The sequence below is a fragment of the Borostomias antarcticus genome, assembly GCF_949987555.1.
Source record: "Borostomias antarcticus genome assembly, chromosome: 6".
Classification (NCBI taxonomy): Eukaryota; Metazoa; Chordata; class Actinopteri; order Stomiiformes; family Stomiidae; genus Borostomias; species Borostomias antarcticus.
This window is the reverse complement of record NC_140239.1, coordinates 25,658,104-25,726,387: the sequence shown is the minus strand read 5'-3', so window position 1 is coordinate 25,726,387 and position 68,284 is coordinate 25,658,104. Positions and strand designations below refer to the sequence as shown.

The 68,284-nt window shown below is 48.1% G+C and overlaps 8 protein-coding genes across 13 annotated transcripts in view; 5 read left to right on the top strand and 3 right to left on the bottom strand.

Annotated features, from left to right (window-relative positions):
• Positions 1-157, bottom strand: part of pcmt (protein-L-isoaspartate (D-aspartate) O-methyltransferase) — a 5,972-nt gene extending 5,815 nt beyond the window's left edge. For 2 of the 3 annotated variants that reach the window (XR_014630499.1, XM_084439954.1), the window contains exon 1: positions 43-156. Coding sequence is in view for 2 of the 3 variants with exons in the window: in XM_084439954.1 (XP_084296080.1) it covers positions 43-97 (55 nt within the window). In the remaining variant the exon portion in view is untranslated. Of the gene's footprint in view, positions 1-42 lie in introns of all 3 variants that reach the window. The other variant, XM_084439955.1, reaches the window with a different exon arrangement.
• Positions 158-487: 330 nt separating this feature from the next.
• On the top strand, positions 488-3,487 carry nup43 (nucleoporin 43). Its single transcript, XM_084439486.1, has 8 exons — positions 488-687; positions 965-1,087; positions 1,198-1,275; positions 1,401-1,563; positions 2,062-2,197; positions 2,289-2,440; positions 2,528-2,644; positions 3,034-3,487. Exons 1-8 carry the CDS (start codon positions 568-570, stop codon positions 3,261-3,263), a joined length of 1,119 nt encoding a protein of 372 aa, XP_084295612.1. The 5' UTR covers positions 488-567; the 3' UTR covers positions 3,264-3,487.
• A 486-nt stretch (positions 3,488-3,973) lies between these two features.
• On the top strand, positions 3,974-11,260 carry lats1 (large tumor suppressor kinase 1). Of its 2 annotated transcripts, none has more exons than XM_084439947.1 (8): positions 3,974-4,126; positions 4,644-5,135; positions 5,552-5,702; positions 6,006-7,492; positions 8,173-8,755; positions 8,923-9,105; positions 9,244-9,350; positions 9,456-11,260. In XM_084439947.1, exons 2-8 carry the CDS (start codon positions 4,785-4,787, stop codon positions 9,963-9,965), a joined length of 3,372 nt encoding a protein of 1,123 aa, XP_084296073.1. In that variant the 5' UTR covers positions 3,974-4,126; positions 4,644-4,784; the 3' UTR covers positions 9,966-11,260. The 2 variants fall into 2 exon arrangements, with proteins under 2 accessions (XP_084296073.1, XP_084296074.1); XM_084439948.1 differs by having other exon boundaries at positions 4,641-5,135.
• A 176-nt stretch (positions 11,261-11,436) lies between these two features.
• On the top strand, positions 11,437-15,701 carry katna1 (katanin p60 (ATPase containing) subunit A 1). Of its 2 annotated transcripts, none has more exons than XM_084439724.1 (11): positions 11,437-11,563; positions 12,170-12,332; positions 12,429-12,571; positions 12,986-13,169; positions 13,370-13,485; positions 13,567-13,672; positions 13,764-13,922; positions 14,046-14,172; positions 14,351-14,485; positions 14,659-14,785; positions 15,004-15,701. In XM_084439724.1, the coding sequence occupies exons 2-11, from the start codon at positions 12,171-12,173 to the stop codon at positions 15,200-15,202; spliced, it is 1,458 nt and encodes a 485-aa protein (XP_084295850.1). In that variant the 5' UTR covers positions 11,437-11,563; position 12,170; the 3' UTR covers positions 15,203-15,701. The 2 variants fall into 2 exon arrangements, with proteins under 2 accessions (XP_084295850.1, XP_084295851.1); XM_084439725.1 differs by lacking the exon at positions 11,437-11,563 and adding an exon at positions 11,797-11,924.
• An 80-nt stretch (positions 15,702-15,781) lies between these two features.
• On the bottom strand, positions 15,782-19,806 carry ginm1 (glycoprotein integral membrane 1). Its single transcript, XM_084439307.1, has 8 exons — positions 19,667-19,806; positions 19,360-19,431; positions 19,113-19,212; positions 18,855-19,009; positions 18,188-18,347; positions 17,857-18,080; positions 17,603-17,766; positions 15,782-17,452 (listed from the first exon to the last, which is right to left on the bottom strand). The coding sequence occupies exons 1-8, from the start codon at positions 19,754-19,756 to the stop codon at positions 17,344-17,346; spliced, it is 1,074 nt and encodes a 357-aa protein (XP_084295433.1). The 5' UTR covers positions 19,757-19,806; the 3' UTR covers positions 15,782-17,343.
• A 369-nt stretch (positions 19,807-20,175) lies between these two features.
• ppil4 (peptidylprolyl isomerase (cyclophilin)-like 4) lies at positions 20,176-25,396 on the top strand. Its single transcript, XM_084439520.1, has 13 exons — positions 20,176-20,251; positions 20,638-20,705; positions 20,865-20,929; positions 21,106-21,223; positions 21,382-21,524; positions 21,953-22,049; positions 22,158-22,274; positions 22,374-22,498; positions 22,599-22,665; positions 23,118-23,229; positions 23,371-23,467; positions 23,647-23,755; positions 24,760-25,396. Exons 1-13 carry the CDS (start codon positions 20,182-20,184, stop codon positions 24,958-24,960), a joined length of 1,389 nt encoding a protein of 462 aa, XP_084295646.1. The 5' UTR covers positions 20,176-20,181; the 3' UTR covers positions 24,961-25,396.
• A 5,038-nt stretch (positions 25,397-30,434) lies between these two features.
• On the top strand, positions 30,435-35,220 carry LOC311310585 (endoribonuclease ZC3H12A-like; the record flags this gene model as incomplete). Its single annotated transcript, XM_084440095.1, has 5 exons — positions 30,435-30,754; positions 32,735-32,874; positions 33,159-33,393; positions 33,604-33,710; positions 34,223-35,220. The coding sequence occupies 5 exons, from the start codon at positions 30,435-30,437 to the stop codon at positions 35,218-35,220; spliced, it is 1,800 nt and encodes a 599-aa protein (XP_084296221.1).
• A 631-nt stretch (positions 35,221-35,851) lies between these two features.
• tab2 (TGF-beta activated kinase 1 (MAP3K7) binding protein 2) lies at positions 35,852-63,362 on the bottom strand. 2 transcript variants are annotated; one of them, XM_084439726.1, is made up of 7 exons: positions 63,123-63,362; positions 44,379-44,578; positions 42,555-44,247; positions 40,805-40,965; positions 40,115-40,208; positions 39,243-39,338; positions 35,852-38,073 (listed from the first exon to the last, which is right to left on the bottom strand). In XM_084439726.1, the coding sequence occupies exons 2-7, from the start codon at positions 44,478-44,480 to the stop codon at positions 37,934-37,936; spliced, it is 2,286 nt and encodes a 761-aa protein (XP_084295852.1). In that variant the 5' UTR covers positions 44,481-44,578; positions 63,123-63,362; the 3' UTR covers positions 35,852-37,933. The 2 variants fall into 2 exon arrangements, with proteins under 2 accessions (XP_084295852.1, XP_084295853.1); XM_084439727.1 differs by having other exon boundaries at positions 39,258-39,338.
• Positions 63,363-68,284: the final 4,922 nt, after the last annotated feature.

The window sequence follows — 68,284 nt, the reverse complement described above, 5'->3', positions numbered from 1 at the left end:
GAAATCATTGACACGATTACCATCCACAATGACTTAACTTACTGCGGAGGTTGCTAACAAGCTCTGCGTGGCTGGCTCCTCCAGATTTCCAGGCCATTGTTAACCACACTCTGCGGAACAGATAGAGAGCAGCTGTCAATGCCGCGCCTGCGCACACTGCCTTACCTACAAAACTCACAACCTCCAGTGCAGATGGAGGAGATACGTCACGAGGCATCTCTTTACCCCACAGCCAGCTGATTAGCCTGCTTTTAAGTTAGTGCCAAGTTGAAATAGTTGATATAAGATTTAACAGACAGATTTTCAAGGAGTGCATCTTAAATTTGGGGTGATCTCTCATCTTTGACTGCACGAGAATTAGCTAGACACTCATCCACCAGGTGGAGCGCGAGAGCTACAACTGATCAGCGGTCTCTCGTTTCGCGTTTCGTTGTTGAGGATGACTTCACTGGGACACCGTACGTGGGTTGGCGCGGGGAACATGTCCTATGATCTGCGGGCTGGCTGTAACGTTAGCTACATTGAGTGAAATTTGACTATTTTAGCCAGTTGAAACTCTTTGAAACCATGGAGGGCACCAATGCAAAATACGTGTCACAGAAAATCAGCAAAACTAGATGGCGACCAGTCTCGTCTTCGTCTTTACAGCAACCCGAAGTCTTTGCTAGTGGCTCCTGGGACAACGAGGTAACAGTTAGTGCTAGGCTAACGTTAGCTAATAACGCTTGCAAGCTGGTTAGCTGGATAGATGGCTGTCAAAACCAAACATTATGAGACACGTCCTATGAATGCAGTTCTGCCTACTATACGATAATCTTGATAAAATAAATCAGCAAGCAAAATGATCTACTCTGCTCAGCTGGGGATTTCTTAGCTTGCGTTCTCTACGTATAATAACTTTACTGAACTGAACTAGCTAATACAATTGAACTCATTGGCTGCATTTCATGCATTATTCTCGCAGGACAACAACGTTTCCATTTGGTCCATCGGAGACAATGGGGTCACCAGTATGGAAGATGAATTTGAGGGAGACCCTCAGTTGTTATGTGAACACAAGCATGATGGTGATGTTCTGGATCTTCAAGTAGGTTCAAGCACTACTCCATAGACAGATGTTGTACTTGGCCCCTAATAGCAATGGCATTACTTTGTATTGATGCATATGTTAGACTTGGATGTTCTGTATTTCCTCAGTTTCTGGATCAAGACAGAATAGTCGCAGCATCATCAACTGGAGCAGTTACCATATTCCGTCATCACCGTAACAAACAGGTATAGCTGAAGATTTGACTGGCAAACACATGACCCAAACTGCCACCTTACTACTCACCATGTACCATTCATTATGGTTTGGTATGTTGTGCCTTTTTAAATAACCTATCTGTTTTTAACTACAGACATTATCCGTCTCTCACCAATGGGGGAAAGCACATCATTATCCCTGTGGGAATGCCCCTTGCACTGGGGTTGTCTGTAACAGTCCTGAGATTGTTACTGTTGGGGAAGATGGCAGGATAATCCTCTTCAGAGCCGACCAGGATGGAGTGATACGCACCATAGGTTTGTAAGAGATGAATAACTGTTACAGAATCTTCTGCCATTAATGAACGTTTAGAAAGACTTGCAAACTTTTACTTCATTACTAGCAGGGTTATTTACTAGGGCTGGGTTTAAAAAATCGAATCCGAATCAAATGATTCTGAATTGATTCATGAATCCCAAAATTGATATTTTATTTAATGAATAAATGAAGGAATGAATAGTTAATTCATTCATTCAATGATTCATTCATTCATTTTTGGAAATCATTATCGATACCCAGCCGTAGTATTGATGTGTTGCACAACTTGGCAGGCATGTAATTAAGGTTACAGCAGTTTTAGTAACACTAACCGAATCGAATTGAATCGTGATAATCGATTCTGAACCTTGTGAATCAGAATCGAATAGATTCTTGAAATTCGAATCGATACCAGCCCTATTATTTACACCTACTTTATACATTTATACATACTACTTTGATTATGACAGTAGTCTTTTCCTCTTTTTTTTCATCAGAAAATGCTGATAGCAGCACAATCCATGCTGTGACTTTCCTGAGGTCAAGAGAAATCCTTACTGTGAACTCTATTGGCCAGCTCAAACTATGGGACCTCCGGCAACAAGCCAATGAACCATCACAGATTCTATCCCTGTAAAGTGTTTACTTTTGAATTGCTAAATTATAGCATTTGTTTTATACTATACAATGATTTCAGTGTTGTTTAATTATTTGCTCTTTTTAGAACTGGAGACAGAGTCCCATTGCATTGTGTGGACAGACATCCCAACCAGCAACACATTGTGGCCACAGGAGGTCAAGATGGTATGCTGTGTATCTGGGATGTGAGGCAAGGCAACATGCCCTTTTCTCTTATGGATGCACACTCTGCAGAAAGTAAGGGCCTATACAGTATATTGAAGTGTACTCACCAAAAGCTGTTTTAGATTATACAGTGTTTTAAGTCTGTGTTTGTTTTCATAGTGTGGGAGGTCCACTTCCATCCCTCCAACCCAGACCACCTCTTCACGTGTTCGGAGGATGGCTCGCTCTGGCATTGGGAAACTTCCTCAAATTTAGACACATCGTCATTTTTACAAGGCAAGTCATATCAAAAAGATATATGGAGTTATCACTTGTGTCTGATGAGTTTATTGCTTCACCATATTTGGATCTCTCATTAAAGAGTCAAAAGTGATTCAAAAAGCTTTATTTATCTATGGGGAAAGATTCTCCTTTGGCTTCCATATATTTTATAAAACAAATAGCCAGGACATGTTATATGTTAACAGTCTGTTTTTGGCCTATGATTTTGCCAACCTGGTTTACAATTTTTCCCAGTCTGGTCTTGTTTTTGACAGTCAGATGATGAAACTAGGTTTAAAGCACGGATACTTTCTTTCAGAGATTTTTAGACGGTGGGTAGTTGTCAGGGTTGCATCAATGAGACGACAGCCATAATTATCAGCATTGTCTTTGTTGTTCACCAGGTGGTCTGAACACAAGCATCCTTTCCCGGAGTGCCGTGGCCCCAGCTGGTGGTAACCAGTCCCTTGTCAGTGCCTGGCTCAGTGGAGACTCCAGTAAGGGGCGTCTGGAGACTACAAACATGCTTCCCAGCCAGACCCTGTCTGTGAATAGCCTTGACGTATTGGGACAGTGCATGGTCTGTGGAACTGACGGAGAGGCAATTTATGTCAACAGACAGGTCCCGGTTTAAAAGCACTTGTATTCATTGTCATTGACAAAATGTTCTGTGTAATTTTATGACATGTAACTGGACCATTTCTGGTAGATTCTCAAGTAAAAGTTATGGCTTGTGGTATCTGGAGTTGGCACCATCTCATGAAAGAATTATGAAAGTTGTATAATAATTTTGATGGTCACGAAGACTTATCTAAGACAACCCAAGCATACGGATTACAGTAGTAGGTAAAGAAACATTAACTGTAAACCCATACAACAGTACATATATGTTACTCTTTGGGGGGGGGGGGGGGGATATAATGGTTGTGTGTATTATTATAACTATTGTTTTGAAATAAAGACGTTTGGTTAAGTATTTCTATTACTTTTGATAGCAGATTTTTTTATTTTATTACATATGACCTGCAGTGTTGACCACATTTTGCTGTTTGAAGGTTCGAACACCTGTTGTAGCATCATTCTGCAACCTACTTGTTTCTTTTGGTCCATGAAGATTCGAACACCTGTTGTAGCATCATTCTGCAACCTACTTGTTGAGAAACAGTTTATCTTACTGTCTTAAGGTCGTTTGGATAACAAGTGACCATTGATCATCTCTGTGCACTTTGCCAGAGAAAAGGCAAAAGCTACCTTTTGTGGGCGCTATTATTGCCGCGATGGATGATGGGACAAGGAAAAACAAGCCACATCCGGGCAAGTTGTCCGTCAGACATCAGAGGAATATCTTGCTAGCCGCTGTTGCGAAAGGCACATACTTTAGCTGTAAAGTTGGCAACTTTTAGGCGAAATTTAGCCGATTAACATTAAATTAATCGCTTTTACTTTCTTTCGGAAATATAGCTAGTTCGTTATTAGAGAAGTAACGCGAAGCCACGGGTAAGTTCGATCGATTGCTAGCTCGGTAATAACCTGTTAGCATAGCGCCTGCCTGCCTGACACTGGCTGCTTTGCGACAGGCCGTGGAGCTCCACCACACTGGAGCTTTGCTGGCTAGCCTGTGTTGGCAACAAGTAGCTATGTAGCTAGATTGTGAGCTAGTTCGCTGTTAGCGAACGTTGGTTATTTTAATAGTTGCCGACCACTTGCTTAGCTAGCCTTTGCATTACACAATTCAGCAAGTCCAAGTAACGCTACTACTAAGTTGGTAGGCAACGGTCGCTAGACAGCGGGCGCAAAGAGTCGAGAGCCAGATCCATTCATTTTCATGGAAAGCAGGCTAGCTTTATCTAGAGCTTAGCCAACTTACTGTTACCATCTAGATCTCTACAAATGGCTATCTTTCTCCATCAATATTGTTTTGAGATAACTTAGATTAGTTGTGAAGCTATAGTATCCATGTACCTGTCTTGTATGATCATTCACCTCCCAGACTAACGTGGTTTGTCTTCAGCAGGTGCTGTAAATGTGTGTCAGCAGCATGCAGATGTGAAGCCATTGCAATTTGGAAGCTGAACTCGGCCCGATAATCTCGCAGTGCTACCGTACTGCGCGCCATCCCGTTTACTCCTGTGGCTGTCAATATACATGCTCTTACATGAAGAGAGGGGAGAAACCCGAAGGATACAGACAAATGAGACCCAAGACCTTCCCTGCTACTAACTACAGTGGCAACAGCCACCAGATGCTGCAGGAAATTCGTGAGAGTCTCCGTAACTTGTCCCGACCCTCTGACCCCCCCAAGGTGGATATGGGTGCTGGAAAGGTATTGGCTGAAGACCCAAGACAGCAAGGGCGCTGCAGCAACCCTCGGAACCCCTACCACAAGGCCCTGCAGGAGATCCGCAAGTCCCTCATGCCCTTTGCTAATGAGCCCAGCCCCACGGGCAGAACGGCAGAGGTGAACAAACAGATGATGGTGGAGCTGCTGTCTGCAGGGTTTGAGGAGGTAAGGAATGATGTGAATGTTCAGGCCTCTCGTTAAGTTGCTCTTGTTCGATGTTCAATAAGGCTGTAGTTTTCTATTGTTGTTGAGTGTGTACTCATTTGAAATATGAAAACTATGCAAAGTGGAATGACCAGCTTTAACGACTCAGGCTGTCATTGTCTCATGCTTGACGTGTTTTTGACTAGTCAGTCATGTCTGGATATTTAAGTGAATTCTCCTGTGCTGTAAAAGTATGTAGCTATCTGGTTAAAGAAAAAAAAACATTTTGTGACCTATCTTTTGCCTATTGTTGCTGAAACACGTTGGATTCACTTTTATATCTCCCTACCCTCCAAATCCTAAAAAGCATATTTGCAAATGTACTGAACTACCGAAATGCACATTCTCATGCTCATCTTATGTGTTTTCTTTGTCAGGAAATGGTGATCCGTGCTCTGAAGCAGACCAACAACCGCAGCATGGAGGCAGCTCTAGAGTACATCAGTAAGATGAGCTACCAGGACCCGGTGAGGGAGCAGATGGTGGCTGCCGCCGCCCGCCCCGTCAATGCAGGCATGAAAGCTCCCGGTAGGTGTCAGTCCTCTGGGACCTACTTGCTCGCTCTCATCCCCTTTATCCCTGGCTTGTTCACAGAAACCTTGCCATTGTTACAGGATTCAGGACCTGGTTAGGATTTAGTTGTCTAGGATAGCAATGCATTCTTACGGAGGGAACGGGACACTGTCGAACAACTTTTCCTGTGGTGAAGGGGAGGGGATTCCAGTCCAGTACAATGCTGCAGTGGTTTACTTACTTCGATAGCGCCATAACACTGTCACCAGATTCTGCTTTTGAACGAAATTTGTTTTCCCATATTCCTTCCGACTGCAGGTACATCGCACATTCAGCAGCCTGTGTTGCGAAGGCAGAGTTGGAAGGGTTCAAAGGAGTCATTGGTTACCCAGAGACACGGCCCCATGATGGTGGAGGGGATGATGTACCGTTCAGACAGCCCCGGACCCCAGAGTGACATGGCTGGACGCCCACCCCCAGCCTTCCCTCAGGGACACCCCGGCAACAGCCAGTGGGTCAGCTCTCCTCTCCCGCCTCAGGTGCGCAGCGTCACGCCTCCCCCGAACAGGGGCGCCACCCCTCCCCCGCCCTCCTGGGAGAGCAACCCCTCGACCAAGCGCTACTCCGGCAACATGGACTACCTGGTGCCCCGCATTTCTCCCGTCCCGCAAGGGGCCTGGCCGGATAGCTACTCGGCCCCCGCCCCCCAGAACCAGAGGGGGATCAGCCCCGTGCCCGTGGGCCGCCAGCCCATCATCATGCAGAGCTCTGGGGGGAACAAGTTCACCTTCCCCCCCGGCTGGTCTCAGAACGGCTCCCCTCAGCCGGACTACATGGGACACCAGAACGCGGCCATGAGCGGCGGCAGCAGACAGCCCCCTCCCCCGTACCCGGTGAACCAGAGCAGCAGACAGAGCCCCACCGCTCAGCAGATGCAGGCTGGAGGCCCCCCCTCCTCCCCGGGCTACGCCAACGGCAGCAGCCTCCCGCAGTCCATGCTGGCGCCCAACCGGAACAGTCACAACCTGGACATGTACAGCATGGGCCCCGCTCAGTCCTGGCCCCAAGCCCCGGCCCAGCCCCAGTCCTCCCCAGGCAGCAGCAACCAGGACATGTCCCCGTCATGGCAGCACAACGTGCCGGTACGCTCCAACTCCTTCAACAGCCACCAGCAGGGCCACCGCCAGGGCCACGCCGCCGGCTCCCAGCCCTCCGCCACCACTGTCACCGCCATCACCCAGGCCCCCATCCTCCAGCCCGTCAAGAGCATGAGGGTGCCGAAGCCCGAGCTGCACACGGCCGTGGCTCCCACGCACCCTCCCTGGATGCAGCAGCAGCCCCCTCAGCTGCCACCCCCTAGCCCCTACCTAGACCCTCCGGCGTCCATGTCGCAGATACCTGTGGCGGCGGAGGTCCCCAGCTACCAGGGTCCGCCGCCCCCGTACCCGAAGCACCTCCTCCAGCAGCCCGCCGCCCCCTGCCCTGCCTACGACCCGGGCAGCAAGCCAGGCGCCGGCAGGGAGGAGGCGGCCGAGGAGGAGGAGGGCGGCAGCGGCGGCTCCGGCGACAGGGCTGACGCGCCGGAAGGCGGCGGCGGGGCGGAGAAGGAGAGGAAGCAGATCACCACGTCGCCGGTGCCCGTGCGCCGGAACAAGAAGGACGAGGAGCGGCGGGGAGAGCTCCGGATCCCCCTCTACTCCCCCCAGGCCTTCAAGTTCTTCATGGAGCAGCACGTGGAGAACATCCTGAAGAACCACCAGCAGAGGATCCGTAGGAAGAAGCAGCTGGAGAGCGAGATGCAGAGGGTGAGGAGTCTATTAAGACTATTACATCAAGCAAAGTTAATTGTTTCGAAGACAATCTTTAAGACGATTATGTCTCTTTTAACTTTCAAATTCTATCGGACCTTTTTTCTCTTTCGTAAACTGTATTCTATTGTCTTCTCTTTCTCATTCCAGTACTTTACATGCTCTATTTCTCTCTTCTTTTAGCTGTCTGTCTTTCTCTCCCTTTCTCTCCTCGCTGTCACTAACAGCCGATATAGAAGGTAAAAGTATGCTGTGACCTGAATAGTCCACACACAAATCAGTGACCCAAGTAAGCTGCTGTTGAAAGATGGAGCTTTTTCTATTGAACAGCATGAAGCTGACAGCATGGACGTAAGAAGGCCTTAGGGAAACGCATGCCTCCCCAGCCACTGCATTTTAGACAGTGACATCGGTAGCCTATTTCTTCAACCTTATGTCCACCAAATGTGTTTCTACTCGTCGTTCTCTGTGTATTAATGGATACTTCTACCCTGTAATTGGTTGACTAATGTGGGCCTACTAACTAAGTTGAATTGCTCACCGGTACTGCACCTTGTCTCAGTTTGGTTTTGCGTTCTGTGTACCGTTTCGGTCTCGGCGAAGACTGCGGAGTATGTCGCTGATACAGTGTGTGTGTGTGTGTGTGTGTGTGTTTTCCGTTGGCGCCCGCCCACCAGGTCGGCCTGTCGGGGGACGCTCAGGAGCAGATGCGCATGATGCTGTGCCAGAAGGAGTCCAACTACATCCGGCTGAAGCGGGCCAAGATAGACAAGTCCATGTTCAAGAGGATCAAGACCCTGGGCATCGGCGCCTTCGGCGAGGTGTGCCTGGCCCGGAAGGAGGACACGGGAGCCCTGTACGCCATGAAGACGCTCCGCAAGAAGGACGTGCTGCTGCGGAACCAGGTGGCCCACGTGAAGGCCGAGAGGGACATCCTGGCGGAGGCCGACAACGAGTGGGTGGTGCGCCTCTACTACTCCTTCCAAGACAAGGACAACCTGTACTTCGTCATGGACTACATCCCCGGCGGGGACATGATGAGTCTGCTCATCCGGCTTGGCCTCTTTCGGGAGGAGCTGGCCCAGTTCTACATCGCCGAGCTCACCTGCGCCGTGGAGAGCGTGCACAAGATGGGTTTCATCCACCGGGACATCAAGCCAGACAACATCCTCATCGACCGCGACGGCCACATCAAGCTCACCGACTTCGGCCTCTGCACCGGCTTCCGCTGGACTCACGACTCCAAGTACTACCAGAGCGGTGAGCGAGGACCTCCGCTGTGATCATACTGACCTTTTAATCCCCGATTATCTATTTGTTCCTTCCAACCCGCGCTTCGTCGGGACTTTTTGCAGACAAAACTATAAACTGTAGCGTATCCCTTGTAAGTCACGATGGGTAACCGGTGTTATGATGTCTTGCCCTAGGGGACCACATTCGACAGGACAGCATGGACTTCAGTAAGGAGTGGGAGGACTCTGGTAACTGTCGCTGCGGAGACCGACTGAAACCTCTGGAGAGGAGGAAGGCACGGCAGCACCAGCGCTGCCTGGCCCACTCCCTGGTCGGCACGCCCAACTACATCGCTCCAGAAGTGCTGCTCAGAACCGGTAGGAAACGTGGGAGTTAGAGCGCTCTCTCAAGATGAAAATGTGATCAGTGGAATGTTATGTCGACATTGTACTGCCAGTGCTCAATATGTTGGCCGTTTTACTCTAGAGCAAGCTTTGTTTACTTCTCTGTTCAAGGATACACGCAACTCTGTGATTGGTGGAGTGTCGGTGTCATTCTATACGAAATGGTCGTCGGGCAACCTCCCTTCTTAGCAACTACACCTCTGGAAACCCAACTCAAGGTAAATTAACCTTAATAGAATGAGCTATCTTCAGGTCCAGCTAGAACAGGTATTAATTGTACTACTGTACTACTAACCGTCTTTATTATGCTCTTGTTTGTGCAGGTGATAAACTGGCAGACCACGCTACACATCCCCCCTCAAGCCAAGCTTAGCCCAGAGGCGTCCGACCTCATCGTTAAACTGTGCCGAGGCCCCGAGGACCGCCTGGGCAAGAACGGCGCGGACGAGATCAAGGCGCAGCCTTTCTTCAAGGCCATCGACTTCTCCAGCGACCTGCGGCAGCAGCCGGCGCCGTACATCCCCACCATCGCCCACTGCACGGACACGTCCAACTTCGACCCCGTGGACCCGGACAAGCTCTGGAGCAGCGACGGCGAAAGCGAGGGGAACCACAACGACACCCTCAACGGGTGGTTCCGTAACGGCAAGCACCCGGAGCACGCCTTCTACGAGTTCACCTTCCGCCGCTTCTTCGACGACAACGGCCACCCCTACAGCTGTCCCAAGCCCATCGAGTATGAGGGCTACGATGGCGATGAGGCAGACGCCGAGGACCCTGCTCAGGAGGAGGGCGGCCAGGGGGCACAAGGGAGAGACCTGGTGTATGTATAAAATGGCTAGCGACAACATCTTTATCCTGCTGGACTGCTGGCACATAACAAGTCTGGGTATAGGTCTCTGTTCTGTCAGAAGGCAGGTCAGGATTTGGTACATGAATTGGGTATATGTGTGTGTTAATGATGGGGTGTGGCATAAATATAGCAGATAGGAAATCCCCATTTAGGTCCGACTCTATATTACATCTGTGGTATTCTGAACACTGCACTAAACATTTAGTCCCCCCCATGCCTCAAGAGCAGATAGAGGACCTGTGGGACTTGATGCCTGAAAGCATGAAAGTAATCCTTTTACACTACAGCTGTGTTCATGGAGTGTACAGGGTACGCTGTCTGAATGGACATGACATGAATTAAAAAGCTGAAAATATCAGGGTGCTTTTTGAAAACTTACATACTCTGTTTAAGCCTTAATTTATTGAAGATATTGTTAACTGGTGACTAGTGGAGACTCACGAGAATGGGGTTTGTTTCTATTGGAGCTTTTATCTGTGTCTTAATTTATATTGTATTAGGTCTATTGCAATGGGGATTTAGTGGTATTGCTCTTGTAGAATTTGCGGGGATAAATAACTCTTGAATTATTCATTGCTGTGCCTTTGATCTTCTGCTCTCTTTCACCAAATATAGGGGGGGTAATCAGACTGGCATTTAAATGAGACTAGACATAGATGATTGAATTGTTTTGTGTATTTCTAATTTATACCTAAAATGTATTTATATTGTTGCATACATTTTATGTAAATACTTGTTTCTACCCTCCTGTTGGTTAGTATTCATTAGGGCAGGCCCTCTTCACTCTCCTCTGTAATGATTGGTAATGATTACCCCATGCTGGTGTATGTTTGTCCTGTGTTGTCCTTTTTTCCTGGAAGTAGCTAACCTGAAACACGCCCATAATACTAATACTATATTCAATACTGTGAGATGGAAGGGTGGGACAACTTGCTCTTTTTGTCTGATTATACAAATCGCTCGTTTATATTAACAGCGACTCTACCTTCACCTCTATCCAGTCTCTCAACCAAAGCACTAGGCTACGCTGTGAAAGAGTTTACTGACACAGCGGCCCTGTTCATGAAGGAGTGGCACTGTACTGAAAACTGGATATACATAGCGCCCATGATTCTTGCTGTTCACAGCTCATTGTGAATGGTCTCCCCTCTTCTGTATTTTGAAACAATTTGAATGTAGTAATGGAATTTGATCACTGACATTCCTGCACTGGTTTTGTTGTAATCATGTAAAGATGATTTGATGATTTTAGTGTAAATGTTTTCTGGGGATTGGGTGCGGGATGGTGGTGATGAATAAAGAATGTAAAGCACAAAGGATTACATTTTATTGTGTTTTTCATACGGCGATTGTTAGGCTCTATTGGATACAGGTGTTCAGGATATGACGTTCTGGGAATTTAAAGTTCGAGCAGCAGGACGACGATGTTGCACTTTCCAGCTTTGGTTTGAAATTAACTTAGCTACGCTAGTTCGCTGCAAACACGTCCGTAACAGTAACCATAGAGGCCGTTTTCTTGGAATTATATCTTTGTTTCTGCAAGTTTTCGGTCGTATTCAATTTGAAGGTGTGCAACAGGTGGGTTGGTTAGCATAGCGTTAATGACGTTAGCTAACATAGCTAGGCTAGCTAGACAGCTTTGCAAGCTCACGTCATGTCATGAGTTTGAAAACAAGTTTGCGTGAAAGTAGCGCATCGTTTAATTAAACTCGTAAATAATTTACTTTGTATACTTGTAACCACGTTTGTGCTTAAACATGAAGTACAAGTGTAACGTTGCTCGTGCGGCGATAATGGGACTAAGTTAGCTAGTCCTCGCATACTAGCTAAGTGAGTATGCTAGTAGCTATCTGGCTGGTTTGCCCACGCAGTTAAAAAGTAGTTGTCTAGCTGTGTGTTGTTTTTGTTTTATCAGCCCCGGTGAAGCGGATGAGCGAGTGTAATGATACAACCTTTCTTTAGTATTCAAATAGCTTCCTCCTTCTGAGACATATTGTTTAAACGCAAACATTGTAAACTCCACTGTTACTGGTTACTCCACCCCAGACTTCAGTCTCTTCCCTGTAGTGTCAGACTCTTTGTTTTGCCTGGATTTGAGAGTGAACGTCACGTAGAAAAAAGGTTATTTGGAGGACCTTTTTCTAATTTTTAATCCTGTTCTTGGTTGTATGTCTTTCCCACCAGAATGAGTCTACATGAAATCAGTGAGAATGTGAAGCTTGCCCGTGAGTACGCCTTGCTTGGGAACTACAGCTCTGCAATGGTTTGCTATCAGGGAGTACTCGAACAGATCAAGAAGTACGTTTTAACAGTTCGGGACAGCGGCTTTCAACAGAGATGGCAGCAGGTAGGAGCCATATATTTTGTTGAAAACCCACATACTAAAACGAATGATTCAAGGATTGAATGTGAACCTTTTGTGAGCACTGACATCGTTTGACAGGTATGGCAAGAGATAAATGACGAAAATAGACGTGTTCAAGAGATCATGAGGACTTTGGAGAGCTTTCAACTGGACACCACCCCAACCAAACCAAGCACTGGTAGTCCAGACGGTGACATATGGAAAATGCCAGTAGAGCGAAGGTATGGACAATGTTCCCTACTCTCTCCTTCCTCTCCCTTACTTCAGAAAACCATGCGCTCATAAATATTTATTGCATTTTCACAACTAACTCAAAAAACAAAACATCATTGCTCTTTCTAATTCGTCTTTTCAGAGGAGAATTGTCCCTGATTTGAGTGTGCAGTTGGGGTGTAGCAGTTGGGGTGTAGTGTAACATTACAAGGGGAGAATAAGCTGTTTGTCTGAAGAACATAATTATGCAGTCATATGAGGGAGATTAGTGCTCAGAGTGCCTGGAGTTGGCATGCCCTCCCCCAACCCGCCCCCACACACACAGTTTTTCATCAAATAATAAAAAATATAAAATTCCCAGTAGAAGATGTGAGTGCATGACTTATCGATGTGCCATCGATGTGCCATCTGTCCTATCTCAGAGTATCGCCATGCCCAGTCAGGAGGCCTGCGATGCCCCACAAAGACGGTAAACCCAACAACCGTCTGAGTGTGGGCGTGCGAGCACAGCGACAGTCGCCACGCGGGTCCAATGGCGACAAGGCCACACCTCTGAAGGGCAAGGAAAAGAAAGAGACCTCAGGCAAACCAAAAGAAGACAGCAAGGTGAATGTTCCAGTAGATGTCCTGCAAGATCCTTCCCACTAACTCTGTATGATCTATTAGCACTGTTGACCAAACACTATTCATTGTACAAATGTTTGCCCACAATCATTCCCAGCTTGTTAGTCCGGTTTCTGGCTGAAAGACCTTACCATACCCCGAGCCTGAAGGCAGACAAATAATCCTATGAATTTGCTTTGCAGGACAAAGCTGATGTCTCAGAGAAAGAGGTAAAGAAGTTTGACGGGACAGGATATGACAAAGACCTGGTTGAGGCCCTGGAGAGAGACATCATATCCCAAAATCCAAATGTCAAATGGTTTGTGGCAATCTTAAACTTCCTGAACAGTCTTCTCAAGAAAATTAGATTATCTAACATTGTTTTATCATTTGTTTTTAGGGATGATATTGCAGACTTGGAAGAAGCAAAGAAACTTCTCAAAGAAGCTGTTGTGTTGCCAATGTGGATGCCAGAGTTTTTCAAAGGAATAAGGAGACCATGGAAGGTACTTAGCCACTATCCACTTCCTCCATTATGTTGATTTCACTTATTCTACAAAGACACCTAGTTTGACCCAAGTATACTTTTCTTTTTAGGGGGTGCTTATGGTGGGACCTCCAGGCACAGGGAAGACCCTGCTGGCCAAAGCTGTTGCTACAGAATGCAGAACCACATTCTTCAACGTCTCCTCATCCACCCTCACTTCCAAGTATAGAGGGGAGTCTGAAAAACTGGTCCGCCTTCTGTTTGAAATGGTACGGTTCTCCCATCTGAACCTCGGCCTGTTCTGAGAAAAAGGGTGGGAAAAAACTCTGCCGAATGTGTCATATTAAATGAGACGGGGGTTGGTTCTGTCGGGTGTGTTTGCTTCTGGACAGGCCCGGTTCTATGCCCCCACCACCATCTTCATTGACGAAATAGACTCCATGTGCAGCCGCAGAGGGACGTCTGAGGAACACGAGGCCAGTCGGAGGGTGAAGGCAGAGCTGCTCGTCCAAATGGATGGTAAAGCTTTTTATTTTGACAGCCACTCCATTTTGTCTCGCTGCTGCATCGTGCAATATGAACATTGGCGGTTATGTGACCGCTTAGCTTCGTTGAATAAGTGATTGTAAACGACGTGGGGAAAAAAAAAAAAAAAGGATTTCTAGCTATGATATGATGGTGGTTACATTGTGTTTAGGTGTTGGTGGTGCGTCAGAGAACGATGACCCCTCTAAAATGGTCATGGTACTGGCTGCCACCAACTTCCCCTGGGACATCGATGAGGCCCTGAGGAGACGCCTAGAGAAGAGGATCTACATCCCTCTCCCCTCAGGTCTAGTCACAACAAAGGCTCAAACCTTCCCTACATTTAGTAGTAACCTTTTGATTGCATGACTGAGAACATGTTCTCATTTGCAGGAACACAGTAGAGCATTGTGTGTTAGCGTGCATCTTTTGTTAGAGCGTGGTATTCTAGTCTTCTCTGTGTTGCGGTTGATGCTGCAGCCAATGGCAGGGTGGAGCTACTGAGGATCAATCTGAAGGAGCTGGAGCTGGCCAACGACGTGGATATGGCGAAGATAGCGGAGCAGATGGAGGGCTACTCAGGGGCTGACATCACCAATGTGTGCAGGTATGTTCCTTTTAGTTTCAGCTCGGTGTGTTTCCACTTGAGTGCATAAAAGTGCGCTATTGACGTAAGTGTGAAGTGAAGTTGTGAAATGCCCGTCGTTATCCACTGTCCTGGATGCTAACCTGTGAGCCCTGTCCACTGTACTGGGTGCTAACCTGTGAGCCCTGTCCACTGTACTGGGTGCTAACCTGTGAACCCTGTCTACACCACATCTTCAGGGACGCCTCGCTGATGGCCATGAGGAGGAGGATAGAGGGTCTGACTCCAGAGGAAATACGTAACATTTCCCAGGACGAGATGCACATGCCCACCACCATGGAGGACTTTGAGAGCTCACTAAAAAAAGTGTCCAAGTCTGTATCTGCAGCCGACCTGGAGAAGTATGAGAAGTGGATCGAGGAGTTTGGCTCCTGTTGAAGTTTGTGTCTCGTGTCTGCACGGGTTAGCGGCATGCTGCTGACTAGTTCTGATAACGATCAACACTGGCTGTGTGTGTCATGTCTTCCTTTACTTTGTAAATAATGGATGCTAGGTAATGTGATATGCCTCACGGTAGGGAAGTTACCAAGTGCACCTGAGTAACAGTAGCTCTTCACCTTTACATAGGTTAGGACTGATGGAAAAAAAATTGGTAGAGAACATTCCAGACAACAGATTCCCTATTTTATGTACATAAGTAGAGTTCATTGATACTAGAGACAGTGATTAAGAAATAATATTCACGTGTCCTGTCTTAACAAGAAATTTACTATTTCTACAATTGTTGTACACTTTTGCAAAGTGTCTTTTGCATCTATGGATGTTATCCAGCTGTGCATGGTGGAAGTATGTTAAGCAATGTTACACTACCTAAATGTTTTCTGCACTTGTAATTTAATTGTGTATTCACACTTTTTTGTGGATATGAATTTGTATACAATCATAAAATACTAGCAATATGTTAATAAAGCTTTGTTTAAAAAGTAAAATCAAGATTTTATTGAACTTATTTGCTTTTACAATGAATGCCAGATGCGCTAGAGAAACACATTTATTGAGCAGTATTTAGGAATGATGAAATGTACAGTTTGACTAAGAAATTCTGTACACAAGCCATGCTCCATGCTACTGTAGAACATACACAAGACTGAGATTGTGAGGTGTCACAGGCTAATTAACAGATTTTTATAGTTCTACTTTACCCAGTTAACCAGAATAAAATGGAAGGTGACCAGCTTAGGTCATCATGCAAACTGTGTTTGCTGCCAGGACATACTGTACAATGTCGTTCCTGATAAGAACCCCATATCGCACCTTATCAAACCTCAAAGCCATGCGTAGGTCCTCACAAAGCCTAGCTTGGAAATGACATCTCTATATTGCTCATGCCTAGCCTTCTTTGAGGCAAACAAGCCAGTCCACTAGAAGAGTAGGCTTGACTTGGGCTTAATCAGTCAACAGTAGCATCAACATCCTTTAAGGGAGAATGTGCAGCCAAAATCATTGAATAACATTCCAAATGACAGCCAGTAACCATCTCCACACAAGTTTAAACACACAAATACAAACAGGCATTTAATAAAGCAATATGAGCTATTTCAGTAGGTGCAATGTTGCAGAATACATAGGATGTATCAAATGGACTAGATTATCCCTGTATCGGGGAACATAGTCCTGATAATACAGCCTAACGTATATGCCCGAAGGCTCCAAGCAACACAATATAACAGTGCCTTCTCATTTAGTTAAAATGTTTGGAATGGGGGCATTTCACCTGTGTGCCTCTCAGTCCATTTCAATAAGCCTTTTTCATAACAGCCATTTTGACATGCCAAAGCAGGGTAAACACGTGTAATTTATCAAACTAATTATGGTCCTGTTGTCAGTGTGTCACATTTCAGTGAGCCAACATGCACATTATCAGGGCCCTAACCCACCTAAATCATAAATGGAACAAGGACAAAATTAATGTTATTACACCTGTGTTTACCCTGTTTTGACATGTCAAAATGGCTGCTGGGAAAAAGGCCTATTTCAATCCAAATGCAAGAACATTCAATTAAATTTCCTAACATTTTACAACATTAACAAGTGAATATACATTGGAGAATATTGCACGTCTTTTAGTGCAGGAGTATAACAAACAAAGCAAATTAACATTTTAGCTTAAGTTTGTCTTATGATTTAAGATTGCTTGCAGACATCACATCTTCAGTTAAGTTCTCCAGTCAGAGATAAATCAGCGGCCACAATGAAATGAGCAATCCAAAATAACAAAATTAAAAGATTAGTATCAACATATAGTCAGGTACAGTAATACTTTATAACATGGAGAAAAATTGTTACTGAGGCACTGTGAGGTAACAAAATCATAACAGAACAGTAACAGTGTGCAGTAGGTCCTTGAGCATGTTCTTACTTCAGTAGAAACATTTCATATTCATGTTGTCAAAGAAGGATAAAATTCATGGGCAAACAAGCCATATGAATGAATGCATGTGTATAGGCGCTACAAAGAGAAAGATGTTTTCTCTGACCAGATAATGCCTCCATAATGTTCCCCCCCCACCGGTCTTCATTCAAGGCTTCTTCTCCTCCTCCTCCTCCACCTCTATTTCTATGTTCTCTAGCAGGGTATGTTTCTCATCCTCTGGCATCAGGGTGACCGGATTTAAGTGGAAGATTCCCCTAGGAGAAAAAACAATAACTTGGTCAATATCAGTCAAGATCAAGGCACTTTGTAGGTTGAATTTAAAAGTGTGAGAAGTTATCTAGGACACTACAATAATAAACATGTGGATAGTCTTGTCAGGAGTCTGGTCCCTTGTGAAAACATACTTGTGTTCACATGTTGGGAAGAGCATGTCCAGGATCTTCACTATGACCGCGGACCCAACGACACCGATCACCACTACCCACATGACCAGGAAGAATAGGGGCAGAGACTCAGACCAGAAGCGGCGCATGCGGTCCCTCATCCTCTCCACCCATCGACACATAGCCTGTGAAGAGAAAGGTGCGTACTGTATATACATTCTAAAAAAAAAATAGAATACGTGTCGATTTTTGGATTTTGTCTGAGATTTGCTCACACTGTAAGAAGACAGAGATTCCTGGAGGGGTTTCTCTGTCGGCTGCTGATCCGATTCCTCATCATCATCATCATCGTCACCATCTCGGGCATCGTAGAGTAGGTTTGGGTCCATGCGCAGAGGCGTCTCTGGAAGCTTTCCAGGGGCAGCTATCTCCTCCTGTGTGGTCTCAGCATGCTTCAGGTGGTAGTGACTTGTGGTTTGGGAGATCACTTGGTCCTCAGCTGAGAGGATGGAACAAGAGAGTACAGAATCATCTGCAAACTGAATGGACAGAACTGGTCCTTCTCACATTTTCTCATGGGAAAAGCTGTCAAGATTGATGTTTTACCTTTTTTGGGATTTGTTGGATCTGTGATGACCACGTCATTTTCCCTTGGGATCCTGAAGATCTCACTGTGTCCAATGGGGTAGGTATTGGTGTACTGAGCAAGTTTCTGGAAATTTGGGCTCATCAGTATTTTCACTTCGCACATCTCTGGCTGGTGAACCTAAATGAAACAGATACAGAGGGGGAAAAAATAAAATAATGTACAACCTATATTTAATTTAAAGCCTTATTCCAGGCTTGTCATTGGAAACAGTCTCGCATAGCCAGACCTATCTCCACACTTCGTTTACGCTGTGCCAGCACCGGAGATAGGTCTGGCTGGACATATTACCATTCTGCAATAGGGGGGGGGGGGACACAGTATTTCTTTAAACCAACCACAGTCGTCTTGGGCAGAGCCAGCCCCGGACGCAGCAATGGTGCTCTTGCAAAATAGTCTGGATCGAATCTGATTGGTGCCGAGAGAATCTCTTGGCCCGAATCAGATTAATTTGCGTCGCCAGTCTCGCCACTGATTGGGCAGTGTGACAACAAATGACAAGGTTTATTGCCAAAACCTACATCCGTTGAGTCAGACTATTGGAAACATGATTATAAGTGTGTAAAAAAGTGTGTCATTACTTCAAGTTTGGCAACGCTTACATTACATGTATATTGCTTTGCTTACCTTTCTTCCCTCCATCTCTATGACCTCACTGAACACCTGCAGAGCCACCACTTCCTCCGAATCACTCCACAAGCGATTCTGACTAACCATCACTCGGGTGACAGTAGAGACAAAATCGCCTGATTCAAATTCACTGGTACCATTGGTGGTGTCCACTGCGAAAACACAGAGAGAGGACAGTGGAGTTTGTCATGAATGATGTTAAGCAGCAGTGTAGTGGTTGAAATATCTGGCAAACAATACGTCTAGGAAACTCACAGAGCAGAGCTTGGCAGATCAACCTCGTCACTCCAGACAACTCCACAGGTATGTCATTGATGAGCACCTGCTCTTCATCTACTGAAATATTCAGGTTGATCTGAAAAAAATAGAAATGCGTAGCCCGGCCTCGTCAAATTGTGAGTTACTGATTTAACATCCTTTAATTTTGTAAATGCTGGAAACATGTACAAGAATAAGAGCTGATTGTAGGAGTTCGCTAGCTAATCCAATTGAATGTACTTACCTGCAAATTGTTGGACTCCTGCACTTGAGTGTCGCCTAGGGTTCCTGCCGTTACATTGATCAGAATGTTTTCCTGTGGGAAGCCAAAGGGAAATGAAGGTCTTTATAATTTTAACCAAAATAAATATTGGTGATTACTCTAGAGAGGCATTTACACCAATTTGGCTAGCTAGCTATGCAGTGGTTTGTTGACGCACTCAGTCAAGTAACGTTAACGTTATCCCAGCTAACGTAAACATACCGCCTCCTCCTAGACTTAGTGAAGCTAATGCGAGCTCCCATTGAATGGTTAGAATCGCATCTCTTACCGTGTTCAGCTGTCGAGGTGCCGATTCCACGAAAATTATTGAAAGAAACAATACAAATATTGGATAAAATGATTTTCGTGTTAACGCCATCTTGTTAGCTGGCTAGCCGTCGTCCTCAGTACAGTGCGCGTTCGAGTCGCTAGCCGAGTAGCAAAGGTTTTATTTATTTTGAGTACCCGGGTCGCCCCCCGGTGTAGGGTTATGATTTTTCGCGGGCGGCGAACTGATTATGATTTTTCGCGGGCGGCCGCCTGTTTATAGCTGGGTGCCGTCATATGAATTTACGCTTAAAATTTCAAGACAAAGCTACGAGCAGTGGTAAGGATGATTTTGGTAAGCCGTGCACTGGAAAGGAGGGCACACACAGCCGCTCCGCCACAAAGGTTTGGCCAAAGCCACGTGCCCATTTTATTTAAATTGACACCAAAACGAGACGACCTACAAACGCCCACAATAATGACGCTTATTTACTGCGCATGCCTAGTTTGCCACCTAGCTGAATAGCGCTTGCTAATATGGCGGTACTTCTTGAAACAACGTTAGGAGATATCGTTATTGATTTATTTACAGAAGAAAGACCTAAGAGTAAGAACATATACGGAGAGCACTAACATTGACAGCCACACATTGCATGTTGTAAACATTTGTTGATAAAGTGCATCCTCAATTCAGAGGCTGTTAAGCTACGTTACCTAACGTTAGCTAACGTTTGCTAGCTAGATCAACGACGTTGAATGACCACCTAGTTATAACCAGCCAAGTTACTACTGACTAGCTGCATTAATGAAGCAATAAAATAGATGGCTCTATTCTGGAACCTTGTAGCTAGTCGAAATAGCTGTCAAAACTGCAGCTAGCCCTATAACTGTCGAGGTAGCTTGTTAACTGAAGTAAGAACTCAAAAAGTTTTGCTGCATTGCTTTCCTACCTAGCCAACTAAAGTCTATTGTCATGTCTCCCATCTCTTGCAGCGACCCTGAATTTCCTTAAGTTATGCAAAATCAAATTCTACAACTACTGCCTCATTCACAATGTTCAGGTAAAATGCTTTGTATATATGTGAAGAAAATAATTTACATTCCCCCCTCAGAATGTAACAAGGTGATTCATTAAGTATTGAGATACCCTATGAAGGTAGTCGGATGACTGGTTAGGTTTGTCTAAAGACATAAAAACTGACTTGTCTTTTCCTTTCCAGAGAGACTTCATTGTGCAGACTGGAGACCCCACTGGGACTGGTCGTGGTGGAGAGTCCGTCTTTAGGTCAGCTGTTTTCACCGTCCACCTCATCTTGCCTCCTCCATGACAGGGATGGATTGTTCAAGGCCAGGAACCTTGGACCTCCATGTGTTGCAATGTGTGATGATTGTATTTTATTATTGTGGCATTGATTGTTGTGATAATGATCAAGATGGATTTTATATTTTCAATGTCATCAGCAAGCTCTATGGGGATCAGGCACGCTTCTTTGACTTGGAGAAAGTACCACGCATCAAACACAGAAAGAAGGGGATGGTGTCGATGGTGAACAATGGCAGTGACCAGCATGGCTCCCAGGTCAGCAACAAAGGATCAAAGCACAACATTAATTTAACTTTGCCTGTGTAGATAATTCTCCCAGAAAGCTTTGTGCATTGTTTACATGGGTAAGAGTGTATCACATGTCTGAACCGGTGTGTTCAGTGTGTGTATTTTGTCACCATGTTCTTCCCCAGTTCCTCATTACCACTGGGGAGAACCTGGACTACCTGGATGGAGTTCACACCGTGTTTGGAGAAGTGTCAGAGGGAATGGATGTCTTAGCCAAGATCAACGAGACCTTTGTTGACAAAGACTTCATCCCTTTTCAAGATATCAGGTGATCAGTTCAAGTGTCGTGAACCTGTGTTTTTTTTTGTGACAGACGTGTAGTATACAATAAAATTTGCATCAAAGCGTTCAGCCAACCTCTCTTGAGTAGTGCATACTAAAGAGAGAGGGATGCTCTCTTGAGTAGTGCATACTAAAGAGAGAGGGATGCTCTCTTGAGTAGTGCATACTAAAGAGAGAGGGATGCTCTCTTGAGTAGTGCATACTAAAGAGAGAGGGATGCTCTCTTGAGTAGTGCATACTAAAGAGAGAGGGATGCTCTCTTGAGTAGTGCATACTAAAGAGAGAGGGATGCTCTCTTGAGTAGTGAATACTAAAGAGAGAGGGATGCTCTCTTGAGTAGTGCATACTAAAGAGAGGGATGCTCTCTTGAGTAGTGAATACTAAAGAGAGATGGATGCTCTCTTGTCATTTCAGGATTAATCACACCGTGATTCTGGACGACCCTTTCGACGACCCGCCCAACCTGCCAGTGCCTGACCGCTCTCCCGAGCCGACCAAGGACCAGCTAGATGTGATTATTATATTATTCTACACCGCACCACACATCAACGTAGCACGTGGCGGCGTGTGAACTATCTCTCTAACCCTCGCCTCAACTCTGCCGCTCTCCGTGTGCCAGAGCGGTCGTATCGGGGCGGACGAGGCAATCGACGACACCGAGGGGAAAGAGGCCGAGGAGCTGGACGAGCTGCTGAAGGAGAAGGAGGCGAAGACCCAGGCCATCCTGCTGGAGATGGTGAGAGCCTCCGCACAGCCTCTGAGAGGAAACCAGAAAACCTACAATGGATATGTTAGTGGATGAGGAAGATAATTGTGCACGCGGTTGTTTTCTAAGGTGGGTGACCTCCCCGACGCAGACGTGAAACCTCCAGAGAATGTGCTGTTTGTGTGCAAGCTGAACCCTGTCACCACAGACGAGGACCTGGAGATCATCTTCTCCCGTTTTGGCCTCATCAAAAGGTAGATCTATTATCTATATCACACTGACCTCCATACCACAACAACCTGTCCGATTATTTCCTCAAATCATTCAATGCAAATTTGTGTTGTTTTGGTGCAGCTGTGAGATCATCAGAGACTGGAAATCAGGAGAGTCCTTGTGCTATGCTTTCATAGAGTTTGAGAAGGTGGGTATTGGCTTGACTTTCAGACATGAATGAAGGCATCAAAACCTTGTATGACTACAGACACTGTTGAATTTAAATGAGGCTGAACAGTGATAGAGGGCGCTATCTAGTTAGAATTGAGAGTGGAGGAAAATAAAGTTAGGTTTGGTTATATGCAGGATAGATCAAAGTTCAGATGTTTAATTTTGCACAAAAAATGCCTCGTGGGACCATCCTGATCACCTGCCACGTAGTTTTGAAAGTGCCTGCCCAATTTCCGGCAAAGCTTTCATCTGGTGCGCGTCAGGTTACAAAAAATAATAATTGATACTTATATAATTATTGATTCAAATATGCTTTTCCCTCGTTTTACATACTTATTCGGACTTGTGTTGTGACCTTTTTCAGATTTCTTTACATATTATGTATATCATTATACATTTTAATATACATGTGCTCCTCTATGTCCCCAGGAGGAGGACTGTGAAAAAGCCTATTTCAAGATGGACAATGTGCTCATAGACGATCGACGCATACATGTAGACTTCAGCCAGTCCGTCTCTAAGATTAAATGGAAAGGCAAAGGTATGCATATGAGACACACGACTCGTTGGAGTGATTTGACATGTCTGAGTTCCGTTATATACACTACCAGGTCGTGTTCAGAACTTGCACTTGTGCATACAGTGGAATATAATTAAGAGCTTAATTCTTTTCTTTATTTAGGTGGGAAGTATACCAAAGATGACTTCAAAGCCTATGAAAAAGATGTAGACACTCGATCTAAATTGGCCCTTAAGGACAAAGCCAAACCGAAACAAGAGTATCCTTGTACTTTTTTTTTACAGTTTACATGCTCAAATTAAGGTCATTGTGTTTTGAATGCCTAGTGGGTATTTGGAGGCTCTGAAACTGGTCTGTCACTGTAGAAACCTTTTTTGGCACCCACTTCAGGAATTAACACCCTCCACTTCCTTGAGTTTTCCTTATCCTTCCCAAAAGCTCCAAGTATGACTTACTGTTAGAAGAAGAGGAAGAAGGAACGAGCCATCGGCATTCTGACAAGAAGCACAAAGAAAAGAAACCCCATCACTCAGATGACAAATCCAAGGTACAACCTTACTGATTGCTTTCTCAGGTGTGGGCCAGGGGGAGGAAGAAACATGCTTTTTTTTCTTTTACTCTTCCACAACAACAGTTGTATTCATTCAGTGATGCTTAGTAATCATGACTTTTGTTGGATCATGTGAAGACCAGTTAATATTACTCCAACCAGACATAGTAAAGCCACTTTTGTTTCACCACCTCCCTCTAATCCTGTTATCTTTCTCTCTCTCTCTCTCTCTCTCTCCCTCTCTCTCTCTCAAATTCAAATAAGCTTTATTGGCATGACAGTTGAAAAAACCTATGTTGCCAGAACAGTACAGACAATTATTAACATTTACAAATAATAAGAAATTGGCATACAATAATACAAATATCAACAATACAATCTATCTCTCTCTCTGTCTCAATTCAATTCAGTTGGCTTTATTGGCATGACATAACACTGTACAGTACATATTGCCAAAGCAGCTTTTGAACATTGAAAAACAACATTAATAATTAGAAAGAGCAAAGAAACATAGGTACTACAAGACAAAACAAATGAACAGTTGTCGATATAGCAGCAACAGCAAGAAACAAATAAATAAATAAAAAAGATAAAAATACAGGAGAAAACAAATTATGTTGTCAGATATAACAACAATGACGCGTGTCAGGTGACTGTCACTCACTGTCCCTCAGTCTATGGCAGGAGTCCTCTCCTAGTAGGATAGGTGTTTTTTCCTCATCTAACAAGTTAAGAAAACCTTTTGTTACACATTCAAATAAATAAAAAAAAGTGTTTCTCTAATATGTTTATACTTTTCACATTTGGTGAGGAAGTGCAGTTCTGTTTCAGGCTCGCTGAGGGTGCAGGGAGCCAGGTTTTCCTGTTCCTCCCTTTTTCAACAGCAAGGCTGTGCTCACTCAGTCTCTCTCTCCCCCTCTCTCTCTTTCTCTCTCTCTCTCCCCCTCTCTCTCTCTCTCCCCCTCTCTCGCTCTCCCTCTCCCTCTCTCAAAACCCCACAGGACAGTGAGGAGAGCAGGCGAGAGAGGAAGGCGGGACGCCAGCGCTCCCGGTCCCGGTCCCGGGAGGGCCACCACAAGCACAGCAAGTCCAGGGACAAGCACCGCCAGGAGGGCCGGGAGAAGGGCCACAGCCGCTGGGACAGGAGCCGCAGCCGCTCGCCCAGGAAGTCCAAGGACAAGGAGAGTCGCAGACACCGCTGAGGGAGACGGGAGCCATCCACCAGGCCGCCGCTGCCTGCCCGTGCGAGAGGACAGTATGAACTTCCAGCAGCCACACCTCCCACCCCCCACCACACACACAATTAATTATGGATGCTGAAAGACGTTGATTCTTCAACCTGTAATGCTAGATTCCAGTCACCCAGAATAGATGTCCCTGAACGTCATTGTCCTAATCAGTCCCTAGGCCCGCTTTTGGTTTGACATCCCGGTCTGATCTTCAAAATAAAACTTGTTCATTATGAATGGTGGGGAACGATGATTGCTCTTCGACCTGAACTGCTGGATTTCTACAGTGTGAGGCCCCTGTTAAGTAACCCCTTCACTCACACATCCCCTCCAGCAAGCTTGTAAGCTTGTCAGCGGTTTAAAGATATGCGGTGATTTACCCTGTATCCCCACTCAGCTCTTTCAAGAACCCGATGAATCATTTTGTTTGTGTTTGACCTTTGATTGATTGTAGTGTCATACTACTTTTATACACTGAATAAAATGTAGGTGTGGAGACTGTGTTTTTCCTTGACTGATAAGGGAACTCTCTGTGTTACCCTCCCCCAACTACTTACAGGTCATGTCATTTCACATACCTGAAAGAGGCTGGTTTGAACATATGTAGCCAAGAACAATAGAGCCACAGTAGCTGAAATGCCCGTGTTGCAGTGGTTGAATTCTTTATTGATTCTATTTTGGTTACCGGCTGTGACTGTTAGGGTACTGTTAGTCCTATCTAAACATGTGTATTGGCCGCATGCTTAGAGAAGCTAAAGGAGAGCTATTTGATTTTGCCATTGGTCAGAATAATGCTTTCAGTATTGTTGAATTGCAGCGATGCATGCTTGTGTTCTTCAATCTGCCTGTTTTCAAGTCATCTAGATTTTTCCCAGGTATCCCCTCGTGGTACAGTGCATTGTGGGTCACAGCCGCCACCTCCATCTCCCCCGGAGTTCCCTGAAGCAAATGTCATAATTTGTCTGTTGACATTTGGAATCATCTCACTTCGGTTGTTTCTCAGAATGAGATACCAATTTCATTTTTGTTTGGTCGTTTTTAGCCGGTAGTGGGTGTAGGGGTGGGGTGGAACCAGACGACTGTGGGAAGGAAAGCCGACAAAGGTTAGCAGTGCGGTCAAAGTTCAGTGAAAGTCAGAGAAATAATCAGAATGGAAAAACTTGTTTTCTACTCGAGATCTGTCTGAGACGTCTAGTGCTCCACAGTACCTGGCAATACTTTCACTCTGCAATCATATTTCTGAGAATGTCTTTATTGTTGTGTACACTGCCGCAGCCCTAGTACTTTCACACATTTTTCTGAACCGAGGGAAACTATTGCAGTTGTAAATCCAACAATCAGACCTTCATTGCCATCATGAGGAAGTACTAGGGAGCAGTTAAAGTTCAAGCAGAACAGGTAGAGTTCAAGCCATCACCAATTATAAACCGATTGTGATTCCTCAGAACAGGCAAGCGTAAACAGGTCGAACAATATCTTTAAAAAACGATGCACTGTCTGTACCTGTGCAGTTGTGTTCAACATAATTGTAGATACTGTACTTAGAATAGTAACACCTCTCACTAGCTCAAGTCAGAGTTCTGAACATTTGTCGTTTTTCTTTTCGCCCTGCACTGTGATATAAAAAAAAAAAACACCTACAACTCCTGAGAGTGGAGAGCATTAAACTATTTCCAAGAAATCCAACCAGATTTGGAGTGAGTCACCAGGCCTCCCCTCTCACTTTACTATCTGGTGAATATCAAACCACTGAGTGGAAAGGCGTGGGGGTAGGCGTCAGGCGAGGTGATCCCCGCTGTGGAAGGATGTAGAGGCGGACAGAGTTCCCTCATCTCGTACACCTCAACATTCTAGTATTTTCTGATCGTCCCTCAAACTGTTTGCCTCCCTTAAGTCGTGTCCTAGCTGATGTTTTCCTGGAATATACAGAACAGGAGCAGCCAGGAAATGCTTTGGCAGGCCCTGCAGCTCAACATGCTCAGACAGCATACAGGGAAGTCATGTGATGTTCATGCAGGAACCTGTTGTGGCGTTGAACATCATTACCAGCTGTGGCGTCTCTCGATCTCTCTCCGTTTCATAAATGTGTGAAAGACAACATTGCATTTTAAGAACTGAAAGCACAACATTTTTTCTGACATGGTAGATGATTACTTGCTCACTGTGTAAATCTATTTACACACCAAGAGTATGTATACGTGTATACACACTAGAGTCTATAGAGATACTATAAGGAAAAGGGATTACAAGAATTCCTATGTACCTGTATCCGTACTTGTTACACATGGCAAATAAACCTATTCTATCAGACATTATGTACACTGGGAACATTGGGCAACCATATTGCACATCAGCACAACATTTAATACATGTTTGTCATTGTCACACAATGGTAGTGATAGTGGCCAACTTCCTTCTGAAGTGCGTGAACATGAGAACGTTGAGGGATTAAAGCATCTACAGTACCTACAGTAACCACCATGCTTACCTGAATGAGCTGGATGAGGTTTGTGCCATTCTATTGTGCTTTTTCTGCACACATGCAAAACATTTGAACTGTTCCTCCTGGGCGGTCTGGGCCAGTGCAGATATCTTGTGTAGTTCTGACATGGTTACAGATCTGCTACATTCATTCATGTAGAAATACTGTATATGTCCATGTCAAACAGTTTATACTGTACTGCAGTTCTACATTCTCACTTCTAAACCTATAATGTCCAAAACAGATCCTTCACCGACACAACACATTGTAGTCCCCAGTCTTGTGAATTGAAATATTCTGATCTATCTACATTTGTCAGCAGGCTCATTTTGGTTTAGCTCTCCATATTCTTGAGTGGTTTGTTTAACGCTTGAGCCCCGTCAGTGCAGGCTTGCGTGCAATATCAGATTCTCTCCAAATTCTCTTTTGACAGCTCTATTGTTCTTCGGAAAGACCTGCTGGCATACTATTATGCCATCATGGAATTCTATGCGAATGAGAGAACGCCACAATAAGTCACTTCCTGCCATCTTAGTTAAGGGTTCTCAATTCACGTCTTTGATTTTAGCCAGTGAATTAAAGCTTTGTTTGAATCAACCTCTAGCTATCTTGAGGTCATTTTATGACTATAACAACAACAGAAGGAGGCAGCAGAGTGGAGAATAGCGCCACCTCTATGTCACTGTTCAGACAGCCAGGCAAGTGGGAACTGTACACCTCCCCTCTGTGGCTCTGAAACCACACACCAGGAAGAGCTGAGGAGGGTGGGTCATCAACCCTCAGGTATACAAACATTCTGAACCAAAGGCTCTGCTGGAGCTGGGATGAGGAAGTCTAATGAATACGTTAAGACAGCCTTTTGCTTCCTTTACGGTAGGTTCTGAGCAAACTCGGCTAACTTCCTCCTATGACTAATCGGTGTGCACACACACACACACACTCTGGCTCTGTCTGTTAGCGTGACAGAGGCAGCTCACACAGCAGACACTGAGGCTCTCTCCCAGGTAAGCTGATGATCCACCCCGCTGCTCACTGAAGGTGTAAGTATAGGAAGAATCTGGCAGAGTGCACCTGATACACCACCAGGTAGACCATACATAGCTCTATATAGGCTGGTCTGATGTTATGTACCTCAATGACGATATCTATGCCTTGTCCAGACGTGTTCGTTTTAAGGAGAACAGTATGCTGTGTGTTGACCAGTGATGGGCTGGGACTTGTGGGATAGGGTAATGGTGATGCCGCCTGGCTTGCATTCCATCTCCAGGATGAGGGTGGATCTGTGTGTCGGTTGCATACATAGTGCAGAAGGATCCCGTGCTGTAGACGTTAAGCTGAAGAGGATGTGGTTTGGGTGCAGACTCGTGCTGAGCTAGACTGAGATCCACACTGCACACAATCTTTGTCGTGGGTAGTTTCAATGAAACTGGATTTATTTGTTGTGTCCTTTCATGAGGGTTGATCATAGGCAACCTGGCAGTGCCTTTTGTTTATTTTTCTTCCTCATACAAGGAGTGTCGGGTTCCTTTTATGATAAGTGAAGCAATGTAGTCTATGAGCTGTCTTTGTGGAGACAACTATGATAATTGAGTAGCACCAGGATGAAAGTAAGGCATGAAGGAAGAAATTCTTGGTATGAGATGAGGCGGGTTTATGAAGTCATTACGGTCATAAACCTGGAACACTTTACAGAAAAAATGGTTGATTGTTTTATTTTGTTCCATAGTTCACTTTCACCCTTATTTGTCGTGTTATATTTTAGGTGGTTAAGCATAATGGATTCCTGTTCTTTCACTGGAAGGATTTGTGAGTCTTTGATTCTGTGTTACAGTACAGTGGCTAAAGGGCCTTGATGTTGGATAAGGAAAAATATAACCAACTACTATTCTAATTTGCTAAAACAGCAGGTCCCCAGGCACTCAAAACCAGAAGGCAAGGAAGGTAGGAGAAAAAAGCCTTTATTCAATCATCTTGGGCTTAAAAATATTAAAAACCATCATGTTTCGACCGCACTGGTCTTCCTCAGGGCAGAGAATGGTAGCTTTTTTCTCCTACCTTCCTCGCCTTCTGGTTTTGAGAGCCTGTTTTTGCATTGATGTTTCCCTCCCAAACCCCAAGAGCACCTGAAAGACTTGTATTACCCTGTTCTCACCTGAGCGCCAAGTTGAATCTGCTCTACTATATTAATTTGTGCTGTATCTATTTAGAATTTTAATTACACCCTGCCTTGATAAATATCTTTCAAACTCATACATGTAAAACAGTGTGTGTGCATCTGTACTTGGCTTACACAGATCAGGTACAGGGTGGATTGAGTGCCATTCCTGTGTGCCTTTTGAAACATCATTGAGTCATTCATATGATTTATATTTGTATAAGAGTGTGTGGGTACTTTCAGACTATTCTGTTGGAGGTCACATGTACCATTCAAAAAAAAATTATGTGTGTGGGTGGAGGGGGGGTTCCGGAGCGGTTTATAGATGGGGCACATCCTCATTGCTTCCATTTATAGTACATTTGTTGTGACAACCTGACCTCAGTGACATCAGACGTGAACAGGATCAGATCGGAGCTGCGTATTGACCCCGGTCTTCCTCTCTGAGTCGGGGGCTTTCTCGACCAGCGTGACGTGAGACTGTGACTGTGTGCGTGGGCAGACGTGTGGCTGTGGCGTAGAGGGAGAGGGTGCGCCAAACCACATTCAAAGTTTCTGACGTGGCTGACTTCCTGTGTTTACAGCGCTAGAGGATGCCTCTCGGTCCCCCGGCCCCCTCCGTCACCTGTCGGTTCTTCCAAAACTGACGCCGTTGCCGTGGAAACGGAGTGATGAGATAGTAAAAGGAGACGAGGAGGAGGAGGATCCCCCACAGACAGAGGAGCAGGGAGGAGGAACACCTCCCCGGAGCAGACATACACACACACACACACGCGCGCACGCAGAGACAACAGCGAGCGCCCTGGCAGCATGGACCGCCAGCATGGCAGAGTGGAGCGCTTCCTCAAGCTGGGCTACTCCCACGGGGACATCCTGCGGGTCCTGGAAAGCCTGCACCACGACGCCCAGACCAACGACATCCTGGAGGAGCTGATCAAGACCTGCCGGACCACCACAGGCGGCCGGCCAGCCCACCCCAGCCCACAGCTGATCCCCAGGGGCTGCAGCCCTTCCCAGGCCAGCCCCAACTCCAGCCTCATCCAACCCACCCGGCCCAGCACTGCCACAGACAAGGACTCCACTGGCGGCTTTAGACCTGTGGTCATCGATGGGAGCAATGTGGCCATGAGGTGAGCTCGATAAACTGAGGACATTTAGGCTAAGACAATAGAGAGCTTGAGTAGTAGTAGCCTACAATAGGAGAATTAGCGTAGGCCTAGTAGGCTAGTAGAATAGTGGAAAAAGTGGCCTATTACTGAATCAAATACAGAATCTGTATTTTTGATAGGCTACAATGGCTGTCATCACAAATTGAACTACCCAAGTAAAGTTGTACCTTGAAGGTTTGATTGTAGTCCCACTTGTGGTCAAGCAACGCTCGCCTCCGCGCTCGAGCTATTCGCCAACTTTAGTTTCACTTCACGATCAAATCATCCACACTTCCTCCTACATGGAGTACAGGGAAGTGAAACAGAGAGATATGCTTCTCTTTTGTGTGTGGCGAAACAAAAAGGAATCTGTGGTGGCAGGCAGGTCGCCAGAAATAAAATTGCTTTGTGATAGTCTACATCTAGAATAGTCTACATCCCGTGGTCAGGGGAGAGAAGCAGAACTCACGTGATCAGGATGGTCGGGCCAGCAGGTAGACCTAGATGGTCCGTGGTATGGGTGTGACCGTGACCCTGCTTAGCCCGACCGGTCATCCTGGACTTAAAACAATGCGTTTTGCAACAATTCGTTCCGCAGGAAAACACGCAGAACGGAACAATCAGCGAGGTAGAATATTCAAAGGTGATGTGTGCGTTCAGGAACTAGAAGTGATGTTCTCTGCAGCTGCTGCCCGACAAGAACAGAAGCAGAAGTTAAGCTAAATTACTCTCATAAATCAGATTATATTTTTCAGACAGTGAATGGAAAGGTAGGAAACGGAAGAGAGAAAGAGCCAGTCAGGGTTACAAAAACCTCTCCAACCGCCAGAGCGAGAACGTTTATTTAGGCTATCCAGGGCTGCTATAACTGCCTCTCTTCTATACTACGCCAACAGAGCTAAGGCTACATCTGTAGTAGGATAGGCTACCCAGAACAATTGCGCTATCTCAACAAATAATTTCCAATATTCTTTGGGTTATAGGCTACATAACACCGTTTCGTTGTGTTTCTCTTCTCTTGTTGCGGTTGCTAGGTTTCATGCCCCTCCCTGATGGTCTTGCCCAGCCGTCAGTCTGGTTCTTATCTCTGGTACCCTGTTGTATGCAAAGCTGCCTGCCGCTTCCTGTTAGCGTGAGCAGGGGAAGCCCATTCTTTATTTACTGCTGCACGTATGCAAATCCACACCCTGAGAGCTACATGGCCTGGAAGGCCTCTGCACACTTTCTCCCAGGGAGGCAGTCTAAAACCTTTACATCTTTCTTAATGGATATGGTTGGCAGACTATTGTGTAGGCCTACATTTTGGTAGATTGTATTGTAGCCTATATTGTAGGCTATACAGTATCACTGTTGGCCTACTGTATCACATATTGTTATTGTGCTCTTCCCTGTTTGTCTTGTTCCTCCACTGTGTTTTATTATTTAGTATCATGCACCAGCAAATTTCACTTAGGTGCAAGCCTACTTGGCTAAAAAATAAAAAACAGAATCTGAACCCATGCTGAGGAGAACCCTCCTCCCCCACGTCGCATGAGAGATAGGCTGCTGTTAGTGAACAGGATGCTGCAGCAGCAGGCGTGGGTGTGGTACCACCCAGGGCCTTAGAGATCTATAGAGAGGGCCTTGAATTGGGTATAAGTTGCCACACTCTCCGATTCCTCCAAACAAAAGAATTGAGGAGTCGTGTTAAGGAAGCCAACAGAGATTTCCGGACTTCCTGCTATTCCAGTTCATGGTTATTAAAGTTGGTAGTTTTCCTCTCTGTATACCTGACTGGGTTTTAGACTGGGCCGACGACACAATCAATGTTAACTTTGTTGTGGTTCTGTAAAGTTCATGTGAATTGAAGTAGGCTAAGGATTTGGTGAGTCACAGCATACTTCCTGAAAAGGAAAAATATTTGGTCTCTTTATAACTGAGAAAAATGAAACTTTACTTGTTCCTTGTTTTCTGTTTTTGCAGCCACGGCAACAAGAAAGTGTTTTCATGCCGAGGGCTTCAGCTCGCAGTGAGGTGGTTCATGGATAGAGGTGTCCGTGACATCACCGTGTTCGTGCCACTGTGGAGGAAGGAGCAGCCCCGTCCGGAGGCGCCTATCACAGGTAAGGGCCCTGCTGTACAGTCCGAAAACAGCTAGGTGGCACTGTAGAGCTGCATGTCAACACCAAACACACAGGTCCCAGAACATGGCTCTGTTCCATTCCACAAATGTGTTGCCTCTCATCATGTGTGCTTGCTGTCAGTTTCCTGGAATATAACATGCCCTGTGTTCAAAAACCCCCCTAATGGCTTTATTCTTATCTTTATGAACGATAATGTTGACATTTTCGGCCATTGTGGCCGTTATCAGGACATTGCTCCGCCTGACTCTCCCGTGTGACTGCAGATCAGCACCTTCTGCACGAGCTGGAGAAGAAGAAGATCCTGGTGTTCACGCCATCTCGCTGCGTCAACGGCAAGCGGGTCGTGTGCTACGACGACCGCTACATCATCAAGCTGGCCTACGACTCGGACGGCATCATCGTGTCCAACGACAACTACCGTGACCTGCAGATCGAGAAGCCTCAGTGGAAGAGGTTCATCGAGGAGAGGCTGCTCATGTACTCCTTTGTCAACGACAAGTAAGCAATGACAGAGGGCCGAGACCAAGGTGGAGACAGGTCACATGGGAGGCGTAAGGGGAACAGGCCCATCGCTTTTGGGTCAAAGATATACATTTGACATCTGACGCCTGCTAGTAGCCTGCACATTAGTGGAAAAAAACTAACAACGAAGTCTTAGAATGAAGAAACGACGTTCTCCTCATGTTCGTATCACTCTTGTATTTGAAGGTTCATGCCTCCAGACGACCCACTGGGAAGGAACGGTCCAACAATTGACAACTTTCTGAGGAACAAGCCCTGGACCCTGGAGAGCAAGCAGCAACATTGCCCATATGGTAGGTAGGCTACAGTAGACGAAACACGTGACCCTTCTCAGTGTTCTGTCACGCCGCTCTCCCTGCATTACCCCAGGGGGGGGGCGGGGGTGTTTACAGCGATGTGACCCTGTTAAGTGGACTGCGGAGGTTGTGATTCGCGGATGGGGCAGTTGTGATGTTCATTTGGCTGCCTGTCCGTCAGTTACTGGCACTGAGAAAGCGGCTTTCAAAAGGCCCTCTCTATCAACACCCGGGACAATAGAGCTTTAGAGCGATCTGCAGGCCTGGGATTAGTCCTGCGAATGGAGTCCAGAGGGCCCTCCTAGCCCTGTGCTGTGTACCTAGGGAACAAAAACTAGACTTAATTTGTTTGCTTTGCTAAGTGTGTTTACAGTGCTAAAGAAGGGGGAAAGGCGCTTGTAGTGCACTCAAACGCACATCCCTGTTGACCGTCTCTTAAAGGGACAGAGCGTGACGTCTGCTAGCTGTGCTTTGAAAGTCTATAAATATCCCTTGTTCGTTTCACCCAGGAAAGAAGTGTACCTACGGAGTGAAGTGCAAGTTCTACCACCCAGAGCGCTCCAACCAATCACAGCTGTCGGTGGCGGATGAGCTGCGGGCGAAGAGCAAGTCCCCGGCGGACAGAGAGCACCTGTGCCCCGCCCCTCAGGAGACGCAGATTGCCTACACAGCGCCGTATCACGAGCCGGACCACACCACTCCCCTGTACAGATATCCCTCCACCCCCCCGCCTCCAGCGAGAATAGAGGACCCGCATTCTCACAGGCGCTCTCCCAGCGAACTGTTCAGCCAGCAGAGAGAGGCGGGCAGCCCGGCTCTGCTACGTCCACCCAGTATCCGTTGTTGCCCCAGCCCGGACACGGACGAGGCCTTCGTGTCCCTGGAGGGCTCCCTGTCCAGACTGTTCATCCAGGACTCGGGCGGCGGCGGCGGCGGCACCAAGGCGTCCTACACCTACAGCAGCGGGGTGGCAGGCTGCAGTCAGGCCAGCGGAGACTTCTACTCCTCAAACCATTACAGCAACCACAGCTGCAGCAGCAACGGCCAGCGGCTCGGCCTAGCCGGACCCCCTTCCTCAGGGGGCTACCAGCCCCCCGAGAGGCTGTGCCCGTGTAGCGGCTACGACCGCCCGCACGCCTGCGAGTTCCCGGCGTGCGGCCAGTGCCGGTACAGCCAGCAGCGCCAGGCCCAGCCGCCGCCGGGGCGATGCTCCTCCTACCAAGGCCCGCCGCCCGGCGACGGGAACGCTGGCCTGTACTACCAGCGCGGACCCTCGCCCAGACAGTGCTACAGCCTGTCAGACTACACCTGGGGGCAGGGTCCCCGGCCCGACGGCAGGGACGACGAACCGTTGAGCGAGGAGAGGAGGAACGTGAGCGATCAGCTGAGCACCCTGTTCCCCCAGAGCGCGGTGGAGCACGTGATGCGCCGGTACCCGCACACCCTGGACATGTCCAAGCTGATCCCGCTCATCCACCAGTACAGAACCAATCACGTCACCTTCTAGCGAGCGAGAACCCCGCACACTCTCCGTTCTTTGTAAAGCATTAAAACACGCAAATACTAGTGGTTCCTCGGAAAATAGAGAAGGCAGCTTGAAAATGTAGCAGTCCCAGCTGAATTTGTGACGATATGTACAAGTGCAATGCACTACTCTCTACCGATGCTATTTTATTTTGCACATAGCATTGGCATATACAGATTATAAAAGCAGCATGTGTTGTTTTATCATGTAGCCTCAAAATGAGGAAAGCTATACTAGAGAATTGATAGGCTGTTTGCCGGAATGTGAAATGCCAAATGATAATACTATCCTGAATGTGTCATGATTTTGTACAAACTATTGAATAAAAGTTCTGTCTTTCAGTCTTCTGCAACTTTGTTTGATCCATATATGGTGACACACCGGTCTACTGTACAGGAAGAACTTCTTTATTGAAGGTAGTTTACTGCACCAATAAGTTATAGTAACTGTGCAAGTCTGGTGACATCTACTGGACAGATAGACAGACACCAACCGCACAACAACACATGCATGCAGAAAGGGGATGGCAGAAAAATAATCATTCAGAATTTCAGAATAGATTTTTTTTTATTTTTACAAATAACTTATCTGTTACAAAGACAGTTTTCCCAGCTAAAATCAAAAACACTTTAGATATCCAAATTAGTTTTTTAATTAATAAAACATGTATGAACCGACTTCACACTGAGCTGCAGACAAAGCTGAAAACTGGGTTTCTTTGGGGATATTTTTACAAGAAAAATGATGCCATAAGTGCTTAAGAAACAACTAAGACTTTAACTTCTACTTGTTTTTTAATCAATATGTTTTGGTTTTGAAAATCTTGATTTGTGACTGCACAGATTATCTAAACAAATACCATTAAGGCAGTATATCACAACCTGTCAACAACTATTTACCAATGAAGGTAAAGGCATTGCAATGGTAAACCGTCCTCATCAAGTAGGGGCTTCACTGGACAGATTCAACCCAATAACAGGTCAATCATACAAAGAGGACAGTCAGTCAGGGGACAGTTTTGCCTCAGCTTTATTAGACAGCACTGCTCTTTTCGAAGGGTGTCTTCTTTGCCTTTGAGGTGATCTTCTAAAATTCTGTCCGGGGTGGGGGGGGATATAAGGCACATAACCTACATAAATATTTCTTGATTGGAAACAGGAATACTTAAAACATTAAAACATATTCATCCTGATCTTTGGTACACTCATGAAAACCCAATTCATACTGCATAGCAACTACGCAAACTCTGAAAGCCCTCAGGAAACTGTTGCCTTCCACCAAACTGTACAGGCACACCTTATACAATACGATACGATACAATTCCATCTTGCATGCTTCTGTTTCGATGCAATTGGTTTGGATGAACTGTGAAGTTCATGTGTCTCTTCTTGTCGCTGAGGTGTAAAAGTCCCCAAATATTAAACCTACATTCCAGTTGTCAGATAAGATGGCAGTTTGTTGTTTTGCTTTTGAGCTTTTTTCACCAGTCCCAAGGTCCCTGGCATGAAAAAAACCCTCCTCCATCTCTCGACTTTGCTGCGTCTGTAGATCGTACACGGGAAATTCAGCATTTACACAAGCGAGGAAACAGACCGAAGCAGACAGAGCTTCTCGACTGCGTTTCATACTGCTGGACTGCCGCTCTGGTTCTGCAATGCTTCAATTCTCACAGAAAATCAAGTAGAAAGCTTACAAGGGACACCGTGCTTATTTGTTGAAGGCAAAAAAAAAAAAAAGAAGAAACAAGACAAAAACAAAGTTAATAAAGTCTATAAAGCTATACTTACAGGAAATACACGTGATTCATAGTGTGAGGAAGAAGGCATTTAGAAGGCACATTCTAAAATTATGTACAGTGAAAAGCTCAAGGTCATTTCTTCCCTCCATGTACTGTACACAAAGCATGCAATTTAGTTTCCTTTTTTACTGTAGATTGAAGAGACGCGCTAAGGGACACTAAAGGAGAAGGCGATAGGCGAGTTTGGGTGGCAGTAACACTGCTAGTCTCCTCCACCGTCCCGTAGAAACAGCAACCAAACACATAGTCCACAAGTAGTCTGTTAGTTTTCCCTTCGGGTGTGAAGTGGCGGCTGACCAAAGTTCCCATTCCTGATTATGCCGCCACAGAAGAAGAAAAAGATATCATTAAAAGTTGGCACCCACGTTGGCTTTGGTGTTTATATGTACGTGTATGTGTGTGTGTGTGTGCGCGCGTGTGTGTTTGTGCTGTCACACTGCAGGACAACACTCTGATAATACTGTAAATGGAAGCAGCGAGGCCTCCCCAGGGGTGGCGTTGCCTGTTGGGGTGAGGGGTCGGGGTGAGGGGTCAGGGGTGAGGGGTCGGGGTGGTGCTGGTGGCGGTGGTGGGGGCAGGCGGGCGTGACCCCACGCACGTCGCATGCAGAGTCTCCAAGTTGAGGTATCGTCAATCCAACTCTGCTGGCTCTGCTGAGTAAGTAACACAGCCTGTAAACACTATCCAGTCCAGTCTTCAGCGGACAGCATTTCTACAAACCAGGCCGCATCGAAAAACTACAAACCCTGTCCGTTTTCATACAACCAGAAAGAGAAAAGGAGAGAGAGAGAAACAAAAATGTCTTCTCTAGTCTAGTTTTTTTTTTCCGTTCTCGGAGGAAGGCGGAGGGGGCGTAGGTAGGGGGGGAGGGGGCGGGCTTGCCTCGGCGGATGTGGCTCAGAAGTGCCGGGGGAACTCGCACTGTTCACAGCGGTTGAGGAGAGGGTGGTTGAGGAAGGTGCAGGCCGTGCAGTTCCACTGCGTCCCCTCGTCCTCCTCCTGGTCTGCTACCGTCTTCACGCTCTTGCCGCTCGGGTCTGCGGCCGGGGGACAGAGGGAGAGGGGCGTCACGTTACCGGCTGGACACACGCATGCGTGCACGCATACACACACACACACACACACACACACACACACACACACACACACACACACACACACACACACACACATTCTCTCTCTCTCTCTTCTCACATACGCACACTCTCTCTCTCACACACACACATTCTCTCTCTCACTCACACACACTCGCACACACACTCTCTTTCTCACACACACACACACACATTCTCTATCTCTCGCACACACACTCTCTCTCTGACACATTTTTTCTCTCTCACTCACACATGCACATGCATACTCTCTCTCTCACACACACACACACACACACACACACACACACACACACACACACACACACACACACACACACGCGCGTAGAAGACATTAATCGACCTAAATCAAATAAATGTATTGACAACAGCACACATAGGTGTGAAGGTAGTAGTGGGATTCCTCCGAGAGGGCGTCACACTGCTCTGACCCGTCAGCGTGATGGACAGAGGACAGGGACACACAGAGGGACAGATGGAGAGAGAGGGACGGAGGGAGAGAACGTAGGACGGAGGGAGAGAGAGGGACGGAGGGAGAGAGAGGGACGGAGGGAGAGAACGTAGGACGGAGCTACCGACCCAGAGAGAGAGCGGGGGGAGGGGCCGAGGAGGGCTCCATCTTTAGCTTGGAGGTGACATTGATTCTACATCGTCTCCTGTCTGTGCCCAGGCCCCCCGGCTCTGAAGGGCCCCACCCAGGACGGAGGAGACGGGCAGACGGACGGACGGATGGACAAAGCAGAGGAGATGTCAGGAGAACACACAGGTTGACAGTTGACAGATGGGAGAAATGTCAGCAGGCATGACACGAAAAACAGAACCCACCCGCGATGACGAGTTAGGAGAATACAGAATGAAAAAACTGAACAGGAAAGGTGACACGACGTGATGAGAGTGACGTCTAATTGAAAACACACTTTGCCAAAAAGGGAGGAAAGCTTTTGATTGAAAACGGCCTCGAGCACAAATCAATGTTTCCTAATGAAAAGTTTCGGAACAGTTTAGACTCCGGAGCCTTTAGAGACTGTCAATCAAAGAAACAAGAGGGGAGAGACTGTCCAGAGAGGCGACCGTGCAACCTTTTCTAAACTTACCAACAGATAAAGTACCTTTGGGTTTGGGTGGGACAGGACCTAGGAATCCAATGTTGTCATAGAAGTTATGAATTGTATTGGGATTGAAGTGTGGTCCTGCAACAAATGAAAAGAAAATATCAACGGGGATTGTAATCTTTCACACACGACACGGAGCGCGCGGCAACGCAATGACGAGCGCAGCCGAGACTAGCCGGCGTACGAGAGCTCCACAGGCACACGGCGGACTGAGTACGAGGCGAAAAACAAATCCTAAACGTTGTAGTTTAACACCTTATGCAAGAGCACGGGAAATCAAGACCTGAGGAGAGAGGCCTGTGAATCTAGTCACGTGGCGGGGGCCCTGCGCGTTTCCCCGAGCCACCCCCCCCGCTGTCACCTGTGCGCGGCGCCGGGCCGCGCCGTGACGAGCTGTCATCGGCGGCGCAGCTCTGCCAGCGGGGAACTATAAATCCCTTGTTGCCGCGCAGCCACAGGATGCAATTCAGGAAACTGGTAGTTAACATCACAATGGCGGCACCTTGACAGCGTGTGCCGGGGGGGGGACGTGAGCGGGGGCCTGGCAGAGGACTGAGGAACTTCAGCTGGAAGCTACAGGTCAGGAACCCACCCCCCCTCGTCCTCCTCCCCCTCCCCCTCCCCCCTCCATCTCTCTTTGCGATGTTCCCAGATCCGATAGAAAGCTAGACGTAAACATGACATTTTAGGACCATCGCCAGACCCCGTCTAAAGTCCCCTCACGTTCCCACACCACAGACAGAGGGCTGACGATTCATTCATGTGCACTGCTGATACGCAGCGCACACACACACACACACACACACACACACACACACACACCCCCCACAAGACAGACCGACCGAGCCTCCTACCTCTCGTTTGAAGGAGATCGATTTCTTTGGTTAAGCAGTCGATGTCGATCTGCAGTATCCTGTTTTTGCATCGCAACTGCTGCATTTCCTCAATCTGATGAGAGAGAACGAAACAACAGGGTCATGTAAGCCGCTCCCGTAACGGACGAGGACCGACTGCGCCCCGGATGTGGGACAGGCGGTTTTGAGACAGACGAACAAGCGCTGAAGAACAGAGCAGCCAGCTGGGCCAGCAACGTCACTGGACCGGTCTATCAACAGGTCTGCTGGATGTCTCTCTCAAACACACGCACACACGCGAATAGCAGACACAAAATGGCTGATTGAACAGAAAATAACAGCACCGATTCATCTGGCTCTGATACATTATGTCTAGCAAACTCCCAGCTGCAGGCTTCACATAAAAACCCTTGCGCGGGGCGGAAAAGTGACGAAGGAGCGTGCCGACGTCTTTCTTTTATTGCTCCGAAAAACTGCCCCTCAAAAGGATCACGGTTTCCTTTGAAACAAAGCAGAGGAGCTGCGGCCCTGGGAAACGGTTTGTCACGATTCCCCGCGCGGACGGAACACACACACACACACACACACACACACACACACTCACACACACACACACACTGTCATCAGCTCCTGAAACCCAGCCACGGCGGAGGGGATGGGGAGTGGTTCGGCGAGGAGGCGGTGACTCACTGAGGGGATCTGGGAGACGGAGTTGGAGCGCTCTAGTCGTCTCCTGGTGAGGTTGTTCTCCATCTCGTTCACCTCCTCTTTTAGCTTCTCCAGCTTCTTCTTCTTCAGCTCCAGCTCGTGCCACAGCCGTTCCATACGCGCCTTCTGGTGGATCAGCAGGGCTGTGGGGACCGCACACACACACACACACACACACACACACACACACACACACACACACACACACACACACTGTGATATGGGGACAGACTGGCGGCCTTACTGGCTTAAATCTCCCTCTGTATTTTAGTTCCTCTGACATGTTGAAGGAAATGAAAGAAATGTTCAGTTAGACAAGTTAACCACTAGCGCTGGGTAATCAGCAGCGTTTCACAGCGTGCTGTGGTTGAAGAGTTCAGGAACTGAGCTGGATGTGTTCGGGGTGGAGGCACTATAGAACTATCGCAGCAGCGCATTATTTCCTCACAGACACTGTGGGAAAATGTGAGAACTGGATGATCCTTTGGCCAAGACAGCATCGCCGCATTCCTGACATCTAAAAAATGTCTTGCGTATACCATAACCCTTGCTCCTCTCAAGAAGCACAACCCCTATTTTTTTTTTCCTCAGATAGCAAGCTGTCAAAAGCTCCAAAACAAAAATAATGCCCCCCTCCCCCCCTCCGCTGTACCCTCCCACTATACTGCCACCACTCCAAACAGAGCGTGGTGTTTTTCGGTCCCGGGGGTCATGTGCGAGAGGAATGCCAGGCCGTGAGGGGAGATAAGCAGTGGTGGGCGGGGGCGGGGGCGGCGGCGGGGGCGGGCCTGTCCGGAGAGGGAGAAGCACCGCACGGTAGTCACCGCAGCCCCGGGGGGGGGGGGCACAGCCTGTGACTCACGCGTGATCCAGTCAAAAAGTCCAAAAAAGGAAACGCTGCGCTCAGCAACGCGTTTGACTCACGCCGGCGGGGCGGCAGCCACGCCTCGGGGGCTTGGTCAGCGCACACGCGGCGTTTTCTGCGGAGGACTCATCCCGGGATCATCACGCTCCCCCTTCCCTCATCCCCCCTCGCGCGACTCACCTTCCCTTTCATCCCCTCTCACATCAGAGCACGTCAAACACTGGATTTAAGACCTGGGGGGCATTTTAATGAGGAGTACTATACACTGTTTCGGCTGGAAAAATCTATTAGCGTTGATATTCGTTGTAAACATGCATTAAGCGTAGCCTACATAATGGTCAAATTACTTTCTTGGCAGGGCGCAGTGGAAAAAAGCATTTGGAAACAAATGTATATGATTCCACATTATTAAGAGGGCGGCCCTCTTAAAAGTCCCGTCAGCTACTCTGCCAGAGGATGTTGAGTCTCCTCTGTCACTTGACTTACATTGCACAATAAGTCTTCATGTGACTAAGGCATAAAACGATTCCAAGTAAACAGAAGCAAAGCTGCACTTTCAACCGGATGTGTGTTTATCAGCGGGTTGTCTAACCGAGCGGAGCGAAACGGAGGTGCCAGACTGCCCGTGTGTGTGTGGGCGTGTGTGTCGGCAGGTCTCACCTTAAAAACAACCCCCCCCCCAAAAAAAACCATTTATTTCTGATTTTTATCCCACGTTCACCAAATTTGGTAGCCAACCACGCCCGACCTAGCTATCCAGCTGTCCCGTCGCTGCCGTGGAGGGTCCGTCGCGCGACCCGTGACCGTACGCGGTCGCCGTAGAGCGGCGGGAAACTAACCCCCCCCCGTGCGTCCAGCAGGTCTCACCTTGCGTGTACGCCGCGTCGTCCGACCCCATGCTGGGCCGGCGCGGCTCACTGGGCCTCTCCCTGTGCGCCGACAGCGGGTCCGAGAGGTGGTGCGGCTCCGGCTCGGCGAAGTGGTGGTCCGACGGCAGGCTGAGGAGGTTGGTGGGCTCGAAGGTGGGCGACACGACGCCGGGGGACACCGCCGGGGGCTTGTTGGGGGACACAGTGATTTTGAAAGTGTACTTGGTGTTGGGCTGGGTCACCACCACGCGCGGGGAGGTGGCCGTGCCCCCCCCTCCGCCCATGGAGCCGCGGGACTTGGGCGGGTGGTGGTGGATGTAGGCGGGGCCCATGCTGACCTGGCCCCCCATGTTCCTGGCCCCCGGCGGGCCCTGCATGGGAGGGTTGGCCGAGATGTAGACGGTGGGGGGGTTCCGCCCCCCGCCCTCGTCGCTGGAGGAAATGTAAAACTTGGGCTGCGAGCGGGAGCCGCCCTCGTCGGAGGGGGCGGCGGCGGCGTTGGGGGCGGGCGGGCTGGCGGAGATGTAAACAGTGGGCTGGCTGCGGCTCAGGCCGGGGCCTCCGATGGAGAGGGGCATGGTGCCGCCGCCGGCCGCGCCTGCGGAGGAGGAGGAGGAGCAGGAGGAGGGGCAGGAGGAGGGGCAGGAGGAGGAGGAGGTGGAGGAGGAGCGGGCGCCGGTGCGCAGCACGGCCGTGGTGGTGGTGGAGGAGTTGCTCCGCTGGGGAGACTCCAGCTTGATCTCGATCTGGTTCTTGCGCGGCCCGGTCGAGATGTTCTGGATGTTGTACTGGCTGAAGGAGGCCAGCGAGGAGGTGGAGCCGGCGGCGCCGGGGCCCCCGGGGGCCGCGGCCTGGAGGATGGAGGAGGGCGCTTGGGGGTTGGTGGGGGAGCTGATGGGCATGTAGACGTGGGAGGTCTTCTGGCCCGGGGACTGGTGCTGCGAGGTATGCGAGGAGGAGCAGGTGTGCTGGGAGCCGGGGGCCGGGCCCCCCCAGGAGCCGGGCTGGGAGATCTGGTAGATCTGCTGCAAGGGCTGCTGGGAAGTGGGACTGTACTGCTGCTGCTGCTGCTGGAGGTGGGACTGCATCCTGCCCGTCTGCTGCTGCTGCTGCGAGTGCCGGGTGCTTCCGGACTGGGTGACGTACGGCCTGATGTAGATGGAGTTGCCCAGCGGGCTGCCCAGGCCCGCCTGGGGCCCGCCGTGGATGTGCAAAGACGTGGGCGTGTTGCGGCCCGTGTTGGGCGCCAGCGTGACGGTGATGGGGTTGAAGCGGGGCGCGTGCTGGGGCGACTGTCCTTTGCCCCCCAGGGGGTAGAGCCCCAGGTGCTGGGGTGGCTGGGGCTTGCGCGTGGGCTCCATCACGGCAAACACATTGAGGCCGGCGGGAGCCTGCGCGGGGGCGGACTGGGGCTCCTGCTGGTAGAAGTCACTGCTGGGGGCCTGTCCGCTCTGGAGGGGCCCGTCGCTCAGGCTGTGGGACAGGGTCCGGCTGCCGTTCATCCTCGGGCCGTCCCGCAGCGCGGCCGCGTGCACATTCTGAGACTGCCGGCCCAGGTTCAGCTGGGTCATGTGATTCCGGAGCCCGCTGACGCCGGGGTCGTCGGGGAGAATGAGGCCTCCTTCGCTGTACAGGTAGCCGGGGCTCACCTTGGACAGGTACTCGCAGCAGGCGTCCAAGTCGTTGTTGTTCTGGATGGGACAGAGAGACAAGAGACGGGTCGGGTCAGCTCTCGTGGGGGGGGGGGGCGCGGAGATAAAATGGCAAACGCCGCGGCCGGGCGCGGGTTGCGTTAATAGCTCGGTCGAGGTGGGGGACTCACGCGTCGAACACACTGGGACACCACACCCTCTGGGACTTCGGGGAACTTCTGGCGGAGTTCGTGCAAAACCTGAATGTCAATCTGGCGGCTTCCCTGGGCCATTCGTGTTCCGCCAGGTCAGGACCGTTCGCTCCGCTCCGGTCAGCTCACTGAAGAGGCCTCGAGTGATGGCAGCGCTCCGGACTCCGCTTTAGCATCTTCTGTAAAACACACAGAGACAGGGGGGTTGGGATACTCTCTCTCTCTCTCTCCTTCCTCTCTCCCTCTCTCTCTCCTCCCTCCCTCCCTCTCTCTCTCCTTCCTCCCTCCCTCTCCCTCTCCTTCCTCCCTCCCTCTCTCTCTCTCCTCCCTCCCTCTCTCTCTCTCTCTCTCTCCTTCCTCCCTCCCTCTCTCTCTCTCTCCTTCCTCCCTCCGTCCCTCTCTCTCCTCTCTCTCTCTCCTCCCTCCCTCCCTCTCTCTCTCTCTCTCTCTGTCTCTCTGTCTCTCTCTGTCACACAAGCTACATACGCACATAAGATAACATTTGACATAACATTAAGACGCATGCAATCTCAACACACCATCTCCGCATCGCCACGGCCAGCGAGAGAGAGAGAGAGACAGCGCGTCTCGTGTAATGTACCGGGCTGTGTTATGAGAACATGTTAATGACAAGGTATTCTTGTTGAAGTGACAGGGAGCAAAAAACTCTCCACCAGCCCGCTCTCTTCAACACGACATGTGAGGTTGGAGGCCGGGAGCTTTCAAAACAATATTTCAGAAATCCTCTTAAGGAGTATGAAGGGAGTTTTTTTGACAGCCCGCCCCCCCCCCCCTCTCTCCCGAAGCCCCTTAATAAAAGCGGAGGAGGAGGAAACCGCCTCTGACTATTGAGGAAGTGGAGACTTTCCAGCCGATCTTAACATCAACACTCTCTTATTGAGGGCAGAGCCGACCCAAACAGTAGTTCCCAGTGCTGCGGCAATCTGCAGATAATCATGTGTTGAGCCCAGAGTCAGTGCCAGCTTGCCAGCTCTACAGCGGAGCTCTGAAGACACCCGAACACGCAGGGCCCACACACCGCGCCAGCGGCTGACCGTCTCGCAGCTTTGTCCAGACCGACTCTCAGAGACGCGGAGCGGGGACTTGTCGTGAGAACCGCGAGCGGCCTAGAGAGACAGAGAGCGTTCTGCACATGCCCGCCCGACTTAACGTCTCACCACAGCCCTTCAGAACTTCCTCTGGCGGAAGGAATCTGCCATTCACAACATTATGACAGTTGCTCGCGTGGCCGCCCTCTCTCTCTCGCTCTCTCTCTCTTCGGTTCTCCGAGGCCGGCCAAGCCGCGGATCCCTCCGATCCCGGGGTCGAGCTAAAGGCTCCTGGCTTTACTCAAATTTAGAGTTTCCTCGATGGGGTTATCCAATCCACCGGAGATGGACGTCGTCAGGTAAGATGAAAGCCAGAGGGCATCTCGGAGGATGTTAAACGCACCGTCTGATCATCAGAACACACTTTGGTGCCAAGGGGAGATGACCGGGCCAGTAGGTCCGTCTCATCGGAGCCGAGGAGCCGTAAATCCGCCTGCTGAAACATCCGGCGGCTGGTAGCGCGGGGGAGGAGCCTGCGCTACCGTGAGTGGAGGGATCCGGTTGCCCACCCCCCCCCCCTCCCCTCCCCTCCCCGTGAGCACAACTGAACTGAAGCAACTCTGATAGCTAGGACCCGGGAGTTTTTCCAAAATAAAAGCTTCCGGAAAAAGTGTAGAATAGAGGCTTCCGGAAAAAGTGGCCCTAGTGGGTTTATCCACTTCTATTCAGTCATTTGAATATGGATTGTGAGTCTGTAAACTAGCAGAATGTAGAGCAACAATAAGATAAGCTTACACACACAGTCTTCCTTAACGCAATGTTTACTCACATGAGAGAAACCTTTTTTTTCTTTTACTTAACTACTTAACAACAACAACAACAGAACGACAGGGTGGGCGCATATTTACAGTATATTTCAGAGCAGGCACTTCAGTCAGCCAGCGGTCTCTTTTGTCTCTTGCAATACAAGGAAATGGAAAGTTTTGCAATCATACCACCAAACCGAGAGATCCAGTCTGTGTGTGTCAAACGAGGGGAGAAGCCGCATGTAGCATGTGGCAAACCAGAGGAAAACGGTTCGCCGCATCTCGGATTACACGTTTAGAGCGAGGCGTACGGCCTCCTGTGGGGGGGGGGGGGGGGGGGGGGTCTCGCTCTCCGTGCGCTCTCCAAATCCTCCAGCAGATGAAGCTAATCAGATTCGGTTTTGTCTCTTATCAAACACATCCGTCTCATAGGCCGTTCTGATCCCCTGGCTCGCCATGAGCCCGGGACTACCTGTGGGAAGCGCTCGTTAAAGAGACGGGGGTGGTCCTGCAGCGTGGGAGGAGTGGGAGGAGCTAGGGCCCGGCGTTCCGTCAGAGGCTGGGCTGCCTCCGCCCTAGCTGTGGGAACGGACGCTCTACTTGCCGAGTGACCCGGCTACAGGTCAACAGTGTGGTGCGATTGCTTCCCGGCTTCAAAAACGAAAGGTCCCTAACCCTCAAAGCGCATAATTACAGTCCGACCCAAGAATGTCCTGGTTTTGGCTCAGTCACCCCCAGCCTGTTCCTCTGGCAGCTGGCACCACCCCCTGCAGAGGTGACTGTAAGTAGGGCAGATTAGGCCTGTCCCTGTGAGGCAGTGGTCCAACAGGTCTGAGAGAGAGAGGGGAGGGGGGGGGGTCTGGGAGACCCGTGTCACCAGTGACATATTAGTGACAAAGCTCCCATTGCTGAGCTGTTTCTCCCAGTGCCAAAGCATTGACCCGTAGCCCCAAACTCATTTGTGGAAGTAGCAGCCCTGCCATGCTCGGTCAATGGACTCATTCACTCAGCTGGAGTGGGTGCACCTAAAAGAGTCCAATTTAATTAGAGAAAAAAACAACCATGAATTAATGATCAACAGGAGCTTTCGCTGGTTGGAATGGATTTCATCTGGATTTGGAGCTGTGGCAGGATCTCCCGACATACAATATACAATAAGCGAGACTGTTCCAAATATCATCCAATATCACGATACGTAACGCATCCTAACGTTTTGGGCGGAGAGACCGGTCCGCGTTGCTGTCTGAATGTTGCAGTGAAGTGGAGCTCGGCTGCAGTAAAGTTCACAGCTTCTCTAAACGAGAGCCTGGGGGGCCGCGGGTCACGGGGAACCGCGGGGGATCGCATATCATTATATATGGCCGACGCACACCTCCCCCCTGATTGATATTATATAGAGGCCCGCTACTCGGAAAGCCAGGCTTTTCCTCCTACGGCCCCCTCCCCCCCCTGCCTACAACGGCTTTCATCACCGCCAGCAGGGAGTGGGGAGGGGGGAGGGGGGGGCAGCTGGCACGTCTTCAACCTGGGTCATCGATACGGCAGGTCTGTTACCCCCACAAAACCATAAGACTCCCACCGTCCTCGATCAGAGGTTTCCTTCGCGGCGTCGGGGTCCAGTCACACACGGTGAGGAATGTTCAGCTGCGAGGCAGTCGGGCGAAATTTAAACAAATAAAGGGACTAATTGGCAGTAGACGCTCTGGGGCTCGCTGGCAGGCGTTCCGGTTAGCCCGCATGCCCGCGCGCGCTCTCAAGTGTGTGTTTATGCGCGCGCACGCACACACACAAATGCACCCACCCACACGCGTGCGAGCACACACACACACATACATACACGCACGCAAACACACAGTGAACTGTGAAGACACATTGGTTTGACATTTGGCACAACAAATAGCCTTAAGCAAAGGAGCATCAGAGAGCCGGGTGCTTCACCTGGGCAGCTCCGAGGCATCACTCAAAATGGCGTCCCATTCTAAATACCCAGGGGATATTTGCGCAAAGCGGCACCAAGAATCCCACTGAAAACGAATCAATTCAGGAAGGGATCATGTGTGGAGAATGCGTTCATCTTTGAAATATTTACAAATGAGTCTCATTCTGTTGGACACAGACCACCTTCTAGTGCTCTTCTTAAAGCGTGGTGTACCTCAGATTACAACCCTGATGGAAACAAGCTGAAGTCAGGCTCGCAGAGGGTCTTCTCTGCCTTGCTTGTGTCTCTCTCTCTCTCTCTCTCTCTCACCCTCTCTCTCTCCATCTCCGTCTCAGTCTCTCCATCTCCCTCTCTCCGATTTTCTCCACAGCGCACACGCATGGGCTACACTTCATCTGGAAGTATGGAACTTGATCCCCTCTTTTTTTCTTTCTTTTTCTTTTTTTTCTTTCTTTTTTACATACATATCGTTTTAATTCAACGTCTCTGTGTGGAACCACAAGCCTTACCTTACCTTCCACTGAAACTCTGAAAGCTTAGCCCTGCATGGAAACTTCATTGAGTGCCCTGTTCTTAAAAGAGAAGTATTTATACAGTAAAGACCTCAAACAGCCAGCCGACTCAGTATCAAAGTGGCTTCTCACTATGTTAATGTCATATTGGCTCAACTAACGCCTAAAGGTTAAACAAAATGAACATGTACCTTTCAATAGACATGTAAGATCGCTTACTACGTCACAGATTTACAGTCTCATAGCTAAAACATGACTCAAACTACTAGTACGTAATGACCTCCCTGGCATTTTCATCCAGAAACTCTCAAACCGATATACCTACACGCTAGGCCCTCTAGGACTCTGTTTTAGTGTAACTCAAATTCCAAGATCTGCAATTTCAATCAGATTGTCACGCTTAAAGGAAAAGCAAACCAACAACTCGCAACTGGGTCAACGGCATGTGCATGGTACCATTTCACGTAAATGACTGACTGAAGTGCTTTTGTTCCATGCGAGGTCTCCAGCGCAGAAACAAACCACACTTTACGCGCGGGACCCAAATTGCGCTCAACTGTGCCATGAAGCTGGGGCCTCCTCGCTCACAGGGAGCTGGGATCGGCTCGGCTAGGCACTTCAGTGGGGAGACAGACTGGGCTTTTTAGTTGCCCACTTTTGAAAACAGGGGTAGGAGTGTGCAGGGGTGTTAGTGTGTGTGTGTGTGTGCCTCTGTGTACTTATGCGCACAAGCACGCACGTGCATGTGTGTGTGGGTGTGTGTGTGTGTGTGTGTGTGTGTAGGGGGGTAGGGGGGGGGACAGGAAATCAAAAATTCTTCAGCACCACAGCCTGCAGCTGGTGGTTGATTGGAAGCAGGCAAGGGCACCAGCTCCCCAGGTCGAGGAACCTCTCCCAAGGCACTCTGGGAAACTGGGAGGTCTCGCAAACAAGGAGGAACTTCAGCCTCTGCCTCACTTCTGTCTTTAAATGCAGTCGTAAGATTTTCAATTTTCAGTTTCTTGTTTTCCTCTGTAAACACAGTAAATAGGGGTGGAAAGGCTGCCTGGCGGGCTGTGTCTTTTCTTACCGTATAAGGCATTAGCAGAGGGGAAGGGGGGATTTAGCAGCGGTAAGTGGGTGAAGTCTCTTCCAGGCGCTTGCTGCAGCTTGCTTTTCTGTCTGTATGCATGTGTGTTTCTCCCTCTCCTACACCCACACCCACCCACACACACACACACAAGCGCCCCACTCACTGGTTCACTGCCTCGGTCTGCCTCCCCCTTTGCTCCACTCCTCCCCCCACCTCTTAAACACAGCATTTCTGTGGGCAACAAAATGCTGAGTTCACCTAGCAGCCACTTGAAGGGGAACTCTTGTTGCATTCCATCAATGACTGTGACAACCAGCGGTTATCTTGACCGTAAGCAAATTGCCAGTAGTAATGGAGTCGAGATAGTGAAACGTAGATAGCGAGCAATTACGCTGTGTTAGGAAGTAAATAAACATCGCTGCGACATAGCTTTAATCCCGCATTAGTCTCTCAATAAACTTGGGTTAGGTTAACAGTGCTATCCGAGCCCATAGCCCAGTGTAGCTGAACGACGAGCCGGGGTCTTCTTGCCCTCCTTGTGTTCAGTCCGTTGGGTGATTATAGTTGTCGGGGTCACGGGTTCAGCCTACAGCTGGTCGTGACAGCCAGGCCCTGCAGACTGCAGAGTTTATACAATAACAATGGTTCTCCGAGCTGGCGCTTCCAACTCACTGCTAAACTAAGAAACAATGGCCGGTCCTGGTCAAATGCACACGACATCCACGAGCATAGTTCTGATTGCCTTTATGACTTTAGGCCTAAATCATCACTTTCAGAAGTGAGCTGACAAAAAAGTCCCTTATATCTACCTCCATGTACGTTGAGGCATAGAGGTATTTAACCCACAGCTTGGAAAAGGGTCATAGAAGGTTTTAAGAGAGCTCAGTATGAAGACAAAATGTCTCTCTCAAACACATGATGATAATCCATGTTCATTTCAACCCTACTCTGACACCTAGGCTTGCTTTTATGAGACACGTCTTGGCCTGCGATGAAGAATCATTTTCTAACTCCCGGTATGCAAATGGAAACAGTTGACCATAAGGTCGGCTATCAAAAGTAACATTTGCAGCATCTGTACAGACTACAGAGCTATCGTTCCTACAGTTCCATATAAAAGGTATTTGTGTGCAGCGTTTTCAAGTAAATAAACAAACACACTCCAGTAAAAGCACAAATGCATAGTCACCAGGGCCCATCTGCTCCACATTAGTGGAATCACTGACAGAAAAATGAAATTAACATTTAACACCACCGGCGTAATTTCCAAGCATCTCTGCCAGAGAGGTCGTAAATAAGGCATTGCTCTGCTTCATCGGGTGGTTTCTGCTCGGCATGACTACCATGGCTGTGGCCAGGCCAGCCCAGAGGTGAGAATGTTCTGCATTACTGTCAATTGTCAGGAACATGGGACGTACTGGACATACAGACACGCACGCACGCACAGCGCACGCACCAATCACAGAAGCGTCACCAGGGAGACCGGTGGAAGCATTTCTAGTGACAGGTCTCCGCCAATGGCAATGCGGTGTTCAAAATGTAAAATGCGAGATCAATTTTTCCTCTGGCTCGTCTAACATCGCACCATCCCGTCAGAAAAGCCATGAGGTTGAAAGGCGTGCGTACTCGCTGGCGGGGAGGACATCCTGGTCTTTCGCTGGCCAAGCCCGGAGAAGACGTCTTCGTGAGGGCAACATTTGAACCGGTCTAAGTCGGGGCTACCTCAACAGGAGAACACGACCCCAAACCACCTCAGCTTCAAAGAACCCCTTCACAAGCTTAAAAGGCAGAAAGAGGCATACTCTACAATGATGACCGCTCAACAAATAACCATGTCAAATTTATATACTGTACATAATTATATAGGGAACATTTGATTCAGAATTTTGCTTCCCCCAATAAAATGTATGAGTCAGAAGTTCAGACTGCTTTGTTTATTTCCATTCCTTCATATTAAGAGAAAAGGAAAAGTCAATCTCATAAAAAAAAGCCTCCAATAAAGGCTATCTGAGATCTATTTCAGGCCCTCAGAAAAATGATCCCTCCAAAGTGGCCTGTTTGTGAGTAAAAACCATCGCTATAATAATTTCTGTAAAAAGACAAGTTGATGTTTAAGAAGACAAGGCAGGGATAGAGTTCTCTAAACACTCCGGGAGGCTGTGGACACACCAGGAAGAGCTCAAGAGACACGAAAGCGTGTAAAACAACTGAACATCTGTAATTCTGCCGCCCATGTCATTATCCTCACAAGAGTCCAGCAGCTGGCGTCGACCAGAAACAACATCCCCTCGAATTGAGTCAACATGGCAAGTCATGGTCTTGCTTCCATGTTCCCCCGTGAACCAGCTCATCGCAGCGTGCACCCTGGTGATGCGCTACGATACGCCTAAACCCGCCTTTGTAGCGTTTCCAATCAGGAAGAACACCGTGTCGGATGGTTCCTAGTTCCTGTAGCACGCCGGCGACGCCCGGCTGGGCAGGCAGGGATCTGGCGGCGGGCGGGAGGTTGTGCAACAACCCTCCACCTCAGCAGGAGTGTGGTCTCCCCGCCTCTTCGCACGCACACACACACACACGCACACACACACACACAGAGGACCCCCCTCCTCCTCCTCGCCTCCAGGCGTTCTATGTGGGGACCGCAGCCTGAGCTTAAAATAGAATCTTCAGCAACAAGAAAAACGTTATCCTAAACCGCTAATCTAGCTGTTTTTGTTTCTGCCAAGAAAAGTTTGAATTAACAAAGAGGGTGTGAGCAATCCTCGGACTAGAAAAAACAACGAGAGAGAATAAGAGCATAGCAACAACATCCTTGACAGGACACTGTGCACAGTGTTTTTCTTACATTGTGGAAACATTAATTGCCAGCTGACAAGCCCCAACACAGCCTCTCATTTAGCAGGTACAGTATAAATGTATAGGCTTCGGTTTCTAAACCAACACTCAGGAAAGATACATGTGTTGGTTCTGTTTGTTGAGTTAAAAACTATAAAATATTGGTGCATACAGACCTAGTTCTCCTAGTCCAAGTGACCGCGCTTTCACACCTTATTAGGTCAGTGTGCTTGAGGAAAGAACTTCAGAAATAGTTGGCGTTCGATTGAAGCCATTGTTCTTTATTGAAATGTACACTAGGCGCCCCGTTCTTGTTTCCTCGGGCTGAGAGTGGGGCGAGGAGGGGGAATTCTCAGAACAAGTACTGCATGTTTGTAATATACGCACCAGAACAAATTTACAGCGCTACCCGTGAAGTACCCTGAAAGTTATATCGGCCGGCCTGCCGGCCTGGTGTGGCGGTTTAGCCCACCGCCAGCGGTGTCCTGGCCTGCCTGAATGCTGAATAGCTCCTTTCGCAAAGCGCTTTCTGCTCCATATATTGTTATTTATTATTTACACCGCGGCGCGTCTGTGCAGATCCTGTTATAGTTGGACGGCTTCTCGGACCGAGGGCGGTTTCACCGTGTGAAAGCCCTGGTTATACAGTCCCCACTCACAATAACTCGAGGCGCGGGTCAGGACGATGAGAACCGAACGACACTGTGAGACAATTAGTGCAGATGAGACAGGCCGTGTGAGTGTGTGAGTGTGTGTGTGTGTGTGTGTGTGGCTGTGTGTGTGCTTCAGGAAGGAGGCCAGATAGATAGGGATGTTTTCCGGTGGCTTTACACAGAGCTGGCTGCTGATGCAGATGGGTTCAGAGGTCGTATCCCCCTCCAACCCCCCCCCCCCCCCCCCCATCCCCCCTCCCAGAGAGAGACCACAGCAGCACTGCTCTGGCCCACAGTCCAACTGCATGTGGAGGAACTTAAGAGTATCAACAGTCGTATATTTCATAGTGGTCGTCGATGGTAGACTAAAGCCCAAAACACACCAACCGGGTCCAGTTCACCTCCACAGCTGAAGAACGGGTTTTCCCACCAAACCCAACAGGATGCCCTCGTCGGACGCCCTCGCTTCTTTTCGCCCGACTGTCCGGTTGGTGTGTTTGCGGCTTATATAAAATATAAAATGGTATTACATGTTAACATTGCCTCCGTGTCCACATTCTGCAGGCTGTAATCAGCTGCTGACGTGACCAGAACCTGTAGAATGCAGGGAAGGAATGTGCACCGGGAGAAAAGGTTCTGACTTTAACATAGTAATCATTACAGTCATGACAGTAGAGTGCTCTAGACACACGTTTTCATTCCAGCTGACTACATACAACAGCGCTCCAAGGCATTCGCCCATGCTCTGAGCCAGGAGAATACTCAAAAGGACCATGTTGATGTGTAAAGACCACGCAATCGCTTGTCATGTCACCCAGAGAGGCAGAGGTGAACTGAAGGAAACGCACAAGTATGTGAAAACTGATCTGAGAGCTGTGAGGGTTAGGAGGACAGGAAGGGGGGCTAAAAAAAAGTCCAGAAACAGTTGGTTCTAAAAGATTGTCCGGCAGGAGTTTCTCAGGCTGCGCGGCATCACTGGCCATCTGCCCGGCAACAGATCACTCCAGTACATGATTCGCTATTGCGGATTACGAGCCCCCAGATACTACATCCGGGTCTCAAGAGGGAGGCTACCTACCGACCGATCCCCGAGGGGTCCCTGAGCTGGGGGAACTCGGGCTTTCAGCCTTAGCTTAGCATCGAGGCGCTCGCAAAAGGCCACGATACAGCGATCAGATTAAGAGCCCTGTCTGCTTACTAGCTGACAATTAGGAATGGTCCCTGTGTAACATCTTCATGACCGGTGCGTTCCACGGTGGACGCAGCGTCTGGAGAAGCCCGGCAGCTCGAGAGCCCGGGAGCTAAGCCCTCGTCCTTGGGATCACAATGCTTCGCGCAGAAAAGCAGTCAACACCCGACATAACTTCCATGTCAGACCCATACCCCTGCCACACCTTCCAGGGGAAGTCAGGAACCTCTTCGAAATGGCGCAACAACGCAGGCAGAGGGATCTTGCATGCCATCGCCCTGACGGGATCACACCCAACATTTCCAACAAGCCACAAGCAAGCCCCTTTGTGTTTCGGAGCGGAAACTTTGTTTTGGGAACAATGTGGAAAAGACATGAGACTCCCACCGTGAGGTGGAAACCCTGGAAGTCCCAACACACACCACAGGGACTCAACAATGAGCCGCGCTTGCCGCAGGACGCTCTTAGCTGACACGCTAGGTATGCGAGGAGCCAAATCTCCACCCCTTACCGAATACACTAACGGCATGTCATCGTGCTCTTTAAAGCACTTTGCCAGAAGGTTATTAGTTGCCATCCCTGACCGTGGCTTCGGTCCAGTCTATCACCCAACTCCACCCGGGGGTGTAAACGGGTCCTCGCACACTGAGGGAGAAGCCCTCTGCGAAGGCCCCCTCATCTCCAGTTTGCGTTACCAGAAGAGCGCCTCAGGGTATCGCAGGACCTCCATGTGCTCCGCTGAGAAGAAAACTCTCGGCCGGAAATGCTTTCCGCAGCTGCTAGGAGTATTATTCCCCACCTTGAGGCCAACCAAAAGACAAATGGCAGCCAAGACACGTGACCTTTCCGTAGCGAGACGCCATTGGTGGAAGGCCTCTCTATTCCAGCCCTCTCGAAACATTCTGGTCATACTTGTCTCCACGAGAAACGTTTTCGCCTCATCACCAGCGTGATGACTTGTAATGTCAACTGCTACAGTAATATCGTGACTGATACAGTCGGGCGTGCATTCATACTGGACCAGTCATAACTAACGCCACCTGAGAGGGCTGAATGATGCATGTACGCTGAAGTAGGATAAACACGTCTCTCAACAACATGAGCCAATGCCACGAGTGGCTTTCCCAGCTGTACGATAAGTCTGCGCCTATGCACGCATCAATGAAGTTTACCGGCAAAAGAAAAAAAGCTCAAGTGATCTCGGACGTTGAGAGAGGGATTCACATTAGCGCGTATGAGTTCCTCGGCTAAACCGTGGCCTCACGCCGTCGACCCCGGCCGGCACGTGAGGCGGGCGGCGGACGACCCCGCAGGCGGCGCCCGCGGAAGACCGGAGGGACGGTGCTCGGCCGTGCCCAGACTGGCATGGACAGGTGTGCCGAGGAGGGTGCCAGAGACGGCCGGGCCTGATCCGCAGCAGACAGCAGCCAAACCGCACACACACACACACGCACACCACCAGGACCCATGGTGGTGCATTCCTCTGTGGTATTACATGGCAGGGCAGCCCCTGTTATGACATCTTTAACCTGGGGGGAGAGACGGGCCGTGGTTGGGCCGAGGCCGCCGCCGGCGGTATGGGCCTGAGAGAGGGGAGAGATGAAGGTGGTGGTCCCCCCCCAAAAAAACCTGTCCCTCTCTAGTTCCCTGCTTCAAAATCAAGAGACGTTCCCATGGATCGGGGGCGAGGAACAAGGAAATGGACACAAAAGAAACACCAAAACAAAACTCGACAGCTGGGAAAAACTGAACGAGGCCACTCTCACCCGGCGCCCAGCGCGGACCCACTTCCACCTTAACAAGCGCGGAACCTGAACACTCCTTTCTCAAGAGAACTCCGCGGGCATTATGGAAACTTTTTTTTCTCCTCCGTCGTGATGATGTTCAGCGCACGCCGTTAAACCGAGGGGAGGGGAGGATCCGCAAGCTTTACTTTTGTGTACGTTTGCAGCGCTGTTGTGCAATCTGTGTTGGAAAAGGAGGATCGGCTCCAAGCTCAATGGGAAGTATGCCTTGTTTTCCTCCCCGGGGCTCGAGAGGTTGCTCTCGAGATGCAAGAGTTGCAAAACATCGCCAAATGTAATTCAATAGACCGCTACTGCGGCAGGAATTTCAGTGAGAACGAGCGAGAGCGAGCGAGAGAGAGAGAGAGAGGGGAGAGGAGGGAGAGAGAAATAGACCCACCAAGTCAGTTGCCCTTGGCAAAGCTATCCTCAACCACAACAAACAAAAGCATTTCAACTGTGCGGACCTCACTGTCCACCACACCCTGACAACATGTTTTCAGAGGGGGAGAGAGGAAGAGAGGGAGAGCCCCCGGGCCCACGCCGCGCCGCTGATAGTGCTGCAGGACGCCAGATCAAAGCCCGTTCACGTCGCTAGTGTGCAAAAACCTGAGAGGGAGAGAGATGAAAGAGCGTCAGCAGACTGTGGGAGAAATGATGAAGGACAGAGCCGTCCCAGTCGCCGCATGGCAGTGAAAAACACCCGCGGCAGAGAGCAGCAGTGTCTGAGGGGGCGGCCAGGGGGAGCCAGCAGGGACGCGGGGGTAAAACTGATCTCTTTTTTCTTTTTAAATTGCCCACAGGGATAAGCGGGGTTGATAAGACAACAGCCCGTGATATCAAAACCTCTGAAAACAAGCAGCGTGCAGGTCAGCTCAACACGCCGACTCATTTCAGGAACGCACGTTTATTCTACGGAAGAATAAAAAAAGAAAAGAAAAGAAATAAAGATTTCTGTAAAGAAAAGTTGTCCTTTGTAAATTAGCGTCATATGGTTAAACTAAACATATTCCTACTAGAGGTTTTCATTTAGCAATGAGATAAGTGCATGGGGCAAAGCCTGTCAGAATTTTGTTTCAACTTCCTCATGGAGCTTTGTGTAACCACCTGCCTCTGTTTAACAGAGACAAATATTAGTTCATGGAGGCTGACATCCTCTCTCAGGAGCTGGAAGGGGCAGGTGCCGACCTAAAGAGAGCGACGCGGCCCTGATAAAACACGTGGAAGCTAAAAAACGCATGAGAAGCATTCATCAGCCATACACAGAGCAGAGGGAGGGGGGGAGGGGGTCAACTGACAAGAAACCCGAGCTGTCTTCTGCAGAGGAAGCCTCCGGGTCTGCAATCAGGGGTTTGGATGCACTCCTCTAAACCCTCCAGTGTCAGATCAGATAGGCCACTCAGCCAGCACCCTCCTATCTCTCTCTGCTGCCACAATCTGCACACTTCCTCTACCGGCCTGTTCAGCCTCGGAGTAAACACAACCTGCGCGGCCCACTTCCTTTCCCAGCCCTCGCGTCTCGGACGGCGCCGAGTCTAGCGGCGTGATGAGTTTGCAGCGTGATGTCGCGGAGTAGCCGGCGGCAGAGCGAGGCGCGCCGGGCCTGTGGACTAAACGGAAGAAGAAGCGCGGGCCGTCCAGGAGAACCGAACCTGAACCTCGGTTCGCGGCGTTCCGTTGCGGCTGTAAACCGCAGCTAAAGGGAATGAAAGGAAGCCTATTGATGACTAACATCATATCAATGCAGCGTAACTTGGCTGCTTCCGCCACAGGGGGGAGGAGCTTCCCCTTCTCCGCTGGTGTGAATGGCGAAGAGGAGGGAGGCGCGAGGCAGAGAGAGAGTGAGAGCTGAGGTGGTTATCGCAGCTGTCCCTCGCCGGGGGAAGTGTTTGTGTGTCACACACTCCCGCCACGGTCTCCTCGGTCCCTTGACGCGTTACTGGAGCGCCGTGATAACCGCTCCTCTGTCTTCCTCTGAACTCGGCGTCGGTCAAAACGCGCAGATGGTGCGCGCCGACACAATCGCTACCGACCGACCGGCCGACCACACAACAGTTGCACTTCCCCCTCTGTTCACTGGACCACTGTGTCCACTGACCACTTGTTTAACAGTTGTAAATAGGTCAGTAGGTGTCCCTGTGTACAATACGCCACTTCTACATCAGTTCTGAAGTGTCTAGAATGTTGCACTGCTGTCTTTCCAAACATCCCTGTTTAGCACACAAGCAGCTCTGTTTTTAATTAGTTTAAATGGTACATCCAAAGAAACCCATCTGAGGCCCTCACTCGTCTACTTTCCTTTAATTGATGGTTGTGCTACTATCCGATTTCATAGCAGAGTTCCTGCAGCAAGGGAAACTTAAAAAACACTTAATTAACAGGAAAAGCTGCTCTTTAATTATTCTGCTGTTTATGCTGACCTACTGACAGTATTACAAAGGAAGGATATTTTGCGAAAATTTGATTTCAATAAACTATTTATCAGTTGATCAAGATTTTGAAAGATTGGCGCTCTGTTATGTTTCTGTAACAGGTGTCGCTCGTCAGTATAGTATCGTGAGTATCGTCAGCTCACTGGGTCGCTCGTCAGTATAGTATCCACCATCACTTTGCCCACTGGGTTTGAACTGGGGTCCTCTGACTTACAGTACGAACAGACGTGACCACCTCTCATAAACACCGCTACCAGCTACACCACCAAAAAGCTAGCCATTTGATTGGGTGGTAGGGTGGCATTTATACTGAGTGAGTTAAGTTTAATCATTTCAACTCTGTTACATTAGAATTACACCTCTTACATCAGGGATATGCAAATCTGGCTGACAATACAGAATTAAGAGTAGTTTCCAAGTTCATAGGCAAGCAGGTTGTGCGATCGCTAGAATTTGAGGACACGCCGTGACATAGATTTGAAGGACAACACACTAGGCTACTGGTTTGAAAGTACACCGAGTTCAGAGACAGAGTGGCCTCCTGCACACATTTACAGAGATGAACATGGAAGACAAGGTCATGGTGAAGGAGGCAGCGTGCAGTGTCTTACTACAGGATGAGCTTCATGCTTCTACTCTCGTTTCCTGAGGCAAGAAGACGCAGCAAGTAGGTAGGCGATAATAATAGCTTTGACTGAGTAGCATGTTGAACACAGAGGTGCAGGCGCAGCGGAACCAACAAAGTGGAACTGAATCTGTTACTCACAACATTTGCAACAGCAGAGCGTTTGACGAAAGCGCAACAGTGAAATTTCACCCGATTGCGATGGCATAGCAAAGTCACGCCCTATGCTAGGCCTGTTTACAAATAAGCCCACAGTATGCTTGTGAAATGAATCATGACAAATCGGTCTTATCAAATTAGTCAACCATGATATAAAGTAACCAGTGTTTACAGTTTTATGCAATAGGAACACGTTTACAGGGTGGTGCGAGCAAGTAAAATCACAGCCTCCCACAACACATGCAAACACTTGGAACATAAAAAGTCAAACTGCTGCCTTAACATGACAACTTGAATTAAGCCGATTCATCCATGAGCCATCTGTTCACCGGGGCCCATAAACCAGAAGGCAGAAAAAGGGAGTGTGTTGCCTGCATCAGAGAATGTAGTTATGACTGATCCTTACATCAAACACATCAGATAACAGCAGAGGTGCTCTCTCTCTCTCACACACACACACACACACACACACACACACACACACACACACACACGCACACACACACACACACACACACACACATACACACACATATACACCGAGGCCCTGACTATGCAGCCTGTCAGCATGTGCTGGAAGAACAGCCCAGAAACATTGTCGAAGTGCCCAGTCACATAAATGGAACATGGCCATGTTCCATTTATGTGACTGGGCACTTCGACGATGTTTCTGGGCTGTTCTAGCAGACCAGCACACATTACTACTGATGACAGAGGCCTTCTTATCCAGCTTAAGCAATTGAAGGGGGAGAAAAAATACATGCTCTGTCTGTTCCAAATGTTTGGATCCATGTCCAAATGTTTGGATTTAAAATGACTGTGCTGCAAATGCATCTAAGCAGTATTCAGACAATGTGACAACAACGACGACAACAACAACCAACATTTCTCTCATGGCTGCGCTCTTATCGGTGGAGTCGACGCAGGCGACCCTTTGCAGTGTCATAGCCAATGCATGCAATTTGACCCCTGAACTGGAGTGCACCGTGTGAAATGGAGGATTCCATTTGAAGCTAAGGAGTCAGAGAGGAGAGGCTGAGCAGGGGGAGGGGGTTCAGGCACACACAGGGTGGGGGAGGGCTACAGCCTAAACTGAGAAGCTCTCTTCGTGAGCACAATGTGACTGATCCCTTCTACTCACCTCTAGAACAGGGCCATATCACAGATTGACAATAAAAGTTGATGGTTGCCTACCTCAGACATGATTCATTGCACAAGCATACTGTGGGCTTATTTGTACACCGCCCCCCCCTCCACCCCCACCCCGCCCTCGTGGGGATCAATAAAGTACCTACCTCTAGGAAACTGCTTTTGAAACATGAACAGAACAGAATAAATGCTGTGTTCAGATCAGGAAAGTTGTGACTTGACAGAGAGGAAGATAGGCCAACACAATTTCCTGGGTTAAAGTGCCTCTGTTCTGTTAATCCTATAACAACAAGCACTTGTTCAAGGCGGCCAACACTCCCTGATAATTATCCAACTTCTCGTCAAAAACCCGCCTCCCAGTGACTAGTGAGGTGTTGTTGTGCAAAATGATAAATCCGAAAACAGGTTTTTCAAGAGAGAGGATTCCAGTCTTGGCATCAACGACAACTTTTAGCAACACAAAAGCTCAAAGACACGACAGGCAACCGCTTCAGCCTAACTTGATGATTATGCTGTTTGAAATCTAAAGCACACTTCAAATTCAGTTGACTAAAATCTACTTGATCTAATTGGTGTATGCAAACACAGATCTACCATAGACCGTTCCGCAACTACAAGCTGAACAACAATAAAGACTCTGAAATTCATTACAGTCAACCCACTCTAAACTATGTTGTTTACTGTGCCTCCAATCACACACACACAAAGAAATAAGCCTTTCTGCAGTTCCAAAATGAAAAGGCCTACCAAACATAATTAGGCTATAATCCCTTGTGACAAACCAAGCAGCACGTCAAGCCTGCCGCTCCTCTCAAATGTGTGATTTATCTGTGGATTAGCACTTATCAAGAGTATGTGAAACCATAGCCCCCTCTCTCTAAAGAGTGGCAAATCAGCAGGCCCTCCCAGCAACATATTTGCCCAGCTACAGGCACACATGGTTTCAGTTAGGGGTCTGCACCTATAAACAGTTGGCCATGGCAGCGTATTGGTCAGGAAGTGTAATGTTGACTGCAAGTCAAGACAGGCACAAGCTGCTAATGAATGATACACTACTACCCCCACCTCCACCAGCAACACCAACAGTAGAGTTATAGAGAGCAAGAGAGAAGTGATTCGAAACCCTGGTAGCTACTCCTTTCATTAAACCAAGAGTAACAACCAAGAAATTGACAAATGGCTGACAACATGCTGCCAAGTCGGTCAGAGTTAACATGCATACCATGAACAATATATTATAATTTGTATGAATGATATATTATTTATTATCAATTACTAGACCGCTGTGTGTCTACATTGCACAAGAAATGCTGAAGCTAGAGTTGAGACAGTTATTACACAGTTATTACACGTCAGATATTAGTTATTAGTTATTAGCTATTATAACATCCAATCTGTGGAATGGGCTGGTCTGTGTCAGATGATTAAAAATCAGGTTAGCTAAAGGAAGGAAAGCAAACTAATGTGATGAATACAGGTTGAAGAATGGTTGGGCCACAAGCTAAATAACAACATGGGCATAAATAACATAGATAGCATAATTTGAGTAAAACAACAAACCACACGTTGCAATCAAATTATTAGGTCGTGCAGGGCAGACAAATCTCAAGGTACAATATTCTATTTTGCACAATGCATGCATCAAATACAACCTAGTATACAGGAGACAGTCGATTAGCCTACTTACAGTAAGTCAGGCCTGTATGCCATTAGGAACTCTAAAAACGTCCCAGACACCACTCAGGCCGAGAGAGGCCCGTTAACTGTAGGCTACTACTGCGGATATGCCTTGGCCTAGCTAGCATTTATTTTTGATTTTTTTTTTTACATGTAACATAAACTTTGGAGTCTGGCAACAATTGCTGCGAATTGTTACTTATCATAGCGTCACTGAAAACGATACAATGTAACCTCTGGCAAGTCAATGGACGGACTATAGTGTTAGCAAATGTGCTAACTAATTTGACATTTTGAAAAGTAGGCTACCCCAAAACATTGGCTTATCAACAAACATTTTGAAGTAAAAACTATTAGAACGTAAAAGTGTTAGAATGCTGCTGCGTGCTAGAACTTTGCTGTGCGCTCAGAATTCTATCCACGACTTACGACGTTTTACGAAGGCTCAATGGAAAATGTAGCTAGCCTACATAGCCTAAGCTACAAAACATGCACGTCAGCTTTTAAAAAAATAGATCAACATAATAAATGCAACTAAAATCAATTCATCTGATGATATAGACTACATCAACATAACTTATCCGCGCTGGACACAGCATGGGCATTTCAGAAAAAGAAAAAAAACTCCGTATATAGGCTAGTTAACTTTACCAGTTGTCAAAAAACTTTTTCCACACCTGAAAAGCCGCAACACAACGTTTTTTCTTCGTTTCTTTAGACGGAACAAATAGCCAATGATCCGAATATTGTGGTAGGCAAAGTTAGTAGGCCCTGTTTTCAACTACAACACTCAAAGTTTCAACTTCTACAACTTCTAGGCCTCTTCTGAGGCATTCGCTCACCGTCTCCGCCGCCGCTCCCCGGGCCACCTTCAACACCCGAGACACCGCCACTGAGTCTCCGCTGGGCCGTGGGGCCGTGGTGCTGAAAGAAGAGCGGAGCGGGGGACTTCGGAGACGGAGATTCAACTGCACCCAGGCCCTCTCTGTTTTGACTCCCAAGTGGGGGGATAGTACACCGCAGGCCCAGCTGTTTCGGAGACTCGGGAATACTTTTGACAGCTATTCTTCTTTACCCCCTCTACTCCCCCCTTATTTCTCTTTTCTTTTCTATAACTTCCAGATACGAATCAAAATACTGTCACAGAATATGGCGGCTGCGTAAGCGAGCGCCTATCGCGAGAGACCAATTTTTTTCAGTGAGGGGAAAGTTGTGTCAGGGAGAGGAAGTGTGATTGCTAAATCCACTGCTGAGAAGAGACAGGCAAAGGAAAAGTTTGGCTATATTATTGGTATGGAAACTATCAACAGACGGGTGGGAGGAATAGTCTACAGGTGGGGGCGGGTGCTTGTTTGGTCTGTGTCTGGTTGGAGCTTCTGCAGAGACAGGTAAAATAGGTGAGGCTACTGACCAATATCTAGGCTACCCTGACACATAGCCTGTGATTGAAAAGAAGATAGGCCTGTGTAGTCACGATTAAGGTAATATTTTAACTTGCTTGTTGCTATGATGTTATTTAGGGTTTATTGAAGTTTTCGTTACCCTTGACTCATTCTGTGTAGACTTCTACTAGGCTACTGTAAAATGTAGGCTACTGTAAAATAATACACTATTAGCCTACTTTCTGTTACTTTTTCCCCTGAAGGGTGTGGACTTTTGCCCTCACTACATGGATTTAGAAGCATAAGATTGGTATAAGTATATGTGCTTAAGCCAAGCCTTTGTTTTACACAAGGGTGCTGCAGTGGGCGGATCCTGCTCTGCCCCAGAATTGGGAGGACGTGGTGCAGCATGTGCTATGGTCATCATGTTGGTGGTCACTGTGGCGTTCCAAAATGGAATGGGACCCTCAGTAGGTAGGTACACATGGCGATTATAATTTGACATAGGCTAGGCTACACGTTTTGCATGTATTATTTATAATATTTTATCTACGGTTGCCCTGAAGTGCAAAACACAACTACATTTGGTAAAATACAACATTTCACAAAACACATTTCCAAACACAACATTTCACAAAACACAACATTTGGCAAAACACAACAACATTTCACAAAAACAACATTTTGCCAAAACATGACATTTCGCAAAAACACGATATTTCACAGAAACACATTTCGCAAAAACACATTTCGCGAAAACCCAACATTGCACAAATTTTTTTTTTTTTAATTGAAAACACAACTTCGCAAAAACATGACATTTCAGATATAATGGAAAGGGTAGGAACAACATTTTTCCAAAGCACAACATTTCACAAAAACACGATATTTTGCAAAAGCACAACATTTCCAAAAACACAACATTTCAAGAAAATGCAACAAAATTTCATGAAAACAATGGGTTCGCAAAAAAACGACACTTCAGATACTACGGAAAGGGTAGGAACAACACTCAAACTCTTGTGGAGAGGAGTCTCGCATGTAGCTGTGTCAAATAAACACACGACAAATAAACTTACAACATGACAGCGAGACCGTGACAAGGTTCCCCGTGGGTTCAGTTCATGAAGCATCTTCTAACACAGAGGCTGTTTCTGCCTCCACATAGTTCTGTAATCAAACAGATGTGCATAAGTCCTTGCAATAAGATAGCCCTTGTGAAACAGGAAATGACGGGTTCTGTACAATCACAAACAAGAAGTGTTGTTCCTACCCTTTCTATAATATCTGAAATGTTGTGTTTTTGCGAAATGTTGTGTTTTCATGAAATGTTGTGTTTTGGCGAAATGTGTTTTTGCGAAATGTGTTTTTGCGAAATGTTGTTTTCGCGAAATGTGTTTTTGTGAAATGTTCTTGTGTTTTCTCAAAATGTGTTTTTGACAAATGTAGTGTTTTCGGCAAACATTGTTTTTCAAAATGTCGTGTTTTTCGAAATGTCATTGTGTTTTGTGAGTTGTCATGTTTTGCAAAATGTCATTGTGTTTTGCGAAATGTGTTTTGCGAAATGTCATGTTTTGCACTTCAGGGCCTCTGTACTTATCACTGTTAGTATCAAATACACAAGGTCTTTGTGGGCGTGCTACAAATTACAGTATTGTTGTTTTTCATCTGTCTTTGTTCATCCCCTGGCCTCTTCACCTGTCTCTTCAGTTACTGTAAGAGCAACATTCACATGTTGGAATCCTAACTATTTCTTGTCAATGACAGTTATCATCCGGAAACACAGGATTTCCTCCTGCACAGTTAATGAAGACCTAGGAGTGAAGAGGAGGTCGGTGAGGCTGACTGACTCATTCATTGGGGTTCATTTTGGCCAGTCAACAAACAAGCTGTCTTTTTACAGCCGTGGGTAAACACATTAGGAGCTCTGCTCACACATTCACTCCACTGGATCATGGATGAGCTGCCATGACGCGGGTGGGATCCCAGTATGGCCTCCTTGAGGGGTTCACACCACCAATTCATCATACCACAGTCACTCTTCCTGTGGTAGATTTAAACGCATGCATTCACAGCAGGTTCCACCCTCTGGTTAGTTGCTCTGGTGCTGTTCTGTTTCATTTAGTCTGCCTTCACTGTTAAACTGGATGGTTGAGTTTGTCTGTGAGGACGTCGTAAACAGGTGTCCCATTTTATTTTTTTTACGGCTTAATTGATGTGGACCAAGTTGTGGACCAAGTTTCTTGTTCTGTTGCGTGAACCCACACATGGGGTAAGTGAGAAAACAGACACTTGGGGGATGCGTCTTCTGAAAAAGACGGCACATTTGTTCTTTAGCGGACCGGGTGGAAACATATGGCGTCTCATGTGTCTGCGTAATGCTGTGACTCACACACACACACTCATACACACACACTCATACACAGGCAAACAGACACTCGCATACATTGTGGCCCCTGTTATCGGCACAGACCCTGACCCCCTGAGAGTTTGAGGCCAACAGAGCTGAAATCCCCAAAGCACAGAGCAAGCAGTCAACACAGAGCCAGCTCTTGTCCCCATGTCCTCTTGTCCATACAAAGTATTATTTTCTTACAGCAAAAGACTTGCTGTAAGTAAGGGGGTGGGGGCAAGGACGGCACTCCGAGGGCAGTGAGTCAGCAAGATGCTTTAAAACTTCTTTCCGAGAATTTCCAATGACTTAACCTTATGCTAGGATGGAAAGGTATTTACACTCCATTACCAGAATTCTTTGCACTGGTTCCGTGTCATTCTGTGTCATGTGACTGTGAGGCAGACCGGGCACTTTTGGCACATTTCAGTCAAGGGGGAAAAAGTTACCCGTTGATTCATATCACAGTGAAGAATGTTTCACATAATATCCCAAGACACTCTCTACACTGTTGCTAAATCCATATCCTCCCCTGCAGTGGCACATAGATTATAGAAATGACAACTTGATTGGAGGGGGCGTAGCTTGTGCAAAACACACACACAAAAGTTTGCAATAAAAAAGACGAGCAATTGCGTGTGGTGGTGCAATGCATCGGAGTCCTCAGATAGTTCTTGGAAAACAATGTCGGCCACCCACATTCCTGCATAGACAGAAAGCGTTTTCTCACGGTCCGTGGACGGCGGGTCAAGGGTCAGCAGCTGCAGGTCTTCGGTCATTGTTCTTCTCTGAGCAAAACCTACGTTGTCCACTAACCCTCTTGGTGCAGGTAAAGTTGCTGTAATAGTAAAAACAAGTGTGACACAAGGCAATGAAGAGCGTCCCCATGGGGGAGGGGGAAGTGTGTGTGTGTGTGTGGGGGGGGGGGGGTAAAGGGGGAGGGGTCAAGTTGTCTTCATTGATCATCATGGGGTGATGTCTCTAAGCTTAGACAGAAACTGACACCTATGCAGTTTACTCCAAATTCTTGCTTATGAGTTAAACAGTTTACAACGACATATTGGGAGTGTCAGACATTCGACCACTCATTCATGACTTGTTCATAAGACTGTGTACATCACAAATATCAGTCTATCATTCCTTGGTGGGTCATTTGTTCTGATGAATTTAAATGGGCTGAGCGCTACCCACCGTGCCTCTGAAAACACAACGGTTCAACGGCTGGAGGGCTGGGATCCCGACACAGAGCTCCGTCTCCCAGAGACGGTCGGGGTGACCCTCAGTGGATCAGCCCAGCATTCCTTCAACCTGAGAGGGCGGAGGGAAGACACTCACAACCACCACACCACCAGATCTGAGTAGGAGCAAGAGGAGGACACACACACGCACACAGCATCCCACTCTGACCCCCACAGATACTTTTCCTGGGCCCCTTGGGGTTCAAATGATTTCCCCCTAAACCCGGAGGCTGGAAACTTTCGTAGTGTCCTCCTGACCTCGCCCCCCTGACGATTCCTCACTGGGCCTCGAAGCAGTGGGCTCCTCCATAACCCATGTCCAGACAAGGCCTCCTTATCACCGAGGCTTCACTAATGCAGCAGTCCCTCTCTGCTGGGGCTGATAACACAGGTGTTGTAGCATTGGTCAGTCCCCCTGTGGGGCCCCCAGATGGGTCATTAGTCTGTGAATTGGAGTGTGGAATGTGTACCGTGTATTCAGACAGGACTGCTGTGCACCAACCACTGCTCTGCTACCCCAGACGTATTCAGTCTCATTGGACTGCAGCGGCTCAGTGAGCTGGCTGTAAGTGTGTGTGTGAGTGTGTGTGGGGGTGGGGGGTTGTACTCAATAACTCACCCAGGGAGGGGCACCGTGGAGTGGAAACGGGATCACATCTGTGTTAATACATTCTGCTGAGATCCCTCGAGACCATAAATTTCCCTAAGTGGTTTAGGAGTAATGAGTCAGAGCCTTGGGAGTTCACTGGATGTATTTGCCATCGCTGCATGACTGATGTCAATACTCAGCCTGCCTGCACTGGTCCTGCTATCAAGCTACCAGCCCATAACATGATCTTGAATGTGGCACCCTTGTGACACATCTTATAGAATATCATGTGAATCAATGACAGTGTTCACAGAGCCAGGTTTGCACTCAAAAATAGTTCATGGCACTTTCTCAAGTTCTCAAGAACTGGATCAATATTGACCAATATTTTGAAACCTTTGAA

Coding starts and splice junctions, on each gene's coding strand:
- lats1 (XM_084439947.1), top strand. CDS start 4,785: ATGAAGAGAGGGGAGAAACCCGAAGGATACAGACAAATGAGACCCAAG. Junction 7,493..8,172: donor TGGAGAGCGAGATGCAGAGG/GTGAGGAGTCTA, acceptor CCCGCCCACCAG/GTCGGCCTGTCGGGGGACGC. Junction 8,756..8,922: donor CTCCAAGTACTACCAGAGCG/GTGAGCGAGGAC, acceptor GTCTTGCCCTAG/GGGACCACATTCGACAGGAC.
- ginm1 (XM_084439307.1), bottom strand. CDS start 19,756: ATGGCGTTAACACGAAAATCATTTTATCCAATATTTGTATTGTTTCTT. Junction 19,010..19,112: donor GATCTGCCAAGCTCTGCTCT/GTGAGTTTCCTA, acceptor GTGTTTTCGCAG/TGGACACCACCAATGGTACC. Junction 18,348..18,854: donor TAGAGATGGAGGGAAGAAAG/GTAAGCAAAGCA, acceptor TGTTTCATTTAG/GTTCACCAGCCAGAGATGTG.
- tab2 (XM_084439726.1), bottom strand. CDS start 44,480: ATGGCCCAGGGAAGCCGCCAGATTGACATTCAGGTTTTGCACGAACTC. Junction 44,248..44,378: donor TGTCCCAGTGTGTTCGACGC/GTGAGTCCCCCA, acceptor TGTCCCATCCAG/AACAACAACGACTTGGACGC. Junction 40,966..42,554: donor CGACGCGGCGTACACGCAAG/GTGAGACCTGCT, acceptor CGGTCCCCACAG/CCCTGCTGATCCACCAGAAG.
- nup43 (XM_084439486.1), top strand. CDS start 568: ATGGAGGGCACCAATGCAAAATACGTGTCACAGAAAATCAGCAAAACT. Junction 688..964: donor GTGGCTCCTGGGACAACGAG/GTAACAGTTAGT, acceptor TTATTCTCGCAG/GACAACAACGTTTCCATTTG. Junction 2,198..2,288: donor CCATCACAGATTCTATCCCT/GTAAAGTGTTTA, acceptor TGCTCTTTTTAG/AACTGGAGACAGAGTCCCAT.
- ppil4 (XM_084439520.1), top strand. CDS start 20,182: ATGGCGGTACTTCTTGAAACAACGTTAGGAGATATCGTTATTGATTTA. Junction 22,499..22,598: donor CGTTTTGGCCTCATCAAAAG/GTAGATCTATTA, acceptor GTTTTGGTGCAG/CTGTGAGATCATCAGAGACT. Junction 23,756..24,759: donor ACTCAGATGACAAATCCAAG/GTACAACCTTAC, acceptor AAAACCCCACAG/GACAGTGAGGAGAGCAGGCG.
- katna1 (XM_084439724.1), top strand. CDS start 12,171: ATGAGTCTACATGAAATCAGTGAGAATGTGAAGCTTGCCCGTGAGTAC. Junction 13,170..13,369: donor AACCAAAAGAAGACAGCAAG/GTGAATGTTCCA, acceptor TTTGCTTTGCAG/GACAAAGCTGATGTCTCAGA. Junction 14,173..14,350: donor GCTGCTCGTCCAAATGGATG/GTAAAGCTTTTT, acceptor CATTGTGTTTAG/GTGTTGGTGGTGCGTCAGAG.